Source organism: Meleagris gallopavo, chromosome 7 (genome assembly GCF_905368555.1).
Source record: "Meleagris gallopavo chromosome 7, MGAL_WU_HG_1.1, whole genome shotgun sequence".
NCBI lineage: Eukaryota > Metazoa > Chordata > Aves > Galliformes > Phasianidae > Meleagris > Meleagris gallopavo.
Genome location: NC_139410.1, coordinates 29,214,657 through 29,274,882, shown reverse-complemented (window position 1 = coordinate 29,274,882; position 60,226 = coordinate 29,214,657). Strand labels below are relative to the sequence as shown.

Sequence of the window (60,226 nt, the reverse complement as noted above, 5' to 3'; positions counted from 1 at the left end):
CTGAAAACAATGCAAAATGTAGTTATGAAATCGTGTGTGCATCTCACAGCGTCTGATTTCGTTTTCATCTTGCACTTCCTTCCTGTCAGTGTTTATGGCGGGACTCAGTAAACTTCCACGGCTCATCCAAGGTCGCTGAGTTAATGTGTGGCAAAGAGATCCAAAGAGCTACGACTGCAGCACGGACAGAGAGACTGCAGATAATGCCTTTTTATAGCTAATGGCACTTAGTTACTGAGTAGATGTTTTGATTTTTTAATGCATAGTTTATATTAAAATGGAGTGATAGTTAAATCCTTTGTTAGTATCAAGCTATGCAGCTTGTTCATGTGAAGAGAGAGAGCAACTAAGGTGAGAGGGAAGGGGCACGTTCTCAGCTTTTTCTGTCCTGTCTGATCATGCAGTGTTGGAAAAGCTCTGGAAAGGTGTAATGAAGCTCAACTCTGTTGCACCTGGCAGAATATCTGGAGATGCACAGATGTTATGTGTTTTCTTCTCAGCCATTGATAGTGGAAAGCATACGAACTAAAACACACAAGGAGGAACTTAGGCTGTAGTTCTTAAGGCATCTGAAGAAAAGCAGGTCAATATTGTAAGAAGCCCACAAGCCTGTATTTTTTTACATCTAGAAATATCACAGGACTCTTGTATTCTTAACTCTTGATTAAGAAGTTTGCTTTGTATTGTAAAAGTTCACATCGTGATCTTGTGTCTTCTCTGAAAGAAACTGTCAAAAGAATGATTTCCCTCCTCCCCCCCCCCTTTTTTTTTTTTTTTTTTCTTTTGGGCTGTTCTTTTTTAGAATTAGCTTGCATAATCCCATGCAATAGAACTACCTCTTTTAGTTAGCAAATGCACTGTGTATTTATTTTTGTCATGGTGAGAATTTTAAGGACATAAATCTCAAGGCAAAATTAGATTTACTTCTCAGCAGTGCTGTAATGTTTTCATAAGAGAAAATATCCTCAATTTTATTTTACAGATGGATAAATTTATAAAGAACATCAGAATTTAGTTTCCGCTCTTGTGTGCTCTGCTCAGGAGAATGTAATGGATGGTTCGAATGAAGTAGATCAGATCTCAAGAAGGACATTTAATACTTCTGTAAGCCTCATGATAGATCTTGGCAAAGGAATTTCATGTGCTTACTTTAGAGAAATGCTTTAGAAGGATTTGGATCAGATCTTTGGTGAACAAGATAGAAACAACAAGCCAGCAGTAGAAATTGTATTAAAATGTAAACTGAGAAACTCAGTTTCAACCCATTCTTTTTTTCCTAATGAAAAGGATGCAGACCAAGCTTGCAAGACCAGAATGCATTGCAGCAGTTTTCTCTGTTCTGTCGGGTGAGACCAAAAATCCATCCCACTCCGGATCACATCTCCACAGTGACTGGTAACAGGGAGCTGGGAAATGGGTTTTGGAAGCAAGGCAGTTGCAGAGGAGTTGGTACGTGGTACATCTTTGTGGTTTTAAGAAATAAATGGTTTACAGCATCCTTATCTGGACATCTGTAATTCAGCCAGGGTGTTCGTTAGCTCTTGGCAGACCTGTCAACTTGTCTAATTCCTGCTTTGAACCAGTTGTAGTGCAGAACATTAGTTGGTAAGGATTTATTTAGGTAGTTTCTGAGTGCAAAATAAAATACTTTTCTTTGTTAGCCCACTGGCTGATTGTCATACTGCATAACTAATGCTAATTATTCCACTTCACCACCTTTGCACCATCCGTGTTTTAATGAGTCTTATCATAGTTCCCCCCAGCTGTCCTTGGTATGTCCTCACATCCTACGCTTTGCATGAACCCACTGGTGGCCAAAGGAATGGCCCTATTACTCCATATCCTCACTGCCTTCCCAGACTTCTGATCCAATTTTTGAGATACTGAAATTAAAACATCAAAATCTGGGCATATTTTGAGTTAAGATTATGATAGTTCTGGTATCCGTTTTGTTACATTTACTAACATATTGTATTTTTTGCTCTTGCTGAGCTGTTACATGGTTACTATTTTTACCTGCTTTACCATATGCCAAAGCTTTAAAACTTCAGACCTTAGAAGTCTGTTGTTTTCAGCAAGACCTATGCTTGTTAATAAGAATACTACCAGTACTTACAGGAAAAATGTTACACTGCAGATGGCTTAGAAGCAAAAACCACAAATATTTTTGCAATGTAGCTTCTTATCAAGCCTTACTTTTAGAAGCTTTAGAAAATTCAGTAAAATCCAGAGCCTTTTCTGCTTCCTCCTGAACAGTTCTTGCAAATATTATCTAGTAATGAGATTACAGACAAGGTAAAAACGCATCTGACCAAGTTGTCACCTACCTGAGTCTCTTTACTCTAGCAGGATTTTTTTTTTTTTTTTTTTTTTTTTTTTGGGTGGGGAGGGCATTTTTTTAAATTGGTTCCCGGGCTGAAAATGTGACTAAATTGCTATCAGTCAATTATTTTCAGTCAATAAACTGTGATCATAATTAATATGTTAAAATGGCATTTAAAAAAGAAAAAAGAAAAAGAAAAAAGCCTTCAGAAATGTTCTGAATCACAGATTCACCACTCTACTGAGAAAAATAATTTGCTTAGGAGGGGACTCACGCATAACCTTCAAACAGGTTGGCAAGGGGGGAGTTATTGTGAATACCAAAGATAGCAGAAGCACACGTGTGGGTCCCTGCTCTGCCTGGAGAGTCAATCAGAAGAAGAAATGAATCTTCATTTAGAGTCGAATGTGATTTTTACTTGCACTGAATACTCCCATAGAAACTAATTTCTAGAGGTCAAGTCAGGCGGTTTGGCCACTATGGAACCTCACAGTCTGCCTAACCCTGTATGTTCAGGAGAACATAGAACAGATTTTAATATCTGTGCTTTTGTACATTCCCGTATGAATAATCACAGTGATTCACTGAGGCTAATTGCAACATAAGGTACTATTCAAAGTGAATTGAAGCATTGCCCAACATGGTAATAGTTAACTGATCCTTTGCTGGGCAAGCATGATATTCCAAATAAATCAGGACTCTCATAAAAAGGGCTTAAAGCAAAGGAACAAATGTTCCATATTGATTCACAAAGTATTAGCATTGCAGGCATACAGTTCAAATAGGTCATATCTATAGAATACATTAAGGGATTAAACTGGAAGTTGTTCTGCGGGGAAGTACAGGAAGAAAAGTTTATATTTTTCACATCCTGTAATGTAACAAGTACCTCTAATCTTTTCAATCCAGGCTCCTATGTCTTAAGTTTATCAGATGAGAAATTGCACTGATGGAACTATTGATTTGGGGCTTTGTCAGTGCCTTGTCTTCAAATAGAAAGATCTCAGAATATTTTGTCATTAAAGGTTAAGTTAGTTGGCTTTCAAGTTGGTACACCAATTTGAAAAAGAATGTAGTGTTCCAATTAAGTATGTTAATATAGCCATCCTTGCAATAAGGGGTAACATAATTGCCCTGGGCAACCTGATCTAGTACTTGATCTGGCACTTGGCAATCCTGCCTGTGGCGGGGGGTTGAAATGATGATTCCTGAAGGCCCTTCCAAGCCAAGCCATTCTATGATAATTCATGTTACCTGTTTGTCCATAAGACTTCAGTCAACTTACATAATCCTCAGCATCTTTGCTGCAGTATTTGTCTAACGTAGTTTTTCAAAAACAGTAGAAGGAGTGAAATGCTTGGATAAAGTATTTCTGTTGGTTTTGATAGATCTATGATGCTACACAAGTGCTTTCTCACAGATCTTCATCAGAGACACCCGTATGATCCTGGCAATGGCCGACACATCATTGTAGAGCTACAAATTCCCTCTTATTCTTTTTATGATCAATTAAAGTATTATTCCAACAGAATTTCCTACAGTCTTTCAGGAGGACAAGCAAGAAACATCAACTCCATAGAAAGGAGTTAAGAGTTTATTTCCCTATGTATTACAAACAGACTGAATAAACCCAGTTAGAGGTAGCCAGCACTCAGAAATAGAGATTTGAAGTTGTTTCCATTTTTACACATGCAGTGTTATCACCAAAAATAGATTTTTAGAATTTTTTTTACAGAACGCAGTATTTCTGAAGTGTTCATAGTCAAACTTGGGCTCCGGATAGTTGTGATAACTGGGAAAGATACTGCATGAGCTGTTCATTGCAATCTCCCAGCTCTGCTGGAGGGAGCGTTCCTTATTCTGCTGGAGAGAAAGCAGCCACATCATTTAACCCATCAGAGAGTGATATTTTTAGTTACTTCTCTTTTTGTCTGAAAGAAATCAGGGAGTGCTCATTCTTGGCTCAGCCATTAGAACTGTGGATGCTATAATATTACCCAGCTGATTGGAAAGCCTGTGCCATTTTTAACAAGCACTCTGCTTGATTCAGAGAAGGACATCTGTCTATGTCAGTTCCAAATGTTTCTCCTCTAGATATCTTCAACTAAGTACAAAGCAAATAACACGGCACTACATCAGTATTTGTGCTGCAGTGGTCTTTGACTTCTGTTGTCTTCTAAAAAGCTAATCAGAGGGGTCAGCTGAAGTACATTCATTTTTATTTTTATTTTTTCCAAAAGTCACAAAATAAGAAAAAACACCTAAAAGGTATAATGCAAGTGTTTCTAAAGAATCCTCTTATGAAATGCAATTTAGAATGGGAGGTCCAGTGTTGGCTGCAAAACCATGTTAAAGTTTTCAAATGTTTCAGAACAGAAACTAACTTGTTTACATTTCAGATTCAATTGTTTGCTGCTTCAAGTGTTTGAACAGCTCCAAAGCTTTAGCACAACATGGTTTGGGGTCAAAAATCCACAGCATCATTGCATGCTCTATGAATCATCACGCTCCTACTTTCGTGAACCAGCCCACTTGGAAGCTTGTTTCCTCTGTTCTAAGTATCTATGATCTGGCACCTCTCTTGCATTTGCCAAATTTTTAAGGCTTGGTTTTACTCCAGTGCTTTGCTGCAAACATCACTGGATACAGATACCTGCAGTGACCGCTAAATCACACAATTACCAAGTCACATACTGGTGTGATTTTAGCACAATTAATATTTTTGAATATATATATACTTTTAACCACTAAATTAAATAAGGTGTTTTACATCTGTTTGCAAGTTATCTTTAATTTTACTTCCATCAACGCTTTGTGACTAGGGAAACATGGAAGCAGACGCCTAACAGCCATCCAGCCACGAAGGCAAGTAAATAATCAAAGCTGTGATTGACATTCTCTCCTGTTAAGTATATAGTATCTAGAAATTCTATGAAAAAGGTAGTAATACACATTTGTTCCAGGGGGAAAAAAAAAAAAAAGAAAAAAGGATAGTTGGAACACATAAGGAGATTTATATTACATGAGAAAGTACGGGTTTTCTGATCAGGGCCAAGCTACACTTTACTACTTCCTTGCTCCCAGGTGTGACTGTGGGGAATCTGTGCAGTATGGATAAGATAGAAAGGCAGAAAGTATATGGCATTTTGCTATTCTGGGAATACTGCAGCATCCCACTGCTTGCTAATTTCCTCACAAACATCATCAAAGAAAAGTTGTGTTTGTTGTGAATGACCACAGAATAATTTTGAATGAAAATGCAAGCTTTAAATGAGAATTCACTGTTCCTCCTCCAGATTTTGCATCTGTTCCAAATATCAGTATTCCTATTTAAGTCACCACATTGTGATATGAAATTTTTCCTTTATATTTTCTGGTTTATCTTTCGATGTACTCTTTGTTGCAATTCCTAGCAAATACAATGGGCACTAGTGGTGTCATCACCATAATATTAAATGGGAGCCTGCTTATATCCTTATCAGTTTCTTTCTCACATACACTTGTTTCACTGTACAAAGGATCATAGTGCTTCCCTCCTCCCCTGCCTCTTCCCCCCATTTGTTATTTTGAAAATAAAATAGTTCATCTAAGTCAGAAACCTTGGAGAGCAGCCACGTCAAATGAGATCCTGGTAATTGCGATGACTTTGCCATGTGCAGCTCCATGAAATTACATGCCTTCCATATGGCTGTTACTAGAGCTATGCCAAAATCAACGGGTAACATTATAATTTTGCTTGTGGCCCTTCCTGGAAGAAATCTACATACATCAAATATCACTGTAGATAGTGTTTTCTTATTTAGCTCTCTGTATTTTTCCATCACCAATTACTAAAACTTATTTATGGTAAAATAATCAGAACATGATGGATAAATTATTAAGCAAGATGCTTTTTAAGAAATGCATGCAATAAAAATTTTCTAATGGATAATCTAGACCTGATTTTTCTTGATTGTTTCTCCAGCTTTTATTGTCAGTTTTATCTGGGCTTAAAGGATGTTTGGTGCGATGCAGTGGAAATTAACCCACCTGTTAAATTCAATTTATGCCAGTCTGAATGGCAATGTGCTGACCCAGGCAAGATCAAGTTCTCATCCTATTTTAATCACACTCTCCTCAGCATTTCCAACATCCGTGCACCCCTGTAACTTTTTCTTCCTTTTGTTTCTTCTTACCCCTTGCACTTCACTGTGCCTTGATCTTTCTGCGAATTCATAGCATTGTTCTTTCTGCATGCTCAAAGGCAGGCCATTACCTGCGTGAAAATGATCCAGATTGAAAAGACTGCTGAAAAGCTTCCCACTTAGCTCAGCATGTGATCTGTAATGCTTTTACTTAGGTGTGCTCTTCTTCGAGCTGAAGGACTCATGAAATTAAAGTAAATAATACTGCCAAAGCTGTGCAGTATCATGAAAAAGGGACCACAAGACATTTTTTAATAAAAAACTGAATGAAGTTGTCGTCTGAAAATTACCTCCCTCCAAGTCAAGCTGTTAGATTGCTCTTGTGTTTGCTTGTTGACTAATGGTATCACTTTTCTTCTCAACTTTTCTCATTCTTTATGCATTTGTATTCATCTGCATTCTCTTGTTCTCTATTTACATTGTGAACTGCCTCAAAGCAGTAACAGCAATACAAGGAGTGTGCTCTCCAGTGGTAATTATCTTATTGTGAATAACCAGGAAAAGGTCACCCATAATTCAACTGGGTTTATAGTAGGTAGACTCTGATCCATCACCGAATGATGATATTGGTGGATCATGGCTGCTGTACAGGATAGTTCCAGATAAAGGAAATTTTGAGGTTTACTCTGGCTCTGCTGGAGAGAATGAGAACATACTAAAGCATTGACCAAGGTATCCACAAAGATAACTGAGAATCCAATGCATGAAACTACAAAGGGTTCATACAGGAATCAATATTGAAATTTAGATTGACCTATTTGAATTTTGCTGCAGAGTACTGCAAACATGTTTATGGTAAAGCGGAATAATGCTTAGAGAGAAAACTTGCACCTTTAGTTTGTTGGACTGGGGCCTTGGCCTTTTAGCCTTGAAGACTAAAATGGAACTCAAGAGCTCACGGCCACAGAGTTCAGCCTTCCAACTCCTCTTCTTGCAAAGCTTCAGTTGACTTAGCACCTCGGTATGAGAGAAGTCCTAATCTCTTGTTTTCTCAAATGTAAACTCAACTATAATTTAGTAAGACAAAACCCAACAGTGCTGCTTTTTGCAATATTATTCTTAAAACAGCCTCAGTAAGAACAGAAACTGGTAGCAAGAGATCACAATGGAGATTTGTTTCACTTTCTGTGCGGTATTTTTTTTTTTCTTTGTACTCTGCATCCTGCAACCTCACAAAAAATTCTCCTACTGATAGTGAGTAAAGTAAATCCAGCTGGAGGATGTTTCCTATGGAGTACCTTAAGGGGATTGCTTGTGGGCTTGATTTAAACTTCTGCAGTGAAATTATTCTTCTGTTAGCAAAAAATGCTGTTCTATTCATAATTTGCTTTGATATTAAAATAAAAACATTAATATTCTGAGTATCTCCATTCCTCCTGTTCTTCAGGAAGCCATGGCAGCACTCAGAAGCCAGATGGTAGCTAGACTTTGTAAGAGAAGTGTTCTAGCAGCTACAAAAACGGATGTTTTGTTCCCTCCAATCTCAATCCAAAGGACAGTATGTTTAACCTTTCCTTTTGCATTGGTTCTGACTCTTGCCTAACCCTACAGTAGAGATAACTCAAGGAATGAGACAATCCTTATTAATAGATAGTTTAATCTAAGTGAGGAGTACCAATGCTTGAACAAGGAAGCATAGATGGTTGACAGTTTCTCTAAGGGAAACAAAACCAAGTGCAATAACAAGTCACAGGGCAGGGACCCACTACCCAGAGCATATCCCATAGTACCTAGTGAGGTGAATAAACCCAAAGATGGTTACCAAGTTCAAGTGGAGAGTCACCAAACAACCTCCTGAGGTAGGTCCATAATTAAATCAGAAGGTCAGCTTGCAGATAAGGAACAGTGCTAGCAATGGCAACCAGAATCAGAGACAGTCCTATGATTACCAGGGTAACCTAGTGATGCGTAGGAAGAAAGCAAGTTTAAGATACAAACCAGGAAGCCATGTCAAACCACAAACTCAGTGCAACTAAGCTCCATGAGCTAACAGCCCAGGGCTTTTACGTGGCTCCTGCACCCAAGGGCAGGGAGTGTGGGTGGAGGCCCCCGGTGAGGCTGATTAAAGCCATTAAGGACCATTACTTAAAGCTATTAAGTCCCATTAAAGAAACTGTGAGCCCTAATAGCTCCTTCTTTGGAAAGGCAACCAAATTTGTCTTTGGCAGGACATCAGATTACACCATCAAACACATCCTTTTATTGCTAAGGCTGTAGCAACAAGTAAATGACAGAGAAAAGTCCACAGTATCACATGAGCTTAAACATTAAAATACATTGATAGCAAACAAAAATAGTGTACGTGTACAGAATATTATGGGGCCAGATCTGCTGAACACAGCGGTCTGTCTTTCAAACACCAAAGCACTGTGAAAGGTGAAAAGGAGAAGGGTGACTTTTCAAACACCTTTCTATTTTTTTTTTCCACCTGACGGCCAGAATCCCAGCAGGCTGGCCACTTTTTGGATGAAAATATTTTCAAAAGGAAGATGAGAATAGGATGAGCTGCACAGTCAGCCCTCCTAGCTGTCCATCGCTCACCGTTTCCAGCCGACAGCTAATGCCAGTTTGAGAATATATTGCTTTCATTTACCCATTCATCCCATCTCTATTGTGGACAAGTGTGCGATCAACTCTTATTTGAAGGTTTGTGTGCTTTTGCTTACAAGAAAGAGTGGGTAACAGAAAGGGAAAGAGCATACATGATGCATGTGTGAAAGGCTGATAGAGGTGAAGCTAATTAGTCATATACTGTAGCTACACTCAGCAGAAAATAACAGCGTGGTACAGGAAACTGTTAGCAATTCATGATCCTGAGTCAGAAAAAGCCTCCCAGCCTGCCTCTAAGCACTGCCCCAGGCCTATGACCAAACCCAAGAAGGGATGCATGCCATCGATCCCTTTGGTGGTTTTGTTGGGATGGCTGATCGGGCCAATGCCCATGCTTTGTGACTTGAGATAGCAGCATAGAGGTCTTATTTAGTGGACAGAAAGGTAAGAAGAGGACCTCAGACCGCTCCTTTGGATGCCTATGGGTAAGGAGATGTCTGAGGAACTCAAATGTCAGAAGGGAAGCAGGACGGCAGGCTGTCAGCTGCATCTGGTTCTCTCCCACAGCAGTGTTTTCTTGTGAACAGTGCTGAAGGAAGCCAGCGAGCATCTGTAGCACTTCTGGAAACACCAAAAAGCAGAAGAAAGAGTGAGACTTCTGCATTTGCTCTTTGATGACAGCGTCTATGGGGAAGGCTCTCCATGTCCTGGCAGGGGCAGTTGTCTACAGCTGTCACTGGCAGAGGCTGCAGGAAACCATCATCTTGTCATTTTTAGCACTCTTTTCCCACCACAGAAGCCTGCCCTGCCTTCTCTCGGCTTTCCGGCATTAAAACACAGTCTTCCCCGCCTTCCTTCTGGGAGCCCCTCAGGCAGCCAGGAATTGAGATTTAAGAAAGCCTCCCGCCCGCTCCACTTCGCACCGCCGCGCAGGGGCGCGACCACGAGATCGGACGTCAGCAAGAGTTTGTCGCGCCCGCCCTCTCCGCCGCCGCGCGCAGGGAGGGGCGGGTCAGCCATCTTGGGCTCGCCGGGCCGTGCGTGCGGGCGGGGAGGAGGAGCGCCCGCCTTGCGGAAGTGCCCTCGCCCCCCGAGCCGGAGCCGAGCGAAGCCGGAGCGCGCCCAGGGCTGCCCGCCGTTCCCCAGCACCGTCGCTACCGAGGAGCATGGCAGGGCGGCTTCCGGCCTGTGTGGTGGACTGCGGCACGGGGTGAGCGCCGCTGACAGCCGGGTTCCGGCGGGGAGGGGCGGCTGCCGCCGGAGATGGCGGCGAGGGGCGTGCAGCGGCGCGGGAGGGCCGGGCGGGATAGCAGCGCGCCGCCCGCTCCCCTCACCCCATCCGCTGGCGGGGGTCGTGCCCGCTGCTTGCAGCGCTGAGGGCGCGGTGCCGAGCGCTGGGGGAGCTCCGCTGAGGGCGGGCGGTGCTGCTGCTACTGCTGCTGCTGCGGAGCGCGCTGCTCGGAGCTGCCGGCCGGCCGCGCGCTCGTGGCGGTGATTTTCCGTGCGTGCGGCTCGTGTCATTTAACCTGTGTTACTTCTCGCAGTGGAAGGGGAGGAAAAAAAAAAAAAAAAAAAGGAAAAAAAAAAAAGAACCCCTCCCCCGCCAGTGAGCAAGCGCAGAGGAACTTCCTTAGTTTTGTCAAAGCCTCTTCCTGCTTTCAGGCTTTTATACCTTATAAGGCAGTTTTCAGTGTCAAACCTGAAGCAAATCCGTTTTAGAAACTCTTCTTTTTGTTTAGCAGCGCGCAGAAAGGTGAAGAAGACGGCGTGCCGGCGATGTGCCGCGTGAAGCACGGCCCTTTAGGGAGGGAGCCCCGGGGATTCGGCTCCTCCAGCCCTGCGCTGGGTGCTGGGTGCCCTGCAGAGCTGCAGCACGGCCTGGGTGCTGCTGGGGTCACTGGGCCGCTCACAGCAGCGCTCAGGAAGTGAAAACCACGCCGCAGCCGCTCTCTGCAGTGCGGTCATACAGACAGAATGTTTCATTTGAGCCCTTCTGCGTTGGGTTCTTATTGGGAGGAGAAGTACTGGTGTGTGGGCTCCTCTTTGGTTAGAGTTAGTGGTTCTGAAGCTTGTTTTTCTGTTTTGTTTCTCGTCTGTCTTCCTGCAAGTAATGGGGGACTTTTCTGGGTGAATGCAGCCTAGGGGTAGATATTAACAGTACACTTCAGTAGGGATGTGCTCATCTGAAACTGAAAGCACATCCTCATCTTCTCATCCAAAGAATGTATTTGGTTTAAGATATTAAGTCTGTTGCAAGAAGAGCAGTTGTATATGTCTGTAGTGTCTGTATGTTTAATGTTTGTGTACAGAAGTCATATTTGTAGTTGGAGCAAGAGCGGAACCCGTACATTTTGTGGGATAAACTCAGCAGGAATGAGAGTGTGTGGTTGCATGTATTGGAAGCAATACAGGCATAATATGATGGATTGGCCTCTGCTCCCAGGTAATGAGCAATAGAAAGAAATGTGGCAGCCTCAGGTTCCACTGGTGGAGGTTCACGTTGGATATTAGGAAGTTTCTTCTCAGAAGGAGTAATAATGAATTGGAACAGGCTGCCGTGGGAGGTGATGGAGCCAAGAGATTTGCTGCTGAGTGATGTGGTTAGTGGACATGGTGGGGAGGGTTGAAAGTAGAGATTGTAATTGCTAGAGTCAGGCAATTTGATCAGAGCTTCTAGCGATGCTAGCTGGAAGCAGCACAGGAGAATTCAGCTGTGCAAGAAACCACACTGTCTTCTTGATGTGAGAGGCATACCCAGGGACCTGAAAGTTAAGAACAAATCTTCCTGGAGAAAGTCAGTACATAAGTGCATCATTAGTCAACCTCATTGTGCAGGGCATGCTCTAATGTTCTGTTGTATGCTGCTGACCAAATCTCCCTACTGTTCTATCCTATTTATTTTGTACTTCAGAGATCTCTCTGATGTGCTGTTTTACTGTCAGTCTGTGTTTCTTTGAAAATGACACAAACAGTTCTGCTCTCTTGACTTCTGTTTCTGATGCATTTCGTAGTGCGAGGTTCCTCTTTCTTGAAGTTCTGTTCCACAAAATTGTGGACGGCGACTTTAAATTTTGGAAACTGATAGAGAATTTGGCGTGTTAGAATTTGCTGATTTCAGTAGATAAAGGTGTGAAGTGGTGAAATAACAAAATGAACGGAGGAAAAATCTAATGCCTGAGACGAAGGGGGAAACAAGTGTGAAAAAGGATGTAGAGAAATAGTAGCAGTAGTGAAATAGGATGTGGTAGCATAATTGCACTGAGTGCATCTCCCAGTGCAACCCTCCCTCTCTTTATTTTTGTCTTCTGGTTCACCCCTCCCTGCCCAATCTCACTCTGCGTGTATAAGCAAGGTTGCTACACACAAACTATGTAAGTATGCTCTGTGCAGATCTGCTGAGGTCTCAGCTATGGCATTGTCTCTCTGATTTTGGTAGGCTAGACAAGTTAGAGAGACACCCTGAAAACAATAGGAGAGACTTAGAAAGTATAACCAGTACAAAAAGGTTGAAAGAACTGTCTTGTTAAGAGCAGGCAAGATTCTGTGCTCAAGTTTTCCAATAAATACAGGATGTTTTGGAGAGCAAATCTTCCTGCATGCATGTCATGCATGTAGGCACAGGTTCATCTGGGTGCAGTTTGATGTGAGTGGTTGGTGTGTTTTCTTTTTTGCCAGCTAACATTGAGGAGAAGGAGAAGGGTGAGGGGGGGGGGGGGGGGGGGGCAGGTGGCTCACTTGTGCTTCTCAGCATCAGCCTGCGCAGATTAGCCATATGTTAAGAACCCCTTACAAAGCATGAAGGGAACAAAGCACAGAAAGGGTTATGGAGAGAGCGCCCTACCTGTTGTCTGATGTTTTAACAGTTAGTCAAATGTTTTAGGGATGGTCCAGGTGCGTGTCATGCAGCTGGAGCTGGCAAATAGGTGAAGTCACTGACGTGCCTGTCAGATTATGGGTGCAGCAATAATTCTTCCAATGTTACACTTGTTATTTGGAGAGGTGAATTCTTCACCAGTTCCTGTGCATTCTTTACTTGACCAAACCTGCTATCTAGAAAACAAGGTAATGAGTGCCTAGTAAGAGCAGGTAAATACCTGATTGCTGCCTGAGAAAACCTACTTATTTGAAGCTGCTTCTCCTTAATTACATAATGAGGTTACAGATGTGGAAATGACGTATCAGAAGAGCTCAATTAGTTCAAAGCAGTTGTTAAAAACGGTTGTTTCTTTCTATATTTAGTAGAGTTGGCTGACTTAGCTTGAAGTATATTGTAGCTGTAACACAGAGTTGTAGATGTTACTGTCAGGAAGTTGTTGTCCACGTTAATACTGAGTGTGATTTAACTTGGCTCTTGTGAACGCCTTTCTTTCCCTTCTCTTCCCACAATGGAGGCAGCCTGTCTCCTCAACAGTGAGCTGAGAAGTAACACCTGTGTTTTAGATGTCCAGAATTCCAGTTCTCAGTTTCAAACACTGGTAGATAATTATGATGATGCTATGAATTGTACTTCGCAATTTGTTTGTGTGAGGATAAGGATTATGTACATTTAAAAAAAAAATATATATATATAAAGATTTATATCCACAAGGTATGTGAACAACGCATCAAAGAAAGGAAAAGGCTCTTAGTCTGTAGTCTTCTACTTTGTATTTTTGTGTGTTTCAGTCGTTCTTGAAGTCTCTATGGGTGAGTACAGAACAGCCTGAAAATCGTGATTAAAAGCTCTTCCTACGCCACTTCAGAATTGAGATTGATTAGGCTGACATCTAGGTTTTAGCTGTCTTTCTGTAAGTGTTGTGAACTTATTTTTTTCATAGTATGAACTCGTGTAACTCTGAATTAGCTCATCTGGGTGGCAGCTAATTGCAGGCGTTCAAATCAGTGGCTCTACAGTTACACTGAAGTAAGTGGCTGTGTAACCTACGGTGGGTCCAACATGAGAACTTAATTTTAGAAGCAATTTGTAGGGAAGCAGTTGTATTTTCTGTACTAAACCTTCCATTTTCTACAGGCTTTATGCAGTTGTAGCTCTCAGGTGGATCCATTAGCAACCCCTATTTGCGTGTTGTCAGTGAGTAACTTTCTTCTGATGTACTCCAGAATTTGTTTTGTAGGCATGGTTGTATGTTAGTCCTCTGAGTAAATGGGCTTATATGACTGTGTGGGAAATACCTTTTGTAGTTGCTTTTTGGTGTCTCCTCTGACATGTCAAGCTGGTCCCTGCTTTACTTCCATCATACAGCTACAGAAATGAGTGTGTTGTTTTTTCTTCCTTTTCTTTCCTGCACGCTAGGGGAGAACTGAAGGTTTCAGAGCTGATTTGAGGAAGCCATGCTATGCTGTTCATACAGGGAGTACTTGAGGCCCCTGAAGGCAGTTGAGAGCTTGGGAGATGGAGGCTTCTCAGCATTTCCAAGTTGTCTTGAAGCTACCAACTTTTCTGGGGGGATGATTGTCTCCCTGAAAGTTTCCTGGGGAGTTCCTGTATCCTACAAATGAAGGAAGGCTGATGTGCAGTGTATGGTACTTCAGAGATGCTGGAGCAGTGTCTTTGTTGCGAGTTCCTTGGGGATGTATGCAGCAGAGCAGTTACTCCTCTGGTTAATCTTCATGCAACACCTGTGTATCTTCATACTCTTTAAGTAGAGCAAAGTTTTTATTGGTTGAGTGCTTTCTAAAGGGAAAAATTATGACAAGACAGTGCTGCTCTATTTCTCTTTTTGGTTTTGACCTGGTAGTGTCACTGCGTGAGATCCGTGAAGATTATTAGATTTTCAATAGGCAGCAATTATGAGGTGAGAAATCCAGTGCTATAAAACCAAGGTAAAGGGAAGGAATAGCTTACATTTTAACATCTTAGATGCTTGACATAAATTTCCTTAAACTTTAACTTATGTCAGGCCTAGAAAAGACTTTCCAAACATTAAAACATGGACTATTTCTGCAGATTTTCAAATCCTAACTCCTGTTTTATGTATTATTTCAGCACTATGATATCCTAATAGTTAACATTTCCATTAGATGTCTTGTCGTGACCTTTCAGAGGTTCCAGTGTTCATGAAAGCATTCTCTTTTGGGATGATTTTCTCTACTTTGTGTCATCCCAAAAGTCATTTTTCAGAATGGAAAGCATGAACAAAGTAATTCCTTAATGGAATATGGAAAAACAGTCTTCCAGGATTTTAAGAACATCTTTTGCTTGCCAGCAAATGAGTGGTCAGGGAGGGAGGAGGAAATGCTTCATCCTCAGTATGAAAAAAAAAAAAAAAAAAGGCGTTATGCTGGATTGAATTCTATGATTTTAAAAAAAGAAAACAACAACAACAACAAAACCCATTTTAAATAATTGCAAATGAGTTCTGTGGACTCATGGTGACCTCTGTTGTCTGTTAGTCTAGTATATCATCATCCATGCATGTTATGCTATAAACACACAATGTGCAATATAATCAGGAATTACTGGAGTTGGGTTTGAAATGTGTATTCTTCACTTACACAGTCTCCTTTATATTCTTTTTTTCTCTCTATATAGGAATTCCATTACAGTGAATCAGTTTACATGCTAGATGGCTTCTGACGTGCATTCAGATGACATTCGTGATACCCTTCTGTCTTTCTGATCCTGCTTTTCTTCCCACTTAAGCGTGGTATTTAAAAAATTAAAAAGACAAGGGGTGGGATGGAGGGAAACACTTCTGAGTGGAGGGCAAAACTGCTTTGCATCCGTGGGCTGAATTTAATGATAAAAGCCCCCTTGATGTGCAGCACAGCTTCTAGATGTGTGTGTGTGGGAAGCTTGCACAATAAGCAGGACTGCAGGGTGGCCCTGGTGGTGATGAAAGGCCTGAGGGAGGGATGGGTGGCACAGGGCAGGCTCTCTCCTTGTTGCTTGGTTGTTGGTTATTACCTTGGCTGGACGCTTTGCCCAGAAGGCATGTTGGCTGCACCAATGCGATGCGTGTTTGAGCATCTGAATTGCTGAAAACACAGTATCAGTGAATTCAGAAATACTGGACTAGTTCCTGAGTAGTAATCCATCTCCTGTGCTCTTGTATAGGCACATGCAAGACACTCTACAGTTGCTCTTTTAATTTATGCAACTGAAAATTTCAGCGTGATGAAACAGAATGTTGAAACATCACTGCAGGCTTTCTTTAAGAAATGTAAAAAGGCTTGGATTTCTGACTTTTTTTTTAACACTTTAATCTTGGACATTCTTCATTTAAAGACTTGAATGAAAAAAGTTAAATCCAAAAGGAATCTAAATAAAATTGTAATCATAAATAAATTTTCTGATCTTTTGCTTTGCTTAGATGAAGGGAATCTTTATTGTAGTCGTTGAACTAAAGCAGACGTATGTTGGTCTACAGATCTAATGGATATCTCTCAGTAGACTTAAAAATACAGCTTTGAATGCAGACCTGTGGTTAAAATAGCTCTGATACGGGCACTTACATGAGTGAAGTTTGTCATTTCCAGGTGTTCTGCTGATACATTTCTTTAACTCCTTTTAAATGAATCGGCTGCCAGGGGTGATTACACCCAATATGTAAAGTCGTTATTTCACCCACTGATATTCTGTAGGGTAGCATTCATTTTTCATCATCTCGTTCTGAGCATGAGCTTGCATTTTTAAGCCTAGAGATAGGAAAAACTCTGGGTAAACTTGGATTTTTTTTATTTCTCCCCTCCTCGGGGCTTCTTTTCTCTTTATTATTCTCATGTGATTGCTGCCTGCGGCTGCAGCTGTGTGCCGGCTGTGTTTGGCACGGCCGCCTGCAGCAGGGAGGTTGTCTGCTAATGCTCTATTCCAGTTGTATCCTGCTACCAATGAATGAATCCAAGTGGTAATAATTTAGTTGATGCAACGTCTCATCCATCTTTTCAATATTCACTTTTTTTTTTGTCATGACTTGCTGTAGGTTTCCTCATGCTGTTTATCATCTGCGAGAACTTTCACAGTCTGACTGCTTGCATATTTGCAGACTTGAGGATGCGTGTGATCTCACTAAATGAGACCTGCTTCTTTTATTAAACCAGAATTCAGTGATGTATTTTTGTCTGCAGCTCGGTAGGGCACATCTTTCTCCAAGACAACTGTTTCTAATTCAAAGCCATTTGAAGTAAGCATGGTGTAACGTGATATATATGCACACTGGTATTTTAATGCAACTGTATTCTTGATATCAAACACCTGGCTACCTGCTGGGGGTGGTGGGCAGTTCTGGGCCCAGAGTATCTCATGGGGCTTGCTGTGGGCTCCTCAGCTCCTTATTGTGACTTGTTGGCCTGCTGAGTTTCAGAGTAATGCTGCTGAGGTTTTGCTGTTGTGATTGGGATGATGACAGAATGCCTGTTGATTTGGGGCTGGGTAAATGATCATCTGTCTCTCTTTCAATCTGAAGTAACTCCATGGCTTTAGCTGCTGCACTGTTTTTGTTGGGAAGAACATCACAGTTGCTCAGGTTTCTGTAAGCTGTGGCTCTCTGCATTGTGGCTTCATTGTATGCAGGGAGGTGCTGGTGATAAGTGCTTGGGTCCATAGACACTGTGTTTGAGCTGATCCTTCTCGTTTCAGCTGTTGAAAATTTATATATAGCTGATCTGTTCTCTTTTTTTAAGTGTCTGCAGTGTTTGGCTTATTTTGAGCAAATGATGCAGAAAACTGCCAAGTCAGTCTCCTCCTGGTGATAAATTTATAGCGTGAGGGATTAACTGTGATGACTTCTAAACTTGGGGTATTGTTTCTGCACTGTTTGGACACTTGGAGTAATGAGGCTGTCAAAAGCACTCAGAGAAATTACATACAAATTGAAAACAAATTTACAAAAAAAAAAAAAAACAATAAAATAACACCAACAATATCAGTTTGTGTTGTGTGGGTGTGGTGTAACACAGAGGCACTGTTAAGATGCTTGTTAAAATGATTTAGTGGAAAGGTCTCAAAGGAAGCAGTAAGAAAAAAGAGCATTCTGCTTTTGCCAACACAAACTACTTTCATTATACAAAGATAATATCCAAGGCCTTTTGCTTCTCTCACTTTGAAGAGAATGTATTGAAAGCAAAGCTAACTCTTTTCTGTGCTAAAGGATGTGTTAGCATTAAATATCTGAGTTGGATAGCACAAATTTAAATAAAATTGACTTTGACTGCACACTGAGCTGTTACCATCAGTGTCTGACCCACACTTTGTTGGTCTTAGGTGTTTAAATACGGGCTGCTTTTCAGGTGTGCTTTTTGTGACTCACTTGTACCGTGGAGTTTCTCCTGATAAATGAATGCATCGTGCTGTTTACATGAGGAGAGGAGAACTTCTGCAGTCAAGTTCTCAGTGTGGTTGGTGGGTTTTTATTTAAATTACTGACGCAAGTAAACATGGAACAAATTTGGAAATAGGTTCTCTTCTGTTCTGCCCAAATGTTAGTGAAGCTAGGAGCTGTGCTGAGTGGCAGTGCTGTCACCTCTCCAGACTGTTGCTAATAGGATTTTCCAGGTGATGGTTTTAAAATACAGCTGAGCATGCTCTGAATATCCTGTAGTACCTGGTGCTGCTGCTGCTGCTGACACCTTTGTGCTCCTCCTGTGTACTTTGAGGGTTCTGTTCCTCTGTGTGTGGCCATGACTTTGTGCTCATTATCACCTCTTCAAGCTACATTTCACATACAGCAGCGTTGTCTTTACTTTGAGTTGTAGGTGTAGCTGCTAATAAAAAACAGAGCGCTATTTTTTTGTCATTACCCAGGTGTGCTGAGTGATGTTAACCTTTTTTTTCTCTTCATTCTTGGGACACCACCTCATGGTGTCTCATCTACAGCTTACCAGGATGTAAGATTGTAAGAGCATTTCTAACCTTGTGTTTTTCCAGTCGTAGAGCTAATTCTTCAGCTTTCACTATTGATTCCTTGAAGCATCTGACCAGCGGATGTTTGAAGACTTGATCTAAGCAGTTGCTATTAAAAAAGTGAAGCAGTGATGTGTGAAAGAAGATCTATATTCACTGAAGATATAAGGTGGTGTGAAGGGCATGACTCATTCCAAAGACTTTTGCTACCTTGTGTTTTACCAAGGACACTTGAAAAGAGAGAGTAAACTAATTTAATAATGCAAGTCCCATTTTCCTAATATAATCAGTTCCTTTGGGGGTCTGCTGCTGCTTAAGCAATTTGCACCTGGTGCTGGACCTTTTTTAAAGGGGCAGGATGGCTTTCTTCTGCTTCACCATTTATTTCCCGTCATTTCTCTCAACGGGGGCTCAGGAAATAATTGCTTCCCAGGTTTTTCAGTCTCATCTGGATTTAGAGAAGGATAAAAGAAGAAAATCAGCAAATAAAACTGCAAAGGCTTGTTCAGGCTTTTCAGTCAGGTGAGACGTTGTGTATAAAAGCTAAGGATTCATCCTTCCTGGGAAAGTTTTTTGCTTTTTGAAGTCAGCTTTTTATCAAAAGACACAGTACAGCTAAAAACTTATAAACTGTGACAATGTACCAGTTAAAACAGGAAAGGATATTTAGTTGTTTTTGCTGAAATTGTTACCCTTGTTTGTTTCTTTGTTTTTGATGTGCTTCAGCAGTGTGGGACCCCACGTGTTTTTTGCAGTTACCAGGAGGCAACAGCTTGCTGGGTTGCATGAGCGGACTGTAAGGAGCTGCAGACTGACAGGCAGAATCCCTTTCCTTTAAGTAAAAACTCAGCACTTTGGCCATTTGATTTATTTCATTCCCTTTTGAAAATACAGCGCGCGTGTGTGTGTCTCTTTAGAATTGCCTCATCTTCTGAGGCTATTAAGCTGGATTTTAAGTAGAAGATCAGCAGGCTGTGCTAGTGAAGGCAGTTCATGTGTAAAGGCAACAGACTCGATATTATTGTTCACTGTTCAGTGTTTTACATAACTGAGCCCCTGTTGGCTGGGAGCTTCTCGTTGTTCTAAGAAATGGTCCCATGCAACTGATTTCTCAGTTATGTTCCTGGGGTTGGATCCATGAAGTAGTCTTGGTGCTGGGAGTGAGATTGAGGTCAGCCCAGGGATCAGAGAAGCTGTTGGGGTCAATGGCAATTAGCCAGGAAGGACAGTGGGAGCACTGGAGTCTTGAGCATCAGGCTTCAGACTGGAGGAAAGTAGTTCAGTTTAATCCCAGTCCTGGAACTTAGGATCTTCATTATCTATATTGAGTTTCAAATATTATAGGGAAATGGCTTTTCTTAAACTATTCAGTGTGTTTCCTTTATATGGCTGGGATGTGGTCCTGTGCACTGGGTAACACGCAGTGGTTGTTGCTACTCCCACTGGTACAACAGCAGCATTTGCAAAATTCACATGGGCTGCATCTTGCAAAAATTAACGTGTCTCTGAGGTATGAATGTCTGTGCTATGCTGGAATAAAATAATTAAGCATCCATTGAGGTGAGATCGGAGTTCTGACTGTATCTCCTTTCTGCCTGCACTTGGCTATCTGTGTTTTAGCACAGGGCTGTCTGCAAAATTAGTAGGATATGGCTTGTGTTGGGCTGCTGTGCATCATGTACTTCTCAGAATACAGAACAGATACGTTATCCAGCAAACAGTCATCCGCAAGTTCCTCAGCCTTTTGTTACAACTGCAGTTGTGCTAGAATTAGGGTGTTTAATTTGGGTGGATATATGCAGAATGATGTTTATTGCGGACTGGAAAAAAATGGAGAAAAGGCACCTGGTCATGGTTTGTGGCTTGCAGACAAGAGGCTTTTTAATGACATTCTTACTTGAAGTTTTTGCTCTAAGTGCTATTTCAACTTTAAAGTTATCTGTATGACTGATAGGTAAGTAACATTCAAGTGAACTTTCTGCTTTCATGTCATAGCCTTAGAGATGTCCATTCTAGGTGAGAGAGCAGGAATGAGAGAGATCACATTGGTGCAGCAGAGAGCTTTGTGAAGAGCTTTGTGTCTGCCCCTTCAGCAGTCTCCTGCAGATCAGCACAGAACCCCTTCCTGATTCCAGGGCGTGGGTCTGAGGTGGGTGGCACTGTACAGATGCTCCTGTGTTGATGGTGAGCTGCAGATTAGCAAAGTGTGGAGGAGCCTTCGTTAAATTCCTCTTTTTGTGAGGTGAATATTCCCCCCCACAAAAATGTGTTCAGCACAATTTCAGATAGAGAAATGGTCAGAAAGGAAACCATCTTTACAATGAAGATTGGATGCAATCCAATTTTCACCTTGGGGATTTTGTCAATCAGTTCTGCTGCAGACTTTAGTATAAACTTCCATGGCTAACTTGTATTCTGTATGAGGCTGCACAGTGCTTTCCTCTTCTACTGCTTCAGTGCCTCCAATTCAGTGTTGGAAAACTGAGTTATGTCTTGTGACTGCCTGTCTGCTTTCCTCCATGGGATATGTTCCTGTTGTCTTTGTGGTACATGCAAGTCACAGCTTTGCTTGTGGCTGCTGGGAAATGTGATCCCCAGTTGGTACTGCCTTATCAATCCTAATATCAGCATTTCTTCAGTATAAGACAGGGTGTGCCTTGTTCCCTGTGAATCATCCATTACTCAGGCACATGTTGCTGTGTGTGAGCTGCTTTGTGGAAGTCATATATTGTAAAATCCAGCTTGCCCAAGGTACTGCTGCTTTTTCTGTGTGATTTACTTCAAATGGGAACAGTAGAATAGATCAGATCAATCTGAGCAGTACTCTTTTACCAAAGCAAGTTAAAGAAAGCTTTTATTAGACTATACAGCCATATAAAGCTGAGGATTTGTATTTACTTCTATATATTTTTAAACTTCTAACCTCATGGAAACTTGAGTATGTGTGGACGTGGTGATGTGATGCCGAAGCTCGTTGTTCACTTGGTTCATTACCCTGCCCACAGCCCTGGCACTGCGCAGAGCCCAGTGGCACCAATCACTGCAGGCAGGGAAAGGCCTCAGGGGGCAGAGGGGGAGGTCAGGCCGGGTTACTGCCCTGACTTGTGCTGGGTGATGCTGACATCCTGCTGCAGGGAATAGCCTGGCAAGGAAGCTGTGATGTACTGGAAATGTGAACCATTGCACCGGGAGCTACATTGGAGAGCTGCTGCACTAATGCTTTGTTACTCGGACACCAAAATCCATGTGGTTTTCTTCTTTGTGTTTTTTCTCCTTATTTGGAAGTCTAAAAATGGGAAACTTTTTTCCATGTGTCAGAAGACTTTTTTTTTTCTGCTGAGTAGGGCATAGTATTTTTAGATGTGCTGATTTTATGTCTGAATAGAGTCTTTTTATTTAAAAATGCAGCTTGACAGTTTTTGGCTTGCTGGATGTGTGTACGCTGGGTGGTTTCCAACACCACAAGCAACCAAACAGTATGTTACCTGCAACAGATCAGCTTTTCTTTGCTTTGAAAGATGGACTTCAACAGCCCAACAGTGAAATTTCTTTTTGCTTGTGAAGGCACTTCTGATTTAGTGGGAGGCGTATGTAGCCTTCAGGGTCCAAAGTTCCTCTGCAAGATTAGCTTTAAAATCCTGCGTGCTGCTGTTCCTGGTATGCATGGCAAGGTGGGGGGAGTGAGTCAGTATTTGCTGGCTGTCTTCATTTTCTTTCAGAACTGAAAGCTTTATTCTGCATTGACTGGTTATAGAAGCATCAAACTATGGAATTCTTACTTGAGATTTCCTTTAGGAACTGGATGGCTAAGGCAAATTGCAAAAAAGATTTTCATATTACTTGAGTCTGCAAGGGGGTGAGTTGCCTATCCCAAGTTCAGGCGTGTACAGTACATAGTGCTGATCTCTCATGAAATGCATGTTTCTTCTTGGTGTTTAACTCCCTTCCATTAGGTATTGTATTTTGACTTCCCTTGTTCAGTGCGAGTTACTGTTGGTCAATTTGACACCAAACTGTTTTTGCAGGAGTGAACTCTGTGGTCCTTATTGGGTCCCTTCCAACTTGGGATATTCTATTGATTCTGTCATCTGTTAGCATGTCATAGAGAAGATGGTTTTCATAGTTTTAAAATGTTCTCATTCTCACTGAAATGAAGTGCTTTTCATTTCAGATGAGGTCCTGTATAAGCAGCTGATCCTGTCTTTAACATAGCACTTCTGGCCCTGAACTGATGCACGCAGTTACTGTCAGCAATAGAAATGGTGTAGGTATTTGGGAATGTGAACAACCATCCTCTAGCCTGGAAGAGCCCAACCTGTTACTATAGCCGTTGCCTAGTGTTTTGCTGTATTGCTGACACAGATTTCTGGGTTATTAAAGTTACTGCTGCCCTGTGCTGCCTAAGGTCTGCTAGGTTTGTATTCCATTGCTGAGAATTACAGAGGTACTGCTGTAGTGCTCCTTGCTTTTGCTGACTGTGTTGATGCAGTTGGTGCAACTACCCATCATATAAAGAAACTGCAGTCTGTGTTAGGTCTCTTGAACTTCTATGCAGGCTGTCGCTGAAATTGAGTGTGTTCCTTGATTTGCACATTTTGGAATCTGTTTGTGCTGCTCCAGTCTTTTGTAATGCTTCCAGCAGCTGGATAGGTGTTTTTATTTTATTTTATTGGTAATCTTGTCAGTTTTCATATTTGGTTATGGATATATGTATCATTTATCACATGCATACTGGCAGTGCAGTGGGTAGAGGTCTGTAGCTCCTCTTGCTCTGTGTGTGAGCAGTGCCAGTCCTGCACCACACCTGGCTGGTAGCCCATGGGCAAGGGGGATTTTTCCCCTCTAATTGGCAGCTGCAACAATGCTTCTATTGCTCATGTTAATTGTATGGAAATATGCTATGGAGCTGCTGATGGCTGAGCAGGCAGGAACAATCAATTCAGTATTTAATTTTGCTCCTAAGCATTGATAAACTGAATGATATACTTGGTGTTTAGTAGTGTCATTCCGCTTGAGTAGAGCTCAGCAATGTTCTGTAATACTAAGCATTGCTTTACCTCTCAAAAATGTTTTCAGTGAACACACCTCTCTTTCCGCATTAAAATGATCACATTTCCCTTCTTTTTTAAAAGACTGATCTTTATTTGTGGTATTAAATATTATAACCTAAGCTTTTCTTGCCTTAACAGGTACACGAAGCTCGGATATGCCGGTAACACTGAGCCACAGTTTATTATTCCTTCCTGTAAGTATTTGTTACTTGTGTTTAAATACTGATGTTACACTTAACAGTGATTTTTTTTTTACAATGGCATCTGCCATACAAAGGAGCAGTTAAAAATGAGCTAATTGTCATTGCTCAGAGGTCTTTTCAGACCTGTTGCTTTTTGTAATTGATGCTCAATTTAAGAAGATGCGTTCATTAAAATAGCACACTAATATGATTTCGGTCTCTTAAGAAGTTGACTTCAAATGTGAAACAGTAGCACAGCTGCATTTGTTGTTAGCAGGTTCTTCCTCTGCTGATAGATCAGAAAACACTTCAGATGATCATAACTAGGGAAAAAATAATTATTAAAAAAATACAGTGTTTTAATCTCTAGGGTTTTAGCTGTTACACTTTCCAGGTATATCTGAGTACCACAGCTGTGCTACTTCATTCATTATGTTTTATGGATGTAGAAGTAATTTTACTTATTTTATGTAAAACTGCTTATTTACTCACTCTCTATCTTCTGAAATGCTTTTGCCACTTGAAGGGATGTGGCTCAAGTCTGGAGAGTGGAGCTCAGACGGTTTTCTTTAGAAATGCTTCACCTATTGACCTTCTACACTACTTGGCATTTTGTCATTGTTCATTTCAGCCAAAGTACTCAAATATTACATCCTGATTAAAAAAAAAAAAAAAAAATCAGTGCACCCAATTTTCTTTGTAAATAGAACAGGAAAGGAGCTGGAAGTAACAACACTTAAGTGCAATCAGTTCAGAAAAGAACTTCTGGTAGTTCACGCTCTTTGGGAGGGTACAAAACGTGCTTCCAAAAGTGGTTTTCACAGAAAGATTTTCTTCACATTAGAGAAATTGAAAATAGAGTATAACAGCAATTAATTTCAAATGTTACAAAATGCTGGATCTTGTCAAGGCGCTTTGATGTTGCAGTATTTTTTTAATATTTTTCAGTTAAGATGTGTTTTGGTTTCTTCTTTGATTTCCAGGAATGGCCATGTGGTCATTTTGTTTTTCTTAAAAACTGCTTGCTGTGGAACCAGTTGGAGCAGCATTCCTTCTCCCTTGCTCACTTGCTGCTTATCTTACTCGCTCCTGGTCTTAACAAAGTTTTATCTCGCTCTTTCATATCGTGGTTTTGGCTTAGTTCTGAATGTGCTTCTGTAGAGATGACAAATGCTTGCATAGGAAGTGAAGTAAGTGGGAATGCAATGGGTCAGTTCTTTGAAGAAACTTGTTCACTGTTTTCATTGCTGTCTGCTCTTAAGATCTAGCAGATTATTTGTCTTGCTTGATTTTTCTTTCACTTCATCCTGTTATCCTGACCTGTGTTAAAATAACCAGCTTTCAATAAGCCAGGAGTTCTCTGAATTTATTATACATTTGAAATTATCTATGATAATTGACATATTAGATGACTTTTTCTTTATATTAAAAAAAGGGGAAATAATTGAATAGTAGTTAAACACAAAAATTATTTTTTTTCCTGAATGTTCATATTCTTGTGCCAAGCCAGCCAGTGCCAAAGGCCCTACAATAATGTTGGAGTGCTGCCTACCTTCAGCACCGTTAAAGCAAGATTTATGTTCCTGTTTGTGTTTTCATGCTGTAGTTCTCGATTCTGGTTATTTACTTCTCACTTCTGACTTGCACAACCAGCACTGACCAGCTGTGTATTGAGATTTCTCAGACTGTAGCAGGGTGAAGCCCGTGGGATGTGAGAGCTTTTAGAATGCTGTGGCAAGTGCTGATGACTTACTTGAAACCACGTGAAGTTAACATACATCTGGACAGCAAAGCTGTCCCCAGATCTGCAGGCCCTGAAAAATATTTGGCAAGATGCTGTTTTTGCTTGCAGCAAACACTGGACTTGCAACATCTCCTTCTGCACAACTTCAGTTTCTTCTTACGTACCCCTCTGCTTTTTGGCTCCCACCCTCTTGCTTCCTCTCTCTTCTCCTGTAAGCTGCTACAGAAGTTGCATTATGATGCAGTTTTCCTCCTGAAGAGCTCAAAATAATGCTTTTTGTTATATTTTGTTCAGTTTTCTGCAACACTTCAGTTTCACTGGCTGCGCAGCTCTTCTGTTGCTGCACAGAAGGGAGGAAAGGGGAGAAGAATGTGGCCTCCCAGTGCACTGGGGTGCATTAGCCTCACATGCTACACGTTTCCAAATCCTATAGCTGTGTGTGACCTCAGGCTCTGTGAGCTTGTCTTGGTTCTGATCAAACAGCACTTAGGTAAAGGTGAGGATTAAAATAATTTTGCATTTGACAGAGATGACAACTTTTAAGTAACAGGGGCTGATATTAATGCTTGGTTCTTATTTCTGCAAATTTCCCACTTGTATTTTAAGGCTTGGAAAAAATACAGTAGATTTTGCTGGCACTGTGACCCAGGTAGTCTGGGAGTTGATGTAAAAGAGGAGAGAAAAAGACATCTGTATTCTTGTGGTATCTCATCACTGATTCCTCTTCCCTAGGACCCGTGTTTAACCTTAGCTGTGTTTCTCTGTTTTTTTTTTTTCTTTATTTGCAATGAGTAATTATTGTGGAAGGATAAATTACCAAGACGCTGTCTCTTAACTTTTGCCAGTTATTCCTTGAAGTGGAAGAGATTTATAGTATTAGTTATTAGTGTATCAGCTTTTCTGTGCTTATGCCAGAACCAAAGGATGAATATAATTGTAGTATTTTCCTATTTCACAATACTAAGATTCCTGTTTTTTTCTCAGTGCTGAATGTATAATCTAAAATACCATTTGTTTTCTTTGTTAAAGGTATTGCTATCAAAGAATCAGCAAAAGTGGTTGATCAAGCACAACGAAGGGTTTTGAAAGGTGTTGATGATTTAGACTTCTTTATTGGAGATGAAGCAATAGAAAAACCAACTTATGCAACCAAGGTACTGAGAGACATTTGGATTTTCCAATACTCTTAGAAATCGTCAAGCATACAGTAAAAAAGCTTGTAAATGCTTTTTGAATTGTAATCTTATTTTCTTATAAACTATTGTAAACGTTTGATATTAAATCAGTTTTGCTGACCTTCAAGAGTCTGTGGGAATTGGGGCAGGAGGGGCCCACAATATTTCATAACAACGTATTTCTTTTGAATTGAAGAGTGGCTGAGAGAGTGTTAGGAGGAGATAGAACATTCATTCTTGTTCCTTGAGCTGTTCTATCAGCCACTCAGAATCAGGATACTGGCCTAAGGGGCTCCTGAGGTTTATCCTCATACCACTATTCCTGGTACTGCCATTCTGTTGTACTGAGAAACACGTAACGTTTTGTTTTTTCAAGATCAGAATTTCAAATAGATGTCAGGTTGGGATAGGGACAACCTAATGCAAGGCTTTTAGGCGTTGATAATATTCCTCTAATGCAATTGAAAACATTGTTTTTTTAAGTTTGTTTCCAGTTACATTTTGTTACTGTTCTATAACAGTGGCCCATCCGCCATGGTATAGTTGAAGACTGGGACCTGATGGAAAGGTTTATGGAGCAAGTAATCTTTAAGTATTTAAGGGCAGAACCCGAGGACCATTATTTTCTTTTGGTAGGTAAAATTATTTCATACCTGTGATATAGTACGTGACAGGGGTTTTGTGCTGATTTATGGAACAATTCTCAAATATGAATATGCTTATCTTGAAAAATAAAGGAAATATAAATTACACAAAATTTCCTATCTTGGCTTATCACATTCACATTTCTTTAACTTCCTGAAAATACTGAAGGCCAGTGTGTCTCAACTGCAAGCTTTCTTTCCCTCTGTAATTTTCACACCAACACACCTCTGTCTTCTCTCTCTATTAATTATGCACTCAACTCAGCAGTGGTGCTTGCATTTGAGCACTTCTAGGTTTTGACTTCATGTAATTGCAAGAATTTTGTTTTTATAGTACTGCTACCTGGATAGTGTATCTAGGGTGAAATTTTGTCTCATTTCTTTATAAAATTCAGAAGGATTGACTGTGGTACACGGACGTATCAGGTTTGAATTGAAGTCAGATATTCTGAAGCCTCTCCTGTTCCTTAGCATTTCATTTAAAGCCATTGAAATAACAGTACTTATAAGTTTGAATTTTATAGCACAAGTTTGAAATTGAGTGCATTGGTTGTTCTTGTTATAGAAACTAATACAACTGCACTCTTGAGGCAGATGTAATTGGATCTAGTTACTCGGGGCCCTTCATCCAAGCTTTGATTATCTCCAGGGGTTGAGGTGCCATAACGTGGGCTCTTCTCCCACTACTTCACCAACCCTCACACTGCCTTTTTTTTTTTCCCTCCTGATAAATAATTAGAATTTCCCATGCTGCTGTTGGTCTCCGTGACCTCATGTTGTGCCCCCTTTGTGAAGAGTCTGACTCCCTCCTGTCTTCACCCTTAAGTGATTGATGCAACAAAAGATAATGCTTTTTCACAGAGTACTGTTCAAAATACTCTTTTAGAGGAGAGGGTTGCTAATATGCATGGTACTTTTACAAAATCTGTAGTATGTAATAGTATTGTGTGCTGTTATTAGTTGCTCTGTTAAGCACATTTCTGCTATAAACTTTTGTTTTATAATCATTGCCTCTTGAAGAAAAATAGCTTTTTTTCTTCAGTGAATTTCTGATTTTTCTTTCATATCTGTACTGAAACCTTGCATTTGACATGTTTAGGTTTATAGTCTTTGATTCTTTGTGAAAGCATGTGCTATAATAAGCTGACCAAGCCACAAATGGGACCACTGATGTAAATTCTTTAACAGTAATTATTTTAATGTTTCTCACTTCTGCTTTTTCTGTTTGCATTCAAATCATTGTGCTTTTACAGTGTGACTTGTAATAATTCTGTTCGTGTCATGGGTGTTCCTTGGTTTTCTTCATTACACCATTTGCATTTAATAACACCCTTTGCACTTAACTATTTTTACATGCTGTTCTTGAATGACTCATCTTTCAAAATTTAGCTCTAGGTGATTTTTGAGAGAAGTTTAAATGTTTAATTTGAATGCAAATAAAATGCCTTTCTTTATTTCATAGACTGAACCTCCATTAAATACTCCAGAAAATAGAGAATATACTGCTGAAATCATGTTTGAGTCTTTCAATGTTCCTGGACTATATATTGCTGTTCAGGTAAGAGCAGAGCTATTTAAAATCTTGAGTGACTCTTGGAGCATTCTTATGTGCTTTTGGTCACCATTTCCACTGCTAGATATTTATCTAGGTATGTTACTCAGCTCTAGGTATAGAGTAAGAGCTCTAGACACAATATAAAATCTTACTGCACCTTAAACAAAACCCCCTACAATTGTGGTTGTAGGCTAAATGCTGTGTCCCTTTCGAGATGAAGTAGCAAAAAGGGTCTTTATTTTGGGCATGCTTAAAAAGCATCAGAAGGCAGAATCTATGCTTCTGCAGTCATTTGTTTGTTTGAAAGCTATTGTATACGCACATTACAAAATCAGTTTTCCTTACCACAAGAGAATTTCAAACACTTTTCATTAGCAGCTGTTAAGAGGGAGTTTCCGTCAACAGGGGAAAAAATTGAAAGCAGACTAATGGAACTTGTTTGGTAAACAAGATTTCAGACTAAGGTTTTTCCTGTTGAAACATATGCTAAAATACTTCAAGCTGTCCTAAGCAGGCACTTACTTTGTTCCAGTGGATTTTAGATTTGAAAGGGTAACATAATTCTGGAAGATGTTTGTTCATAACCTGCGGAACAGCCAAGAATCACACTTGAACTGGAAATTCGTAACTTGGAGATAAGAGGAAGAAAGTACTATTTAATGTAAAATAAAACGTTTTCAAATACCTGGAATGCTCATTATCTGGGGCTTATCAGAAGACAATGTTGGAAGCTGTCACATCTGCAGTGCAGTGTTTTTACTAAGAATCATATTCTGTGTTCTTTTTTTACAAGGCTGTCCTTGCCTTAGCTGCATCTTGGACGTCAAGACAAGTAGGAGAACGGACACTGACTGGCACAGTTATAGACAGTGGTGATGGTGTCACTCATGTCATTCCTGTGGTAAGTACACTTAAAAGCTATAGAAACAACTTAACAGGAGAGCAGTTTGTCCTTCAGCTTCTCTGAAGTTTTCATTCATACAGTCTTAATGTATAGCGAGGAATTGTGAGAAGTGTCAGATAGTTCCCAGGGTTGGAGGTGTGGGTTTTTGTTGCTTATTTTGTACCACAGGAACAATTGGAAGAACTTTTCTCCACTCTGAACTAGTTAGAGCGTATTTTTTTCAATTGATTGATCCTGAAAGATAATTTGCAAGGCTGTGCTAAATGATCGGTGAAATCACATTGCCTTATCATATTTGAAATCTTTTCTGCTCATAAGAGTCAGTGTGCTCTTTGCAATAGTCAGTCCAAAAAGTTTGGAAGCTGCTGTTTAATTCTGTCAGCTTATAATAAAATGTTACATCTGCCCTCAAATATTTTGTATTGTTTACAGCTTTTCTCCCTCTGTGTCATTTCCTACCTGAATAAAAAAACAACAGCAACAACAAAGATTAGTTAATGTTGAATATCTGTTCCAATATATTGATTTCAGAAGCAGAAATTGGTATGATCATTTACTTTAACATTTATATTTGCAGTTTCTTAACTGACAAATTGTTGTTCTTATGGTAGGTGTGTATTTCCTTTACAAAATGAATTAAAAATTTTATAATTGCAGCATTCAGTAGCGTTCTTTTATTTCCAATGCCCATCTTTCATTGAGGATGTAAATGTAAGTCTAGGCGCCAGGAACATTTTTGTTAGAAAAATGAAGTTAGACTGTATAGATTTTAGTCTCTAAAAATTATAAAGCATTATCATGCTACAGTAACCTGAGGTGGTCTTTTGTTTTACCAAAATGTAGCTTTGATTGTGATCAAAATTATGCTGTAACATTGAAATTTCTTATTGATTCTTATTCTCACGATGGCTAAATGTGAGATGGCATATTTTTAATAAGCCTTACAAAACAATTTGGGATTTCAAAGCTTGTTTAGCTGTTTTCTAAAATTGTACTGACAATAGTACAAATTTAAGTTGAACTTTTCATGTGTTGTGGAGTTTTTTGAGTGCTTTTGGTTTCTGCATTAAGACTGGATATTTTCAGTGTCCTCTAGGATGAATATGACTTGTAAGGGTAGACTGATGGATGAGTTTGTGCCAGCCTGATGCTATAAGCCATCTCAGTTAATGGGCTCAAATGATGCGTTTTCTCTTTGCTCACAGAAAATTAATCTTGGTTCAGGTGAATTGTATCGTGACTGTGACTATGGAGCCACATCATTTATTCTAAAGTAATATTGTATGGTATGAGGCTCCTTGACCTTTTTGGTAAGAGTACTCTCATTTTAAAGAGAAAATAAACGCCAAGGAATAGTGAGTATAGCAATCTGTCTGTCTTATGTGTCAGTGACCGTTATGTTCCTTCTAACCTTTTAATAATTACGAACAAAATGCAAAGCAAAACACTTCACCGAGTAATATAAGGCCTCCTGAGAAGTGGGCTTCAGGTATTTAAGAGCCAGCCTTTAAAGGCTTGAATCTCATGATCACAGGTAGTGAATAGGAGTTGTCACTCTATGACTCCCCCTCGTTTCTAATCTTTGTTGGAAGGAATGCTTATCAATGTCTTTCTCCCAATTAATTTTAATTACAGGCTGAAGGATACGTGATTGGCAGCTGTATCAAACACATTCCAATTGCAGGGCGAGATATAACATACTTCATTCAGCAGCTGCTGCGAGAGCGAGAAGTAGGAATTCCTCCTGAGCAATCCTTGGAAACAGCTAAAGCAGTGAAGGTAGTGTGAATTTTACAAGTGTTAAAGCTGTTTTAGAGTTGAGTTTGATAGCAATCTCTTAAAATCATTCCCTTCCATCTAACATTGCTGTTTCTAATGAATATAAAAATATCTATGTAACAGTAAGCACTTACATTTTAAGATGTTATTGAGTTATATTCTCTTTTGCCCAGGATTTCAGTCCTCTCTTGACCCTCCCCCTTTATTATTGTTATTATTGTAATTTTAGTAGAAAGTATTCTTAGTGGGATGTGTAATGTAAAGAGCTGTAATTACTCTCGTATTCTTGCTTAGTACTGATGTGTTCTTTTTTTTATAGTACAACGCTATCTTGAAAGATACTCAGCTTCAAGTAGGCTTAAGCATTGTTTCTATGGCAATTCTGCAGTACACTTTAGAACTCATTTCTCAACATTATAGAGATTGAGAAGGGGGGGCAAAAAAAGAAGTAATTTAACCCAGCAGGATGTGCTGCTTTCCGTGCTACACAAAAATGATCTCTATTAGCAGAGCCATCATCAGACTGTATGCAGTAGATGTTGAGTTTTTGAGGCAGATTCTGTATTTGCCAATTTCAAAGCTTTTGAGAAAGAGTTACTACACTTTCAAAAGTACACTTTTTTTTAAAGAATAGCAGAAAACACTGTATGACCTTGGAACTGTACATATTTACTTTTTAGGAACGTTTTAGTTACGTTTGCCCTGACTTAGTAAAAGAATTTAACAAGTATGACACAGATGGTACAAAGTGGATTAAACAATATACTGGAATTAATGCTATCTCAAAGAAAGAATTTACCATTGATGTTGGCTATGAGAGATTCCTGGGACCAGAGATATTTTTCCACCCTGAGGTAAGTTGATACGAATTGTCTTTAGTTCATTCTAGGTGTGTTTTAGATGATACACTACTATTTGTGGTTGTAAATTATTGAAATGTTTATGCAAGTTTAAAATTTCTTTGTTTCTAAAAAGATACCAGATATTGGCTATTGTTAATGTCTGTTCCAGTGTAGGGAAAACTTAAGCATAAAGCTATCCCCTGCACTGAGTCCTTCTTACCAAAAAGTTGGTTTTTTCTGTTAGGGTGTTTTTCTTCAGTGCTTGGGATCTGGAAGGGTGTGTATTCTTTGACCTGTTGTGATTAACAAAAACTGTATTGGAGAATAGCTGACGAAACTGATACTTCAAGTTTAATATTCTTTCAAACCTTTTAAAAATGGCAGCAAATACAGCTAATGTTTCTAGTCCGTTAGTTTTTTCACTGCAGCCCCAATGTTTGATCTTCTCCCCTTATTTTTGGCTTTCCTTTCTTTGCTGTATGTGGTTCTGCATGCTGACCTGGCTGTTTTTATTCTTGATTGTAGTTTGCTAATCCTGACTTTACACAACCAATCTCAGAAGTAGTAGATGAAGTTATTCAGAATTGTCCCATTGATGTTAGACGTCCTCTGTATAAGGTCAGTAGCTGAAGTGATTTTTCTCTAGTACTTGTTCTGGGAGGATGGTGGTTTGTGTTGGAAACTGGGATTAAGAAAGAAAGCATTTTAAAAGTAGAAAGTAAACCATTTTTCTGGAAAGCAGAAGGCTTTATGTTCACGTAAGTTGTTTCAGAAGGGGATGTTTCATTGCTCAAGTGAAATTTTAATGAAATAAAGGAAATTAAAATCTGAACCAAAGAAGTGAGGTGTGCTAAGCTATAAATGGATTTTAAATCACAGTTAGTTTTAACAAGATAACCTCTTTGAGAATTCATATTCTATCACGCTTCCTGTGTTAAATAATTTAAAACAGGGTAAAAGCACAGCTGTATGTTTGTAAGTTTGTTTAAAAGAAAAAGGCAACAATAAAGAAATTAGGAAACTTATAGAATTTAAGAACTGGGTAAAACTGGAGATGTGTATTTTTAGAAACATTTAATACAGTTTAAAAATTAATGTATTTATTTTTACTCTAAACAGAATATTGTCCTCTCTGGAGGCTCAACCATGTTCAGGGACTTTGGGCGCCGTTTACAGCGAGACTTGAAAAGAACTGTTGATGCCAGACTGAAACTTAGTGAAGAACTTAGTGGTGGCAGACTGAAGGTTAGTTCTTGTAGCTAATGCATTTAACAAGAATCTCTCTTCTTAATTTGGGTTCCTTCTACTTTTGACTTCTGATGTTGTTTGCATTTTTTTCTGGTAATTCAGAATACATAAATGATACTAACAGGTTAAATTTTTAAGAATTATTTTAAGGCAAGAATGAAGGGATTTTCTCATTTATTTCTAATTTTTGAAATAACTAGACAAGTTCAAACTATACTATTTTTTAAGTGCATCTTCATAATATGCCATGTAGACAAACCTGAAGTTTGTTATACAGTTTCCTAGCACCAGTGATGTTCTCGTTTCTATTTCTAAAACAGGCTTTAGGTTGTAGTTCTGAGCACAGCTATGACTTTATTGATCAATCTGCAAGTAATGACAAATTTAAAAACATGTTTTTATAAAGTGGTTGGGTTTTGTTTTGTTTTTTTTTTTTTTGAAAAGAGTAAGTAGTATGGGCCTCTTTTTGCAATTGAAAATCAGTACTTTGAGGAAATTAATCAGAAAATTGAAGGTGGATAATCAGAGAGGAGGAACCAGAGCAGAGCTCTTAGGAGAAAACCAGCATGAATGCAAGTATCTTTTAATATCTGATAACACAAATAGCTCTTGCTATGAAATCACCACTTTGTTCTTAGTCAGAGTTGTACAACTGAAAAACTGATAATATAATCATATATTTGCATACCCAGCATTTAGGAAAATGATAATTTATGAGAGGCAAACTTGGAATATATGGTCCTTGGAAAAGATAGTTTTTTCTACCACCAAGAATTAAATATATTTAAATACATTCTATTTTTTTTTCTTTTGCAGCCTAAGCCCATTGATGTACAAGTCATTACACACCATATGCAAAGATATGCAGTTTGGTTTGGAGGATCAATGCTGGCTTCCACAGTAAGTTAGCTATAAAGCTGAATATGTCTTAGCTCTGCTTGCGTTTTTGGAGTTCTCATCTTTTCTTTATTTCATAATAAATGCGGTTGGGGATTTCCTGGTGATTTTTGAGTAACAAATACTACCCATTCCACTAAGCTTTTGCATTAGGCTTCAAAGATCTGAAAGAGCAAATGAAAGCTGAATTACACTTTTCTGTGTAATTTTTTTTTAATGGTGATTTTGGATTTGTGATGAAATATGTTGTTTGCACTGTTGTTTGGCCATGTGACAAATGAGATTTATTTCAGGACTTAGAAGTTTGGTTCTTTTCCCATTTGCTATATAAATGTTAGTATTGTTAAGCTGAGATATGAACACCACTGATCTTCTTTCTCTTCCTCTTTACAGCCTGAATTCTACCAAGTATGCCATACCAAAAAAGACTATGAAGAAATTGGTCCTAGCATCTGTCGTCACAACCCAGTGTTTGGAGTTATGTCTTAAAGCTGACCTTGCAGGGGTCAGGGATAGGGAGGTGGGGAGGAGTCTTTCTGATTACTTGTTTGTCTGATGGCCGGTATTAAGATAACAAACATGACTTGACAATAAGGAAAAGACCAAACACAATTAAACAAGGTTATTTTAATGTGTCTCAACATGCGGATGTAGTGGAAAGCCAAAATGATCACGTTTTTTCTTTAGATTGATTATTTGAATCTGTGCGTAACAAAGTGGATTTTAGTTCTTTCTGTGCCCTGATATTTTGTATATTAATGAATTATCCAAGATTTGATGGGATTTGACAGTGTATAGATAGTCAGCTCTCTAATGCTTCAGTTGAACCCTTTCATGGGTACAAAGCTGGAGTTTGTTTATATTTCTTACTTTTTTATACTTTGAGGGAAAAAAAATACGGATTAAAGAAACTAATATTTGAGGAAAAAAAGAATTTACCAGTGACCATCTTGAAAAACAAATTAAAAAGAAGTCATCATGATTCCCGCAACTAATTGTTGCAAATCACAGCCAATCTAAATCCTGGGTTCCACACAATGCAAGTGCTTTTGGAACTAAGAAGCTCCTATCTTGGATTAACCGATGCCTGCCTAGTGCTTTCTGATTACTTGGTGCATTTTCATTCTATCTCTTGCTTTAAAAAAAAAAAAAAAGGAAAGAAAAGAAAAGACAAGACTTGGACCAGTATTGCAGTTCTGTAGTGTCATTTCTAATTAAAACCAAATAATCAGGTTATCAAAATTGGTGTATTTAAAGCCTAACACCATTCCAATAAAGGCACAAAATTTCTTTTTATGTTTGTGTCAGACTTGTTAATGTCATTACATGGGAAGTTGTGAGCATGGGTTCCTACGTATCTGCTACAGTTTTCGAAGAGTAAGATTGGCTTGTAAGGTAGAAATTATGTGCATTGTATAAACTGAAGTGTGAACTTGCTAGAATGGCAGTTTATATGTTCATCTGGACAGCGCTTACCTTATATAAATCTAACATCTTCTCCATCGTTAGGTTTGTTCATATACTTCATTCTGTAACGTTGTTTTTTTTTTTTCTTTTCCATTTCCTTTCAATGGTGGCATACAGGAGACAGTTCTGCCTTTGAAATCTCTGGTTTTTCTGCAAGAAAATACCATGTAGATAAAAAGTGAAGTGAAAACAGTATCTCTCTCATTCTTTCTAGGAAGAAAGTTTCATATACTGAGTGAAATTACTTGCAATTTCTGTTGATATTTGATAGAAAAATCTACTTTAGACACTCACAGATATAGTTAAGATTATTTACACAGAAGACCACAAGAGGGAGATGTATTGGTTTCTTCTCTTGAACTGAAAATATTGCTCAAGATTTTTTTTTTTTTTAACAGAGCTTTCAGTTATGTCAAAACATGATAAAAGAGGCTCCAAAATAAAAGTGAATATGGAAAGCTCTTTTTACAGTAAATATTACAAAAATTCACATGCTGGATTTGAATAGAACCTTGGTGCAAGCAACAAAGCTAAATAATTGTATTCACAAAACGATTATTAACCTTTCCTGATCAGTGATGCAGTTCTTGTATACGTAGCATTGAGGGTTTCAGATAATGGCTTTTTGAGTCACAACTGCTGACTAATTTGTGTGGTAAGGCCTACAGGCAAATATATGTAAAATAAAGAGATTAATATAAGTTCTTTTCCAGTGATCCTCTGGTTCTGCAAGTGTATCATGCCTTAATGACTGGAATTCCACTGCAATCATTAGACTTGCAATTCCTGAAGATAACAACTATTTTTCCACTGAAATCAGGTGTTGAAAATTCACTGTGAGGAATCATTCATGCTACATAGATGCACACATAGAGTCCTCTTAAATATGGGTAAGACTGCCTGATAATGTTGACTGGCAGGAAAGGGGACTAGCTGCCCGGGTCTGGTGCTTTTGGGGGCCCTGTGTTTTTGTGGTTGAACTTTTGGAAAATGATATGACTAACAAACGTACCACCTGGTTTGTTGTGTGGCCATCTCCCTCCAGAGCTGAAGAGGTGGGTATCCTGTGTGATTTGAAGTAAATGGCTCAAGAGTGGTACATGTGTTTTAGTTTTCAATACATAAACTTTATTTTCCTGCTCTTTAAGAAGTAAATACAAGGTGTTTTAGAGCTAGGATACGTTTTAACTGCAGTTAAAGCTCCCTCCATGTTTTGTAGGAGTGCTGTATAGTCCTGGCTTAGATGCGGATTCAGTTTTCACTGTTTCTACATGTCTAATGTAGAGGCACAGTAATGTTGGGCAGTGGATAGCTTTGGCTGTGCTTTTGTACTTTAACCTCACTTCACACATACAAGATCCAGAAAGCAGTGTGCTGTCAAATATATATGTCAAATAAAAGCACACCTTAACTGAATTACTTTTTTAGTGAGGATGTGGCAAAAGACTGAATGCCAGCTTCTTTCACAGGAAGATGTGTATCTTGAGCTTACGCTTCTAGAATTATGTGCATATCTGTGTGCCCTCTTAGTGGAGGAACAGACTTAGCTGTATGTTAGCTGCAAGTTGTGCTGCAGCTTGTCCTTTGTGCATTCGTAGCCCTGAGGAGTGCAGCTCCAGTAACTCCTATAGTATGTGTTTATCCCCTGCTTTGTTTTGCTGTTACATTTAATGTTTCTGCAGCTGTAGCTTGGAGGAACCAGGACAAGTCAGTGAGGAGGCACTATCAGTAAGAAGGTGCAGGAGAAGCCCAGAAGGTGGAAACTGGGGCAGTGGTTAAAGGAATGAGTCACTGGGGGGTTGGGGTGGTCCTGGAAGGAAGCACTATGAGACTCCAGCAATTTTGGCTTTGTACAGGTCCTTTACAGGCTGATGAGCGGAGAGGATTGGAAGCAACGCATGGCTTCCATAGCTGCTTCGCTTTCACAGTTTTGATGAAATATTTAAAGGAGAGAAACCTGTAAAAGGGAGGTTGACTTCGCTTTAGGGCATGCAGTGCAGCAGGAAGACGTGCCCACCCTTCAGGGCTGTCTTCTGGCAGGCTGACTGGCATTGCATGCAGCAAAGGGGATGGATGGTGGTGGGGCTGGTCTGCAAGTAGCTGTCTGGGTTAGAGCAAAAGCATCCAAGCATGCAGAACCTGGGTAGTGTGGGGATGGACGCAGTTCTCATGCAACGTGCTTTGGCAGCTGGGATCTAGCTAGAGAGTGGATGGGGAATAGGAGAGAGCAGGCTGTGCCAGTGAGGGATGGTGGCCCACAGCCTGGCAGTGTCAGGCATATCTGGGTGAGATTTCAGAAATGCCTGTTTCCCAGCGGGAGGGAGCCCTCGAGGGCTGGATTCTGTGTCTGGTTCAATAATAACTGGATTGGAAAGCAGCTGTCATGTCAAAGAATCAAGCCAGTTCATACATGAGCTCTATGAAAGAAGGAGGAGTTGACATTTGAGCCTGGAAGCTGTTAGGCTGAGAACACGAGTTGATGCAAAGAGTAAAATGGGTGGATTTTGCCTTCTAGTTGTACTGTTGTACTTTCACTGGGGGAAGTACAGGTATTCTGAGTCTTAATCATAGATTTGGTACCTGGTGACATAAGGCCAGGATATTTCCTGCCAACGGTGAATTAAAACCACTGGAGCAGCATGGGACTGTGTGGCTTTCACCTCCTGCACCAAACTCTGGATCCTGGTCACAAGGGTAGAGGTCTCGTGCTGCAAAGAGGAGCTGCGTGGCCTTGGTGTCACTTCACTGTGGCTTACACAGCACAATTTCTTGTAGCTGTGCTGTTAGTAATGTTTAACTTGGCATACAATGAAACGTGTGAGTCTTTCAGAATGTATTTTCTATTTTACCGGTTGTCTGAGGTGGCTTTAGCTGCAAGGAGCTCTGAGGAGAAGCAGTGAGGGTTTTGCATTTGGCCACGGGATGGCACCTTCCTACAAGAAATCCAGTGCAGCCAGGAAGGGCTTTCAGCACAGCCGGCTGGAGGCGAGTCTGGAGGAGGGAGCTGACAGAGTTCAGAGAGGGGTTGTAGCTTGCAGATCTGGAGCTGTGCTTTGGTGTTTCCACGCTGAGACGGAGCTGAGCATCGGGACTGCGTTGGAGGGGATTTAATGTATGAGGAGATGGCTTTTGTGGTGTGTGTGGAAACAACTGCGGGAATGGTCTGTGAAGAAAATGATAGTGGAGCTGCAGCTGCCAGTGAGGGATGTGGCTGCTGTTGGACCCAGTGGCTGGAAAATAAGGGGGGATGGAAATTTAAACTGCACGATAATTGGTCAAGGAGCTGCACAACAGAAGTCTTAATTTTACCTCTTGTCAGTAAGATGTCTATTGATGCAGTCTCTTTCTGCTACTATCTTGTACCAGCCCCTTTACTTGTGAATGTCATCCCCATCATTTTGGCTCACTTGAGTTTCCAATACAATTTCCTCTTAAACCAAACCCACAGACAGCTGGATGTAATTCAGCTCACAGCTTGTGCTGCCCTAATCCAAAATAGATCAATGGGAGGGTAGAAGCCTATAATGAACCTATTTCAGGTGGTGGCTTCCTGACCAAGGGCTGACAAATACAAGTGATCTGAAGCACATCCCAGGATAGTTCTGGGATAACTCTATTAGATACCTTCTGTTCTCGGGTATCTAATAAGCAATTGATGTAACTGCATAATTATGCAGGAATTATTACCTGCTGGATACCCAGCAGGGGAAGGGAGCGATGTGGGGGTGAAGCTCGAAGTGCACCCACTGAGGAGGGGAGCTCCTGTCTTCATCTATCCAGCTGCTTGCAGCTGCCAAACATTTGGTTAAAAGGATGCATGAAAATGGCTATTGATAGAGAGGAGAAAAATAAAAAAAAAAAAAAAAAAAAAAAATCCTGCAGAGTCTTTGGCTTTAGTGCAAGTGAAAGCTCCCCTGAAGTGCCCACCTGAGGGACTGGTGAAAATTAGCATCATGGTGGGAATGCTTTGTGAAGGCCATGCAGGATTACATCTGCAGAGTGGTTCTACTTGCAGAGATGCATTGGAGAGCATTTCTTTCCATGGGAGGTGGGAGAGCACTGCACCAAGGGCAGCATCCCTGTTCACTGCCTCGGATTGGTGTGCTTGGGCAAAGGGGATACTGCCTGTGGAACACCTTGAAAATACACCAGGAGCAGTCCTGGAAAGTAGTGCCTTGAAAAAGCAAGCGAGTGAAAGGCTTTGGTGCAGTAAGGCCAGAAATGGGGGAAATCAGAGTTTAAAAGAACCTTTATAAGGTCCATTTTCATTACTGCTAACAGTATTGCTGCTAGAGGTAGCTCTAAAGAAAGACTAACTCCAAAGGTAGGGAATGCAAGAAAAATCTTAACAGCCATTTAATGGTGAGGAAAGTCACTATTTCTTGCAAAGAAAAGTATGTCATCTTGCTGTGGGCAAAAAACAGAAGTTTTCAGAAGATGGCATTTCTGTAAGAGTTGAAGCCACCCCAAAACTATACAAGGTACATGGGAAAGTTTAGGATTTACCACCAGGGAAGTGTGAGGCTGCCAGAGATATGGGTCTCTGCTCAATGACCTCACTTAATTTACTGCCCATTCTTCTTGGGTCTCCGTCATTATTGCTCTCTAAGCTTTGCTTTCTTTCTGAATAAAAATCCCATGCTTTAACTTGTATTTTCTGTGTACACAAATTGGTCTTTTCACAGTCTCATTTAGCTGATACCCATCTAACTTCATAATCCTCTCTGGATTTAGCCTCTGGGTTAGTTTCTCCTACAAATGTCACTAATCTGCCACTAATTCCCTAGCCACATGTGATGGAGTGAGTTAAGTAATGCTAGTCTTAAGTGCTCCCTTTGGTACCCGCTAATGCTTCAGCCAGTACTACTGCATTAAATTAGAGGCAATGAAACCAGGACTGCCTCACCCTCCTGCTTTCTCTTTGGGGCTGGGGAGAGGAGGCAGAGTGCTGGCATAGCTCAGCCTGCAAACCCTTTCCTTAAGCAGTAACTTAAGGCATAGGTGGCCTGCACCTATTAATTGTATTTCACATGAAGTTGAGTGGGTTAGAAGGGGGATCTTGGACTTAATAGGAGAAATAATGAAATAATGATTCAACATGAACTGCACCTCGTGGGAGTGGAATGTAAAGCCTTCTTGACAGATGGGCTGCACAGCTTTTCTGTATCCTGGAGAATTTCATAAATCTAATGAGGCTTTCCTACCTTGAGGGACAAGGCTGGTGCTGCCGGGCTTCCTTTCCATCTTGGGATCAATAGTGCAGTTAAGTAAAAAAAACAAACAAAAACCCTGCAAATAAAGAGTGCTGAGCTGGGAGTGCAGCTCCGCTCTCACATGGGAAACAGAATCATAATCACGATGCTTAAGCCAGCAGTTTTTGAGGGATGGTGCTTCTTTCCCAGCAGCAAGGCAGCAAAGTGGTGGTGGAGGTGCAGAGATGTTCACGTGCAGTAGGACCCACTGCTGGAGTGGTACAGCACATGAGGGGGTGTGCATTTCCCCATGGCTGTGGAATTGCTTTTCTCTTTCACCCCAGCAGTGGGTGAGCACTGATGAAGGAGCAGGAATAGGTTTATGTTAGAAGAACAAATTAAATTTTTGCTTTTGCCTCTGCAGGAAAAGAACTATTCATTTACTTCTCTAAGAGGTCATCACCTGGTAACATTGTGCCTTCCAGTAGAAAAATTGATGTATTCCAGAGGCTGCAAGGCAAGGGACCTGGCTGTGGTGGTTCAACATACCATGTATTTTGGATTATCCAGTTGGCAGGAACCTGTGTGACACCCAGAAGTGAAATCAAAATATCCTGAGAAGGTTGGGGTCAGCAGGAAAAGGATAGGAGAGAGGAACACACGTCCTGGGGGGATGTGACCCAGCAGGACTTAGAAGTACCAGCTAAAGTGCATAGAAAATGACCTGAAATCGCTTGGAATGCATAGGGCTAACTACACTGAAGGGTGAGCTAGTCTAAAATGATGCTGCTCTGACTGTGGTGCTTCAGGAGCACCGCAGCTATCTGCAGCACCCAGTCAGCTGTGAGGGCTGGAGCTGGCTCTGGTAAGAGCTGCCCAGAAGGGCAGAATCCCTTTCTGCCTCCAGCAGGACAAATATTGTCCTGTGGGTTAAGTAATGCAGCAGCACTGTGTCTCCCTGCAAGGCAACTTAAAGAGGTTGCGAGAGGGAACAGAAGTTCCTTTGCACTTGCCAGAACAGATAGAACAACAACGAAAAGGAATAACTGTAGAGTTAACTTTGCCATCTTTCTTTACAAAGGAAGTGGGAATAACTACTATTATTATTTTTTTTTTTTACTAAATTGCTTGTGTACCATAAATGCTGGACAGTATTTCTTAGGGGAAATTTGGCAGATGGTTTCCTCGCTTCTTGGAGCAGCTGATGCATGGGCACAAGCCTCCCAAGCATCACAGCTTTGTGTTTGCTAACTGCTAACCCTGTCCTTTATGGGCTACATCTCCCTGCAACTCACTGCTCTGCAGTGAAGGATGGGAAATGAAACTCTATCATGATACAGCTCAAATTTCATGAACCGTCAGAGTCCTTCAGAGTGCAGGGCTGTTTGTGTGTGTACTGTCAGTGCAGCTGCTCGCTGCAGGAGAGTGGGGCTCAGCCATCACTCCCTCTGCCTCGCTGCCTCCAGGCAGGATCTTATCTTAAGATGCAAAGACTTAAAGATAATATATTCCCTTTTTTTTTTTTTCTTTTTTTTTTTTTTCATTTTGCTTTGGTTTCTAGTCTGACACAAGAGCTAGAACTTCTACAGCTCATGGATGTATTATATCCACAGGGACAGCTTGTACAAGACTAATGACCAAAAAGCACAAGATCCACTGGTGGCTTAATAACACAGTGCTCTGAAGTGTTTCTCTGGCGCATCCATTTTTTATTTACAGAATGTGAAACACATGCAAATACAGTGTCTTTAGGATGGTATGCTGAGCTCTGGATGTTCAAAGATCCCAGCTATAACTCAGGAATAAGGCAACGTGTATTTGCAACACATATGTGATATTGTTACTGTTGTATTAAACACAAAATGTTTGCTCTTTTCACCCTTTCCTTCATTCAAGGTACTGCAGATTACTATTTCCCAGTCTGGTACTGCCATCTCCAAACTAGCACATCATCCCTGAGCTGCTGATTTCCCATTAAAACCAATGGAAATTGGGATCAAAGTTCTCAAATGCATGTGGTCACACAACCCCAATAGTGGTTAGCAGCAGCAAGAATTATTCAGTATATCAGCACCAAAACCTTGTCATAAAAATAAATTACTGTGCTGGGAAAAGCACAAGGTGAAATGGAATCGGTAGGGTAATCATATAGTTGAGTCAGGAGGATGATGTAGAACAAAGAAACTAACAAAAATAACAAGTGCCTGGAAGTATAAAATAAATGATATGAAATAAAACTATAGGACAGTGTGAGAGGAGTTGCGGAGGAATATGAGTTCTGTTGAAAACCTGTCTAGCAAACTTAAAAAGAGAATAACGTAGGCAGGTGTAGACACTATAAAGAGTGGCAGGCTAAGATTTAAAGCAAGGGTTTCTTGGGCTTCAGTGATAATGAATAGAGATGCTGCAGCCAACAGATCATAGAATCAGAGAATCTCTTAGGCTGGAAGGGATTTTAAAGATTTTCTAGTTCTACCAGCTCAAGGCCATCCATGGCCTTGAGCACCTCCAGGGATGAGGCACCCCCAGCTCTCTGGGCAGCAGTGCCATGGCCTCACCACCTTCTGAGTAAAGAATTTCCTCCTAACATCTAATCTAAATCTCCCCTCTTTTAGTTTAAAGCCATTCCCCCTTGTCCCATCACTGTCTGCCCGTGTAAAAAGTCAGTGCCTCTTCTGCTTATAAGCACCCCTCAGGTGCTGGAAGTCTGCCATAAGGTCTCCCCAGAGATAAAGAAATGATACTATGTGGACTTATAAGGAAAACAGACCTAAATTTCCCATCTTATCATCTCTACAACATGGAAAAGTTGTCTCAGTGATCCCCTATCTACGGATACCTGAAGCAGTGTCCTGAGCATCCCAGGAAGAGATGTCCAACACCACTGCCTGTGGGGCAGGCTGCCCTGGAGCAGGTAGAAGCCATGGCAGAGTGTTCTGCAGTGTGGGCAGCAAGGCTCCTTCCTGAAATACTGTAGGCAGTAATGAGACTGGGCCTTAATTGGCCCAGCTGCAAGGTCTTGCCTGGGAATGCTGTCAGGCAAAGCCATCTCTTGGATCTGTAATTTGTCTCCCAGCATGGCCCTTGAAGGATGCTGAAGTACAAAATGTGCTTTTTTGGTAAAGCGAGTGGTATGTCTGTGCTACCCTGGGGCCTTTGCTTTGCTGTGCTCTGGTTCTTGTGAATAGATCCGGACAGGGCAGCCAGAAGAAAAGTGTGCTGGTAGAGAGAAAGATAACATGGTCTCGTGGGCACCACAAGAGAGGAAGCAGCCATGCCCTGGCTCTGAGTGAGCTGAGAAATAGCAGAGAGATGGGCTTTGCTCATCCTTCCCTCCTGCAGACAGAACCAGAACAATTATCTTCCTGTTTGACTCAAGTATGGATGGAACTCCTGCAGCCCAGCTGCTCCTTGTGGATCTTCCATGAAGATAACTTTTTTGTGTGTGTCTGAACTCCCACTTAAAGTCCAGTGTTCACTTGCTTTTCTTTGCATCTCCGCCTGCTGTGAGAGAAACTGTTCAGGTGATCTATGCCTGAGATCTATTTAGTGATTAAAGGGTTTGTGTATTGGCTGACATTCCTGCTGAAAGAAAAAGGAGAAAAACATAAAGAAGATACAGAATGACCAAACTAAGCACTTTAAGCAGTAAATATTTGATGCTTTTAAAAATGGAAAAAAATGTCATTTAATAAGAGAAGAAAATGAGAATACCAACTCCCATAAAGCAAATGATGTGAATCAGCACAGGCTCAGCTCTGCCTGAAGTGACTTGGGCATTTCTGGTGACTTGACAATTCCTATGTGAGGAGCCCTGAGTGGGATTATTTGCATCTAAAGCAATTTCCAGAACGTAAACGGTGACCAGAACACACAGAGGCAGAAAAGCAAATGGGAAATAGATGGGAGAAATTCCTGGATAGGCCATATCACTGTCCTCATGGGGGACTTCAACTTCCTCGACATATGCTGGGAATACAATGCAGCACAGAAGAAGCAATCTAGGAGGTTTCTGCAGTGTATGGAGGATAACTTTCTGATGCAGCTGGTGAGAGAGCCTACAAGAGCTTGAACTCAACCTGGCTGCTGGGGTAAAAAGAACAAGAAACTCTTTTACAAATACATCAACAGTAAGAGGAGGGCTAAGGAGAATCTCTATTCTTTACTGGATGAGGCTGGGAATGTGACCACTGAGGATAAGGAAAAGGCAGAGGTTCTGGATGCCTTCTTTACGTCTGTCTTTAAAGGTCAGACCAGACCTCAGGGTACTCCACTCCCTGACCTGGTAGTTTCAGTTGGGGAGCAGACTAAACCCCCCACAATTGAGGAGGACACAGTCAGAGACCTACTACTCCAACTGGACTGTTATAAGTCCATGGGGCCAGATGACATTCACCCAAGAAGGCGGAGGTGATAGCCGAGCCGCTTGCCATTATCTATCATCGCTCCTTGTTGACTGATGAGGTCCCAGAAGACTGGAGATTTGTCAGTGTGACTCCCATCTACAAGAAAGGTTGTAAGGAGGACCCAGGGAGCTACAAGCCTGTTAGCCTGACCTCGATGCCAGGGAAGGTTATGGAGCAGATTGTCTTGAGGGAGATCACATGGCATGTGGGGGACAACCGGAGGATCCGGCCCAGCCAGCATGCGTTCATGAACTTGCTTGACCAACCCGATCTCCCTCTATGATCTAGTGACCTGTCTGGTGAACGAGGGAAAAGCTGTTGATGTAGTCTACCTAGACTTCAGCAAAGCCTTTGACACTGTCTCCCACAGTATTCTGCAGAAGCTGGCAGCCTGTGGCTTGGACAGGTACACTCTTGGCTGAGTAAGGAACTGGCTGAAGGGCCAGGCCCAGAGAGTGGTAGTGAATGGAGCTAAATCCAGCTGGCTACTGGTCACGAGTGGTGTTCCCCAGGGTTGATGCTGGGGCCTGTCCTCTTCCATATCTTTATTGATGACCTGGATGAGGGCATTGAGTGCACCCTCAGAAAGTTTGCGGATGACACCAAGTTGGCTGGAAGTGTCAATCTGCCTGGGGGTAGTGAGGCCCTCCAGAGGGATCTGGACAGGCTGGATAGCTAGGCTGAAGCCAATGTGATGAATTTCAACAAGGCTAAATACTGGGTCCTGCACTTTGGCCACAACAACCCCAGGCAATTCTACAGGCTTGGGGTAGAGTGGCCAGAAGACTGTGTAGAGGAAATGGACCTGGGGGTATTGATTGATGCTCAGCTGAACATGAGCCAGCAGTGTGCTCAGGTGCCCAAGAAGGCCAATGGCATCTTGGCTTGCATCAGAAACAGTGTTGCCATCAGGAACAGGGAAGTGATTGTCCCCCATACTCAGCTCTGGTGGGGCTGCACCTCCAGTACTGTGTGCAGTTTTGGGCCCCTCACTGCAAGAAAGACATTGAGACCCTGGAGTGGGTTCAAAGAAGGGTGACAAAGCTGGTGAGGGGTCTGAGCACAGGCCATATGAGGAGCTGGGATTGTTCAGTCTGGAGAAGAGGAGGCTCCGGAGAGACCTTATTGCTCTCTATAACTACCTGAAGGGAGGCTGTGGTGAGCTGGGGGTCGGCCTCTTCTCTCATGTAACTGGTGATAGAACTAGAGGGAATGGCTTCAAGCCATACCAGGGGAGATTTAGGCTGGATGTTAGGAAATGCTACTTTTCTGAAAGAGTGGTCAGGCAGTGGAATGGGCTGCCCAGGGAGGTGGTGGAGTCACCGACTCTGGAGGTGTTCAAGGAACGTTTGGACGTTGCGTTGAGGGACATGGTTAAGTGAGAGCTATTGGTGATAGGATGGTTGGACTGGATGATCTCATAGGTCTTTTCCAACCTTTGTGATTCTGTGATTCACAGAATAAAAAAGGCAGAAACTGAGTTCAGCCATTCAGCATAAAAAGTAGATGGACAATCTGAACTTGAGTGGATCAAAAAGAAATAAAAATATAACCAAAATGGAACTACCTGCCCAAACACATCAAGCGTGTATCACAGCTAAAGACGTCTGTAGTCCACTGAAGTCCCATTTGAAGCACCAGAGACTTTGCATTTGGCTCCTTAGCAATGCTGTGCTCAGGCTGAGTGGGGTCACACAGGTCCTTAGGCTGCTGTAATGTGGAACACTGCAATGCTTTTAATTTCATTTTTCTGGTAAGATACTAGTAAATTAAAATTCTTCAACAACATACACATCCCATCCCTTTGCAGTTTGTGTGTAAATGATTCATGGCTAATTGGAAGAAACATGATCTGGTGCGTACATAAAAAGGCTAATTGCCCCATTTCTAATCTGCTGGGTGTTGGAACACACAAAGCCCTGAGAGACCCTATGAGCACATGTGAGGGGGTGAACCCAGAATGGCTTAGAAGCAGAAAGTGAAGGGTTTTGGGGTATAGAAGTATATTTTGAGTTGCTGCAGCTAAAGCTAACAGGTCTCTGGAACCAGATTCCATATTTTCTGCTTGGCACTACACTGCAAAGCCCAGCAGCCTCTTTCCCCATCCCAGGGAGCTCCCTGTACTCCCACATGCTGCCCCAAAGCCCAGGGGGCTGATGGGGCTGTGACCAGGCTTCCTGCCAGGCGGTCACTTAGTGCCTCTTTCTACTCTTCTGTGGCTCATGATGTGCATTTCTTGTAAACGTTGCTCTTCTGGGAGCAAAGAGAGCTGATTTCTGTAGCTGCAAAATGAAAAATACATTCCAAGCTTGAGAAGGCAGAAATGTAATGTCTGCTCCTCTCGAGCTGACAGGACACCCTGGAGGTGGAGTCATTTGAATTAAAAATCAGTTCCAGTAAGTACCAGACAGGAGAAAAAGCCTCATCTGGAAAAAAAAAAAAACCTGAAAAAGCTTTAGAAGTTTACAAACTGTTCAAAAACCGTATCATTTGGTGCTAGTTTCTCTGCTATCAAGCTTATTCCCAAAAAAGCTCTCTTAAAGCATTTAGTCTCCCCTCCTGCAGCTCTTCTATCATCTTTAGTTATAAACTCCAAAGTATTAACTTGTGCTTTGCTCAGCACTGACCCTGCACCACGGAGGGCATGGGGTCAGCAACCGTTGCTGTTTCTGTCCGCACATCCCTTGCTTGGCAAGTCACAAGCTACAGAAAGTCCCTGAGAAACAGCTGCCCCAACTTCAGAGAAGGTGAGAAACAAGGAGGTATAGAGAGCTTCTGAGAGAACTTGTTTCCCAAATGGTGTCAGTGATGGAAAGATGCTGTCCTCCTATTTCCTGCAGGAAGCCCATCAGGCTCTGCCCAACACTTCCATTTGCAGAAGTTGCCTTCTGCTCAGATGAGAAACAATGTCTTTTTGGCACTTGTTTTTATTTTTGTTATTTATTTTGGCTCCGCTTTCTAATTCTGCAGCTGCAGATCCCATAAAATGTAGAAGCTGAAATGTACTACTTGCTTCTGACTCGAGGCGAGACTAAGGGTGAATGCTAGTGGGATCTCATGAGGTGCACTGAAAATACAAACAGATCTTTCATTATAACCCCATTTTCTTTATTTCTTCAGAGATGATCAAAATGCCATTGAATTACAAATATGAACCCCATTGAGATGGCATCCACAGCCCTGGTAATGTGTGGATGTGGAATCCAAACTTCCTCTTCTAAACATCTGAGTCCAGAAGGTTAGGTTTGCATTCCGGGCCATCCCCTCATCCTTCTTCTTCCTGTGTCCTAAGCTATTAAGATGAACCAAGGAGTTATCTTTGACCTATTTATGTTGAATGAATCATAGAATCATTAAGATTGGAAAAGACCACTAATATCATCCTGTCCAACCACCGACCCACTCCCATCATGCCCACTAACCATGTCCCTCAGTGCCACATCCACAAGTTTCTTGAACACCTCCAGGGCTGGTGACCCCACCATCTTCCTGTGCCACTGGATCATCACTCTTTTGGAGAATAAATTTTTCCTATTATCCAACCTGAATCTCCCCTGGTGCAACTTGAAGCCATTACTAAAGTGGATGAGCTAATAGTACTGGAAAATAAAAATAGATAGAGCACTTGTAGAAGTATTGTAATGAAAAAGTATGGCACCTGTGGAGGTTAAAAAAAAAGATCAATAAAATGTTAAATGGATGAGGTTGGTCTCAGCTGCACTGACGCTGATCTCCTCATTAGCAAAGTGGAATTGTTGTGTGACCATGAGGCAGTGAGAGCTTGGATTGCACCAAAGACACATCAGCAACATATCTGTGTTATGTGCCTTGTTTATTCTGTTTATCACTCTGCCTGCAAGGAAGTACCTCAACAGATGCAGAGGAGTTTAGATGCCATACATGCACCAAGTGGCTCAGGTGAGATGAGTGCTGCCTGCGAGTGGAAGCCTTAATGAGTTTAAATTGCTTAGATTATCGAAAAGAGATGTAGAGGTAACATGACCATTGTGTAAGCCCACTGGGAAAAAGTAATGGCTGCTATAGAGTTAGATGGCTCAGGGAGAAATGGTATAAAACAAATGAATGCTGAAGCCAAATAAATTCAAATGAGAAAGCCAGCGCAGTTTTTAGCAGTGAGGATGATTAATTGCTGGAACAGATTACCAGGGAAAGCAGCTGATTCACAGCCTCTCAGTACTTTTGAATTACAGTTGTCTTGAGCCCAGAGTGGATGTCTTCAGTAGGTCAAAAAATATTGGACTTAATAGAGAGGTAAAAGAGTGATGCTTAATTATTCTGGTGGGTCAGGCTGGACCTGCAGGTTTTCATAGTCAGACACGAGGTCCATCTCACCCCTCTCCTTCCTCCCAGTATTACATAGAAATTCAGACATTTGCACCAGAGCTGTCTCTGTGTAGGAAAACCATCTGTATGCACCGAAAAAGAGAGATTCCCACATGCAGGGCAGTAACAGACAACTTCTATTTTTCTGCAGCTCTAGTGCTACATTTATAACATTATGTGAAGCTATGTGTGGAAATGAGCACTGGAGCCGTCCTCCCCCAGCCTGGCATGAAGTCCATTAAGGAATCTGGTTGGCTCTCCAGAGAACGCTCACAGCACAGGCACTAAGATGCTGCTTCTAGAAAGATAATGGATAAAGATGAAATCAGTTTTTCAGACGAGTTGTCTCCCTCCATAGGGGCCATCTTTATGGTTTCGATGATGTAGAATAAAAAGAAAGAATATTCACTTCCTAATGAAATGAAAAATTTCATTAATTTGGGGATATTCATTCCTTTCAGAGCTTCACTCCTTGAGTTCATTAACTCCATGGATGTGGCTTGCTCTGCTGCTGTCCTGCAGTCTGTGGCAGAATCTGCTTTCTGCTCACTGTTCAGAAATAGCATGAGATTTGAAGAGCAATTCTGTTTAATTCTGCAGCTGGGTTGGGCCATAGGAAAAGCATAAATACTTCACTTACAAAAATGATCTTTGAATTGTTTTTCTGTGTTGTTAAAATGAATAATAATAATAAACCAAACAAACAGTGAATAGGAAGGTGCTAACGAGGCTTAAAAGGGAACGTCTGATTTTCTTCCTCTATGTTTTCTGTCCTATTTCTCATCATTCTTGAGTCTGCATGGTCCTTTCTTAGCCATAGTTTAAAAACTTTTCTTATTCACCCTCAAGGAGTAACAGGTTTTCTGCAATAGAAATGTGAACCCTTGAAAGTTGATGAATGTGCACGCATAGCTTTGCACTTTGGAAATCAGCTTCACTGCAAAATTTTGCAGAAAACAAACTCTAGAAATGAAAAGAAATGCAATTCAGGACCAAACCTGCTATTATTCCTTAAGCAAAAATGTAACTTTGTTGAGTAGGAGTTCTACTGTGAAACAGAAACATTTCAGACTGCATGACTGTTGCTGCCTTCTGACGAATGGCTCTGATTAAATTTGACCAGTTTATGGCAGAAGCTGTTTCTTGCCTCTAATATCAGCAATGCATTATTTAACAGTTTTGAATTCCCTAGAAAGCTCACAGGGGGCAAGGCTCGGCCTGCTTGATGCATAGGCATACACACAAGACATGCCAAGCCACTGTATGGCTATAAGGGCCAATAATCCTGAACAATGCTACACCTGCACCTGTGAGCTCAGGGCTCTTTTCCCATTGTTATTCCAGGAGATTGCAGTTCTCAAACACCTGCTAGGTGATGGGTTCCCCAGCTGGGCCATTTAGCCTCTATCAACAGCAGGGTTGGCTGAGGCAGGTGAAGAGGGTTGCGTTTATCAGCCTGTCTTGGGCTTGAGGTGGGCTGACAGTCGACCCTAAGGAGGGTGGCAGTGGAAGGGAGTTGGGCCTGGGGAGGGGTTCGCAGAGTGACGAGGAGATGGAGAAGAAGGAGAAAAATAGAGATAAAGGTATGCATGCATGTGTTTTGGGAGTTCAAAGGAGTGAGGATAGAACGTTGAATGCAAATAGTTGATGTGATGTCACAGTTGGTTTAATTAAACTCATCATTTCTTCTAATGTTGGATGTGGCCAAACATTTAGACTGAGCAGTGTAAGAATTTATCATCAGTGTGGGTGTTTCCAGTAAAATAGCAAATCTAATAATCCGTAATTACTTCTTGGCACTGGGATTGCTCTGTTGAAACTCATTATAGTAGGCATTGATTTTTGTCTTTAAAGAATGTTAAGCATTTGTTTAAAAAACAAAAACATTGGCAAAGTGATTTACCAGGAAAAAATTAGTTTTTTTTGTTTGTTTATTTGTTTGTGGTCTGAATTCCTGTGGTGTGGTCACAGTTTTGCATAGTTTTGCTGGCAGTTCATTGCATAAAGCTGAAAAAAGCAAACAGGCTGCAATTCAAATAGATGATATTATCATTGCCTAGCAATCTTTTAGCTTATACTTTTGTTTTCTTTTACTGGATAACTTTATTCTTTCCTAAGTGTTTTAATTCTGTAAGTGTTCTTGTTATTACCAGTGAAAGAAATTGAGTTTTTCCTGAGCGTTTGCTTTGGCTAAAGTTGTGATCTTATGCAGTGGGGCAGTAAATGAGCAGTTATAAAAAAAAAAAAAAAAAAACAAACGTGAGCATGGATGATAATACAATCATGTTTCAGAGTGTGTGAACCTAGCTGTGCAAGCTCTGAATTACAACTTCACTGGCTGATGGCAAATGTGGACTTCTAAGTGTAAGGTGTCAGAACTTTTTTTGTTATCCTCAAATTTTTTTGTTATCCTCAAATGACTAGATGTGTTTGAGGTCTGCTATCATTTGAATGCTGTTGTACAGTTCAGGAAGCACTTAACCTTTACCTGCCTGTGAGCATCGTAGGGTTTAAGCATGCGCTTGTATCTGGCAGGTCTCTGGCAACTTCTGAGCCTTAAGAGCCTGGATTTGCCCTTCTACTAGAAGCATGCTGAATGAGTTACCTGTATCAGAACTCCCTCCTGACTGTACATCACCAGATAAATGTCTGCTAGCTGGGTGTGATAGCAAAAGTGCTTTTTTCTGACTTTTAGATGAAAATGATGTATTCATCCAAAAGCAGTTTAGGAGAGAAAAGCTTCTGACATTTTTTCCTTGTGCTTTTAGAGACTGATAAACATAGCTGTAAATGCTTTTACTTTGTGATTTTAATGAAAGTGTTGGCCTATGTGCCTATACTCTGCAGCTCCTTCTGGCTGGAGAAGCCCTTAGCGTTCCCCTGGTGGTGCAGCAGTCCCAGTGTTGGTTCCTCCTCAGGTCGTTGCTGCTGCTACTGTTTTAGACCATCTCCTACCTCCCTATTCTTCCCTTCAGTGTGAGTGTAGCTTGCAGATGTGGACAGAACATGGTTGTATTCTTAGCTTCTGTTCATGCTGATTGGCAAATTAGGGGACCAAAGGGTTCTGAAATCGAGGCACCATTAACGCTCTTCTTTCTGCTAGCTCCATGATTTTCAGTAGAAAGTGTTGAAATTGAGACTTAAAGTTTCACCTTTCTTTGCAGCTGGGCTGTTTCATCTTTTTTTTATATTCTGAAAGAGTAATATTTATCTGGGAGCTTTTTTTTTCTAATTTCAATATTTTCTAGGCATCTAATTGTTTGATTACAATTTTTTTTTAATTACTGTTGCTGCACCTGGAACAGAGGGCTTATTCAGCTGCCCAGGAAGATGCTTTGTAAATTTAGAGTTGTGCCATATACACAGTTAGCTCTTGCAGGATGCCTCAGCTTCCATTAGTCAACATTGATACTTAACTGTCCTCTGTGGGTAAATTAGGAAAAACTAACAGGGATATATTAGGAGGAACTTCTTAGAAAGAATGGTGAGGTACCAGTGCAGGCTGCCAGGGAGGTGATGGAGTGACCATCCCTGGAGGTGCTCAAGACCTGTGGAGATGAGGCTCCAAGGACGTGGTCAGTGGGCATGGTGAGGGTGGGCTGGTTGTTGGACTTGGGGATCTTAGAGGTCTTTTCTGACCTTAATGATTCTGTGTTTCTATTCTGTGATTGTAAAGAGGGTAGAGGAAGATTTGAAACCTAACTTATTAACAGCCAGAGCTCTTGAGTGCGTGTTTTTCCAGGTTTCTTAGAGATGAGGAAAGCAGAGCTTCATAAAAGCCACTTACTCTGCAGACACCTCTTTGATTACTCTACTGCTTACTGCGCTATGAGAATCTTGTCTTATAATTATGGCTGATCCACTCATGACAGAAATACGTGGCTGACTTTTGACACTTTAAACATAGTAATTTTACCTGAAAGCAGATTTTTAAATCTCAGTATGGATGGAGCAGGAATGTGCTCTTCAGGCCTTCTAAACTGTTTTCCTAGCTATTAACTACTTTCACGTGAGGAGGTATGCGTGACTATTGGTTTTCATTTATTTCACGGTTAGAAATGAAATAAGACTCTCTGCCATGCAATAGCACCCTTCCTGCACTCCCTTCTGTGTTAACCTTGTAGTGGTTTATGCATATCTAACATCTGAGGATGAGACTGTTTTGGGTGTCAGTCAATAGTAACTCACCTCTTGCTAAGTGAGCTGCTGTGGAGCAATAAATAATAACTTAGACCAAATGCAGCCTCAGCTGAATTGCAGCTGGAGAAAGAAAGGGAATGGCTGGAGGGAAAATATTCATCAAAAGTCAAGTAGAACTTTCATGAAAATATTTTTGAATGCTCTACAAGCATCTAGATGAGATTGGTGATCCGATCAGGGATAATGTGAAATACTGAGGGGCATCTTGTGTTCTGTGACATGAGGAATATTGGAAAAATGAGTCTTTCACTGCTTTGGGTTTCATAGATGAAAAATGGATCTCAGCGTGCCTCAGAGCTGCCATTAAAGTGTTGTCTGGGGTAGGTACTCAGGCACATGCCTGAGTTTAGGGGTGTGGTTTCAGGAGGTGAAAAGTCACAGAGACACTACAGCACCAAAATGGTGGAGTTCAGCTACTGGATGTGAGTTTTTCCCACCTGCCTTGTACCTGCTCTGGTATTTGCTGCATCACCTTCACCACAAAGGCAACAGCAGCACAGACAAGCAGGTAGCAGTCTCTTAGGAGTCAAGAGGGAATTTTCTGCTAGGTTTTGATGTGTTTCTTTTCCGCTTTCTGAAGTACACATCCATCTCAGTTATCTTTTCCATTAGACGTGAAATCTCCTTAGAAAACACCTTTTGGAGCTGTATGCATTACGTGTTTATGTCTGTGGTGATGTTCTCTTCAGCCATCTGTACCTGATAAAGAAGTAAAAAGCAATTCTCATCTAAACATGTGTCTGTGAAGTTTACTGAAATGCTTCTTTTCTCATCTTTCTTCGTTAAGGCCTGTTTGATAGTTTCACTGCTCTCACATTGCTGTACACCTGCTGCATACCATGACAACCTGGTTTGAGTCTAAATTTGTGATATGCTGAATGAACTGGAGTCCTCCCTCCTGAAGTGCCTTACCCCCTGAAATGTGCCTTGTAAAATGTCATCTCTGCTAATATATAGAGTAGAAATCTTTTAACAGAAAGAGCATTTCTGTGGCAGATATTTAGTTTGCAATTAGAAAGAAGTGTGGAAGTTTCGCTGTGTCAGTGACTGCTATCATAGTCATCATATAATAATTGGATAAGGATGTGAAATAGAATGTGTTGACATACAACTTTTTTTCTTAAAGTATCTTTGGTGTTAGTTTTGATGATACTTAGCTTTCCTTGTAAAGCTGCTCATTGCTTCACACTGGTGTTTTACTGTTGTTCTTCTGTATTGGCACAGTTGAAATGCTTTCAGTCAGGTTGCTCTCAGATTGTATCGGTCAATACAGAAATGAACCGTGTTGTCAAATCTCGTGCTTCAGCCCAAGGACTCAGTGAAATGTAACATCCAGCTTTTCACTTTCAGTACTTCTATTTTTGTCCTTCTTCCATGACTTGAGGTTTTCTTTGGGATGTTACTGGGAATAGGTAACAGCACTAATAATTATTGTTCACTTCTCAGCTTTATTAATTCAGATTTTTATTCCAGAATGGCAGGGCCAGAGAGGCAATGAAAAGAGTAAGCAAACAGCTTTTAAAATACTGTAATTACAACTGTGTGAGTTTTTTCTATTTCCTTGAAGAAGCTCAGGTATGAACCGTCCTATCATCAATTTTCTAGTAGTCTAAATTAGAGTACTTGTGCCATATAAATCAGGCCAAACATAATCACTTCATTATTGAGTGCATTTTTCTTCTATTTAAATCAAAGAAAAATCAGTGGTTTCTTTGTTAGTGAGACCTTTGAGAATTGGTATCTGAGTTCTCTGCCAACTTGCTTCTCGTTTCAGTGGGGAATTGCTAGGTGCTGATCTCTTTGTAATTACTTCTCACCAGCTCATCTCAAGTGTATCCATAATCTGTAAGGCTTCAATTTTTCTACTGCGTCCCCAGTCATCCATTTCTTCTGAAGATGAAATTCTAAATTCTGCGAACTAACAAATATGCTTTGCAAATATCAAAGTTTTATTCAAGTATTTCAGATGGTGCTAAAGCACTGATCTCCTTTACAACAACTGTTAGTTGCATGACTTTTGTATGGTAGAGACCGAAAGAACTGGACAACCCCATTGGTGTATCTATAGGAAGGGTGAACAAGTTGCTGCTAGAAAAATCTATGTCTGTAAACAGCTATATTGCTAACAGGAAAAAAGAGGAGAAAAAAAAAAAAAAAAGATGCAATTGAGGCAAATTGAGAAGATACCAGAGCTTTGAGAACAACACAGCACACTTTTCCCCATACCAGTCTTTTTTTCTCTATTGTAGACAATTTTCCAGCCACAGAAGTGAATGTCTGCTTATTTGTCCTGTGACTTGTAATCAAATACGGCTCTTCTGCTTCTGAAAGTTCCATCTTAAGTCACTTCCTTTTATGAAGTTCATTTAACATTGGCTCTGAGTACTAAATGTTCATTTATTCTCTCCAGGTGTAGTATCAATGGAAAGGCAGGAACTGAGCAGGTTAGAGTTCCTCTTTAGGCTCTAATTTTTGCACTGATACACTCAAAGGATATTTTATATTCATTAAATGCAAATTGTATTAATGAGGTTTTTACCACTTCTGGTTTGACAATCACATCTGGATGTCTTTTTGTATACAGCCATATACAAATACGCTTTTATGCTACACATTGCAACTGGGAATCAAACTAAGCGCTGCCAGTGAACATGTTTTCAGTGCTCTTTTATTGAGCTTGGGCCAATTCAAATGACGCTTCATAGGTAGCACAGGGACAAATCATCAGCAGGGCAGTCATGTTTAGCAGCTCATTAATAGAGTCAGTGTTATGAAGCATAGATTGGCAGAATGAACAAAGCTAAAGCAATTACTGAACTCTCTGCATTAACGTGTAGGAAATCGAGGGTCTCATTTAAATTGTTAGCATCTTACCAGTATTAGACTTGGACCCAGAAAGAATTAATTTGATCTTCTGCCATACGTATAAATTATGAGGAATTGAAAAGAGGCTTACCTTCTCATGTTGGCGGGGAAGGAGGTAAGAAAATAATGTAATGGTTGGTAGGGCTGTTCTTAATCTGGAAATAGTGTATTGTATCACTCCTGAGCAACTGCGCAGCATCTTATTCTGGCTTACAATAGAGGGTGTTTATATAAGCTGTTTATTCTGCTTCTTACCTTTACTGAAGTCTTACTTTTATAGTAGCAGACACTGAGGTCTTGCATGTGAAATTTTTACCAGAAGAATTTATCAGGTTGAAGGTTTTTCTTCAGGAGTGTGATTGCTAATGGATTTATAACTTCTTCACATAACAGTACTTAGGAGGAAAAAAAAAAAAGACAAATCTCCCACTTTAAGTGTGTTAGCCTCGGCATGTCTAACTCCTTAGGGCCAGCCTTACTTCAGTAATTCTTTGATATGGAGTGAATATATACCAACTGTATGTACTGCTGCTCTGTGCCATAACCTCACTACTCCCATTAGCATAGCTGCCAAGCCATTAATTTTCTGATTAACAGCAGTTCTTGCAAAAAGAGACTAAACTGTGGATTGCTCCAAACATAAATCTCTCAGAGAGGCAGTAAATTGGGTAGGAGCAAGTGAAACAGCCCAAATGAAGCTCATACCTTGCTAACGGGCCAGTTAGATACACAGGCTGTAACTTTTGAACAGCCTGGAACAAATCTGTGGTGTATATGGTTTCTGAAATACCCACGTTATCTATTGCTTAATCAGTAGTTGTGTTTAAAAAAAAAATAAATCACTGTGGTTATTGGAGCAGAGGAAACAGCTTTACAGCTTCCATTAAGTAGTACCATTATGCAATAGCAATACATTATCTTCATAAATCACTTGTACTGGGGATATATTTGTCAGGTTTCAAACAGATTGTGTAATTATAACATAATTTTATTTCTAGGGTTCATAACAGGGAATTAGATATGACATTTGGTAGTATAAACAGTGCAATTGACTTGCATAGTAGTTAGCCATAAATGTTTAAAGAACTTAGCTCTAAAGGGTTTTTATAATGCTGTTTGACAGCAGGTTCTCAGAATTCATATTGTACCTATAGCATGTGTAAGAGCAGCTTGTGAGTCATTGGATCAACGATGGTATATGCTAAGTGTTGAGAAGTGAGTGTAAGCACTCTTCTGTGTCAGGGATGTGAATGGTGTCTATTGGTGAAAAAAGCAAGCTTAGAAAAGGTTCCTACATTTATTACAGAGAACCTCTTAAATGTGTAGGATTGAGAAATTTGACAGAAAATGGACCAGTAGTACTAGGAGTATTAATGATGTCTATCAATAGGTTAATATTGCTTTGTATGTGTTAGCCTTCTTTATGCAATGTTTTGCAGGAATGTGTAGGTGGACATGACAAAATAATCAGTGATTTGTCATGTCTGTCTCTGTCACTGGTTGATGAGTAGTGTCCAGAGATCTTTTTTCCTTATGAGCAATGGGACTGTTCTTCTGTTGACCCTTTGTTATTTAAAGAACTGCAGTATGGCATATGAGAGTGCCCCGCTCTTATTAATTTCACTTACTGGCTAAAGCGTGATGAAGTATCCTTTAGCAAGTTGCTTAATTTTATTATTATTCGATTTGTTCTGTAGAATGAATGTGAAATCTTTCACCTCTCGTGGGTGACCAGAGACGCTAAAGCAAGTATGTTCTCAGGTACCCACAGTGTAAGTGCAGAGTCTTGTTTTTACACTAAACAAAGCTGAATGGCAAGTTTCCAGACACAAAAGAGTGCCTGGAAGCACAGGTACATTCCCTAGCTCCCAGGACAACCATAGGGCTGGGTATCTATGCTCATTACCAGGCACATCCTGCTTCTTGGTTATGGTATTGCTTTGTGATGTCTGAACGTATGGCCTTTTCAAAGGAACAGATTCCCGTTGTGTTCTCCTGGTAGCTCTTTAAATCTATGATCCACAGCCATGGAGCTGATAGCTCTGAAATTGGTGTAGTTTCCTGAGATGTTTTGATGAGCTGGTTATGGTTTTAATAATCCAAAAGTAGAGCTTGATGTCAGAGTGGACATCTGCTGTTGGACTGCACCCACAGGAGTGACAGGGTGCAAATAAAAACAATCATTTTTAAGCTTTTTTTCTAGATAAGTTTTGCTCGTCAGTGCTGGCTTTAGCTGCTTTGGAACTTTTTGTTTCTGCCTTATGTGGCTAAGAAGTATGAAACGTTTAAATAGCACTCATTTCAATCATTGCTGTGGGTCTGTGTAATACAACTTTACAGAAATAGTTTTTCCCTCCCCTTACACTTATGTAGATGTTTTAAAAACTGAAGTTATGTTATAATAGCAGTACATTATGTGGCTGAGTATTCAATACAGCCTTTGAGGAGTCTGGCAGCAGTGTTCTGTTAGACTTGGTTTCACCAGTGCCCTGTGCTGCTGCACTTTGCCTCTTCTGTGGGGTCACTCATTAACAGGAGTGACGTGTTGTGGCTGGGTGTTACTTCTTGTGACATCAAAGCATGGCAGTACTGCTGGTGTTTGAGTAAAGTATCTTGGTTTAAAGCAGGTGCATGGGTTTCCAGATTCACCACTCACATTATAAGCAGAATGTAAGGTGAGGACTGCTCTTAACAGGGGATGGTCATGGGTAGTTTCTCCAATCCATGATATATATCTGGATACATAGCAAAGCTGTACCCAAGCACCGTGAACTGTGTGTAACTTGTTTTAGGCCTCTAGCACACTAACCTGGAGGCAATGTAGCCCCAGGTG

General features: G+C 40.8%; 1 protein-coding gene across 1 annotated transcript; it reads left to right on the top strand.

The window, feature by feature from the left end:
* The first annotated feature begins 10,053 nt into the window (after positions 1–10,053).
* Positions 10,054–36,215, top strand: ACTR3 (actin related protein 3). The gene is made up of 12 exons (XM_085227816.1): positions 10,054–10,267; positions 24,088–24,143; positions 26,905–27,029; positions 27,572–27,682; positions 29,157–29,252; positions 30,043–30,150; positions 31,789–31,932; positions 32,613–32,786; positions 33,300–33,392; positions 33,894–34,019; positions 34,839–34,922; positions 35,313–36,215. Exons 1-12 carry the CDS (start codon positions 10,224–10,226, stop codon positions 35,406–35,408), a joined length of 1,257 nt encoding a protein of 418 aa, XP_085083942.1. The 5' UTR covers positions 10,054–10,223; the 3' UTR covers positions 35,409–36,215.
* The last annotated feature ends 24,011 nt before the right edge of the window (positions 36,216–60,226 follow it).

Excerpts from the sequence above, each read along its gene's own strand:
- ACTR3 (XM_085227816.1), top strand. The coding sequence starts at position 10,224 with ATGGCAGGGCGGCTTCCGGCCTGTGTGGTGGACTGCGGCACGGG. Across the intron at positions 10,268-24,087 it reads GTGGTGGACTGCGGCACGGG|GTACACGAAGCTCGGATATG; the intron begins GTGAGCGCCGCT and ends TTGCCTTAACAG. Across the intron at positions 30,151-31,788 it reads TCACTCATGTCATTCCTGTG|GCTGAAGGATACGTGATTGG; the intron begins GTAAGTACACTT and ends TTTTAATTACAG.